The sequence below is a fragment of the Diadema setosum genome, chromosome 22 (genome assembly GCF_964275005.1).
Source record: "Diadema setosum chromosome 22, eeDiaSeto1, whole genome shotgun sequence".
Classification (NCBI taxonomy): Eukaryota; Metazoa; Echinodermata; class Echinoidea; order Diadematoida; family Diadematidae; genus Diadema; species Diadema setosum.
In genome coordinates this window covers 3,785,101-3,857,189 of record NC_092706.1, presented here as the reverse complement: position 1 = coordinate 3,857,189, position 72,089 = coordinate 3,785,101, and the positions used below count along the sequence as shown (strand labels likewise).

At 39.7% G+C, this 72,089-nt stretch overlaps 1 protein-coding gene across 1 annotated transcript; it reads right to left on the bottom strand.

Moving 5' to 3' along the window:
* Positions 1-32,234: 32,234 nt before the first annotated feature.
* Positions 32,235-66,962, bottom strand: LOC140245538 (cilia- and flagella-associated protein 65-like). Its single transcript, XM_072325104.1, has 35 exons — positions 66,594-66,962; positions 65,501-65,639; positions 64,876-65,006; positions 64,088-64,290; positions 63,334-63,479; positions 62,549-62,662; positions 61,863-61,971; positions 61,132-61,247; positions 60,373-60,522; positions 59,504-59,632; positions 58,735-58,893; positions 57,853-58,071; positions 57,372-57,425; positions 56,693-56,830; positions 55,660-55,763; positions 55,103-55,298; positions 54,201-54,371; positions 53,137-53,222; positions 52,671-52,737; positions 51,709-51,874; positions 50,557-50,989; positions 49,799-49,996; positions 48,775-48,859; positions 47,587-47,745; positions 46,745-46,933; positions 45,682-45,795; positions 44,663-44,965; positions 43,360-43,476; positions 42,734-42,853; positions 41,333-41,640; positions 39,701-39,829; positions 38,499-38,652; positions 37,497-37,681; positions 36,873-36,971; positions 32,235-35,694 (listed from the first exon to the last, which is right to left on the bottom strand). The coding sequence occupies exons 1-35, from the start codon at positions 66,764-66,766 to the stop codon at positions 35,355-35,357; spliced, it is 5,703 nt and encodes a 1,900-aa protein (XP_072181205.1). The 5' UTR covers positions 66,767-66,962; the 3' UTR covers positions 32,235-35,354.
* Positions 66,963-72,089: the final 5,127 nt, after the last annotated feature.

Sequence of the window (72,089 nt, the reverse complement as noted above, 5' to 3'; positions counted from 1 at the left end):
GAATAAAGGGGGTTTCATACCAGGCTTTGCGTAAAGTTGCGTAGTGTTGCGTAGTGTTGCGTAGCGTGCAGTGACTACGCAACACTCCGCAGGTATACGCTGTGAGTACACAACTGTACGTAACAGTACGCAAAATGCAAAATGGGTACGCGAGATGTACGCAAAAATTTATTATCATTATTATTTTTTTTGCGTACATCTCGCGTACATATTTTGAGTCTTTCGGCGTACTGTTACGTAGAGTTGCGTCCCTCGGCCTACTGTTACGTAGAGTTGCGTACTCACAGCGTATAGTTGCGTAGTGTTGCGTAGTCACTGCACGCAACACTACGCAACTCTACGCAAAGCCGACTTTGAAGCGGAGGGCCCGAGTACGAGTCCTGCCGAGTGTTTATAAATGCTGTAAAATAGACAAGACGTTTGTACCCAGGACGTGCCTCTCGACCAAGGTGTAACAAGGTAACCCTCAACCGGGAACGCCAACCAATGTCTAGCTTGCCTGCATAATTATCGCAATTTGTATGGTTTGGTAACTTGACGCAGCTTCCAAACAGGGGATATTTGAAGAAGGCGAAGAATCTGAGCTTTTGATCTTTGGCATTCTCAGACCTAACCCATGTTAAAACTTGTTTAAGGTAATGTATGTATGGTACCTATGGTACCTATTTCATGGTCATAGCTCAAAGCTGTAGAAAGTTATTGAGAGTATGCACCACAATATTGCGAGTATAATGTCTTCGGATGTATTTCATTGACCTTTTGACCTTTGACCTTGTCGGACATCACGAAAATTCAAACTTGACAGGCATCTTTAGGTGATGTATGCCTACTTGTGGTGTAAGTTTGGTGGTCACAGTTCAAAGCTCTGGAAAGTTATTGAGATTACACCAAATAATAATTGTTGACGACAACTCCGCTGTCAACGACGACAAAAATGGATACCTGGCAATGCTGGGGTATATGAGTACTGTCAGGGTCCTCCCGAAGAACAGTGCAAATTCTGAAGACGCTACCTTGGATAAACAATACCGCGATATTATTATTATCATTGGAAATGTTTTAAACTTGGGTAACGATACAGCGACTAGGCTGGGGCATGCATTGTGGCACTCTGTTACATCTTTTGCCATTCTATAATTAGGCATGGCTTTCGAGTACCCTTATGTCATTCCCGAAGACCTCGCCATAGGGAAGACAAACAATCATAGGGCAGCCTGAAGCTATTGTGCTATTTCGGACTTCACATGTACCAATCCCTTGGCCCAAACCTTTTCCATAATCCCCAGTTTTGAAGCTCCAAGCTAGGATGTTGGAAATTAAACTAGTTACTGCCGGTAGCAAAATCAATATAATGTAAGGCCGCATTCCATTTGTCTGGATCTATACATCCACACTTTGACACTTTAGCGAATCTCTGGAGATGCTTAAGTGCTAAATTTCCCTGCCTCTACAAAAAACGGAAGAAGGAAAGAACGCATTAGGTACGCACCGTCCGTCGCGGCCCATCTTTCTCCATAGACTCTTACGCAAACAAATTTGAGAGAAAGAAGCGCTAAAAGCCCAAGACGAACAGAGCTCTTTCCCCCAGTGATCTCGCATTAGGGTAGGAAGAATGACTGGCAACACGAGGACGCAAGAATCAAAGTTGACAGCCGTCCTTTTAAGCAAGCACCGAGACTTTGTGGGCTGCCCAAAGTCTCGACGTCTTGTTTTCGACAATATTGCCGGTCCCCTACGACAGACTGATTCAATATCACCAACCCTTGCACTGGCCCCTCCTCGCACAATTCTTCATCCGCAGAATGAATTTCCTCAGCAGTTTTTATCCGCTCTGTCGTTGATTTATTATTTGATTAATACACCTTGATGCATGGACTGTGTTTGTGCATAATAAACAGACATACACGCGTGTATCATAATGCATATGCTGTATATTTTATGTAATGTATGTAGGTGTTTTTCCCCATGCTTGTCTGTTATACTCACCCGAGCTGAAGAGATAATAAACTAATTGACTTAAGCTTTTTCCTGCTATTGCTCTTTTCAGATAATCGCATAAAAGATAATGAGAGGGGGGGGGGGGGGAGAGAGAGAGGGAGAGAGGGAGAAGACGAAAACACAGTGTACGCTATGGTTGAACATTGTAACAAGCAAAACAAAACAAAAACGTGGCGATAATCTTGTGGGGGTTTTTTCACTTCTTTTATGTATTAAAAGCAATTAAAGTAGTGCTGATGCATAAATCTAATTTGGACTCTAATTGGAAACCCCCGCTATCCTTAATGGCGGACTGAGATGAACGATACAACGAAAGTAGAAATCCCTCCTATATCATATTAAGAACTGACAGGTAAATTTGACCCGTTATACGCAGTACGTGGGTGACATAAGAGTTGAAAATCAGAAATGTCATGCGTTCAATTTAGGAATCTATGTGTTCTTGGGATTTTGCATCGGTAATGAGCCCGAAAAACATTACATGCCTAATGCAGAAATTGTAGCGGCTGTTCCATCGCTAATGTCTAACAACATAGATGTCGACCGGTCCCTATAAACATTCCCCGGTATGTGCAGTCAATGTCAAGATTAATTCTCAAACCAGGGCCTGAAGACATAATTTTGTCTTGCGACGCCAGCCAAATCGACTTGCAAATTGATTTCCGATTTAATGTCCCGCATTTCACATGTAAGGAATACAAGTATGATTTGATTTACGATGCAATTAAAATGACTTTTGATCTTAAGGTCGTTACTTAGAGTCAAATGCAGTAAGCATGGTAAGAGAAAGAAATATAAAGATGGAAATTTACGTCAGAACCGATTCGAACGTAGACATCTTAAAATGGCCACCACTTACATGTTGACATACCGAGACAATCCTTTTGCATATTAATGTGCTCTCCAGTCCCAGTCGTTGAAGTTCTTGTATTCTACTTGGAATCCGCCACGACGACTTCACAGAAAGTCTCTCTGTTTCATAGTTTACAATATCGTTTCAAAATGAAAAAGAATGCAAAGAAATGTGCGCTTAGGTTTTAGACCAGGATGGGACTTCTACAACATGCCAAACTCCGAAAAGCTTATCTTCATTAGTTTTCGTGAGCGACAGATATTGTTTCATCACAGCGCACTTCAGCATGATTTCATAATTTTCAGTTCACATCTGCCAGTGTTATTGAACAAAAGTATTTGGCTGGATGCCTCCAGTAACTGTTTATTACAAAATCTGTCTAGTTTTTCCAACAATAATGCTTTCTTTCCTATATTCAAAAAGCAAACAAACAAAAATGAGATAGTTATATAACAAGCTATTTTTAGTAATTATTCAGATTCCATCAGATGCCATTCTAACGTCTGTCCTTCCAAGATACTTAAACATAAAAGCAAGAGGTGCCTTTTGTTAAAAAGATAACAATTGATGTAAATGAGGCGATATCTTAGTATCGCTGCTCTTTAACGTATTTTTTGTTTTGCATTTCTTTTCTTGTTCATTGACTCATCTCTGGCTGTTAAAATACGTTTCTAAACCCCAAACTTACTTTACCTTTGATAACCTATTGTATATTTTGTTAACAACGAATTGAAATGAATTTAATTGGATTGGAATGACATAATGAAGTTAGATTATAATGAACTTCGGACTCGATTGAAATAAACTCAACAGAATTGATGCGAATTAACTCAAATTACACCGAGTTGCATTCAATTAAATCAGATTGATATTGATTTTTACGGAATTGAGTCCATTGTAACTGAACGGAACGGAACGGAAGGCGTATTATGAATGGCGCCGTGAGATCGGGGGGCCCAAATTTGCCAAACTCTGAGTGATGTTGGCACCCGTGCTCAGTGACACCAAATATGGCTCTTCGCCTTCCTTTCCTTCCTTTTTTTTCGACTCTGTGCATATTGAGTGAGCCTAAAGCTATGTATTCATGGATTCAGGCGTTACAATATCACTTTTTTTTCTCCACAACTATCATCTGTTTCTCTTGACATGCTTCTGCCGAAGATCGCTGTCTCCGTTGCGCGTTTTTGTTTGCTATTTTGTCTTGTCCGTTCCGTTTTGTCCCGTACAGCCTTTTCTTCAGTAGTTGTTTTGTTGTCTAGTCTTGTTTCATGTTTGTTCGCGTTTGTTAGTCTTGTCCATTCCGTTTAGTCCTGTACAGCCTTTTCTTCAGTAGTTGTTTCGTTGTCTAGTCTTGTTTCATGTTTGTCCGCGTCTATGAAAGTAAGTGCATTTATCTGTGAATCTAATTCTCAGTGTGCTTCCAGACTTCTTCCTCTTTTTTTTTATTCATGATGCTTCAATTGATCTTCCCACCGATTTTTTTTTTTTCAGAGGGGCCCACATTCTACAAGCTCTGTCTTTTTAGTGGGTCTCTCCATTTTTCGCACTTTAACAAAGGTTATACATGCAGTTCATTTCGACCACTTCTGTTTCTTTTTTACTACAATGTATAATTACTATAAGGTCCTCAATTACTGTACAGTCTTCTCATTACATAATGTTCTGTTTACCTTATTCTCTGTTATCAAAGGAAGTGAAACATGTTTTGTCGAAAAAAATGAAATAAAGTTTTTGAATTGAATTGAATTGAATTAATTTTGCCCCGCGACGTTAGTTCCGCTTAGAGCTATCTGTTTTTGAAAAAGTGTACGACTTTGTTCCTTATACTTTCTTTCTTTGCCGTTGAATGTTTGTCTTTTTTGTTGTTGTCTAGTTTTGTTGTTGTTGCTTTCTGCGATAATGTAATGTACTTATTTACAGTACAGCACAATGATAGGGTTGTGACGTTGGTGATATCACAAACTTAGTAATGACTTTCATCCTTTCTAAATTTCATTTTGCCTCCTTACTTCCCCTTGCTTCTTCCCAGCCCGCGGGGTTAAACATTGGCTCTAACACCAGAATAGACGTTAAGGCATAGAGTGTCATTACAATCTATTTCTGTTCAAGTATGAATACATTAATTTTGTTTCCATTCAATTACGATTTAGGTTAAATTATGCTAAACTGAAATAGATTTATCTATTTTGCTGAAATGGTGCAAATAAACGATGATCGATTTATTGTTTGTTTTGCAAATCTAAACACTGCATCAGTAGGCCACATTGACAGTTAGATGCAAGATTAAAATTTGGATTTAAAACACATATTGGCTTAATCGAGTGTCTTTGTAATGGCGATGAATAGATGCAGCTGCAATTTTTCTCTGTTGTATTTGTTTGTGTTGATTTATATTGCACATGATTTAGTATCAACAAGTGTAAACTTGTTTGTTTGTGTGTGTGTGTGTGTGTGTGTGTGTGTGTGTGTTTGTTTGTATTTCGTCGTATGTATTGTATTTGTAATTCAGTTGTAGGGATGGTGTAGTTTTGGTTGAGATAGAAATTCAGGTTTTAACATTGTGAGATAATTAGAAACCACTAATGTGAAATATGAAGGAGCATTACGATTCTAAGAGGAATTCAAAGTTTATTTAATGACAATCGGTTTGAGATGACTGAGACGTCCAAAAACAAAGTAAAGCAAAGTGGTCCTAAAAAAAAAAAATGTGGAAGCCACCTTTAAAAAACCCAAATAGAAGCATCAATAATCACCGTAACACACACGCACGAACACGTAGACACACACACGAACAAACAAACAAACAAACAAAATGTTCAAGTTATGTTTATGAGAAAACAGTATCGCTAAGACGACACATGCAGTTCCCTGTTGGCTGCGTTCACTTAAAGTTCTTATAGGTAAGATGATTTCCAACCCTTGTTTTATCGATTTTTTTTTTCAACCGCAAGTACAGTGGCATTAGCAAAACGGAGTCTTACCGAGATCTCGCTTTTTTCCAGTTTTCGTGTTTCTCTTTTTTTCCACCAGGTACTCGTATTTGCAACTCTCGATAGGCAAGTTCTGAACTCTCATTTACATGATTCCGGCCAAACATCGAGGCATGGGCAAACACAATCCCCCTACAGACGACTCCGCTCGTTGCCTCTAGTTTTCTTCGTCTTTTCACTTACGTTTTGCAACTTTTCTAGATGGATATTCCAAATCCGTATTTACATGATTTTCGGTAAATATTCCCACAGCAGACGACAGTGCACTCTGTCATCGTTCAGAGATCGATTCAAGGAAACGAGCGCTGGAAACTCGATCGCAGGCGATTTTGGATTATGTTCGACTCTTCGACAGAGCAATTCAGATTGGAACCATTAGGAACCGACGTCGCAAGATCCTCTTTTACTCTTTCCTTTATTTTCACTTCTTTCAGTTCAGAAAGCACCCTGTCGGTGCGAAGAGTGTTTTGCGCTGGCAAGTTGGGGAAAAAAGAAGGGCGCATCTGTAAGAGCGCGACGGCGGAAGTGACAAGCTTGGTTACGTAGTGCAGGGCTGCAGAATGACGAGGAGGCATCCCAGGTGCTGTATCATTTCATGACAGGTACTGAAAGTGATATTTCAGGGGTTTCGCCGAAAAGGAAAAAGGGCAAGATGAAGAAGACTATAAAGATTGAGACCACATCGAAGAAGAAGAAGAAGAAGAAAAAAAAAAAAGATAAAGACGGGGTAAGAAGAGAGAAAAAAGTGACATGGTGTACGGACTCTACTTTCGAGTCCTTTACCTGGTTCCCTTTGGAAAGAAGTCCTACAAATTAGGTGTTTTTCTCTACTAAATTATATAAATGACGACCTGGCTATGCTCGGTTGTATACTAACGATGACAGGGTCCTATAAGATCGATAGCTCAGTTGAGTTCCTCTCTCAAACCTTTAAGGGACTGTGCAATCCTCACCTCAACCAGTACTGTACAGTCTCACAAAACCCGTGAGATCGTAGTGAAGAGAAATAGTGCACTGCCCGAGCAAAGATAGACACACGATGGATATTATAGAGGAATACACTGTATTGTTCAAATTCTGCTCTGATCATGTCTAAACTTTCTTTTGTGAGGGGCGGCAAAATCTTTTTCAAGCAAAAAAAAAAAAAAAAAGTAGCGGAAGATCATGCGAGGGTTCATTGCATAGTAAAGATTCACATCTTCGTGTAGCCTTCTAGTGGGGGTTATCCCACGAGACCGACACCCACGAGTCATACGGTTCACGCGACCGACATTGAAAATAGGTCCACGAGTCATACATCCCACGAGTTATACAGCCTCTGAGTTCGACACTTCGACACTATCGGTCTCGTGAGCCTTTTTTGCGTAGTGTGAACTCATGGGCTTTATTTGCCTGGTGTCGAACTCATTGGCTGTATAACTCGTGGGCCTATTTTACTTGATGTCAAACTCGTGGCCCGGGCTTTGTTCACCTAGTGTCGAACTCGTGGGCTGTATAACTAGTGGGCTGCATGAGTCGTGGGTTGTATAACTCGTGAACTGTATGACTCGTGGGTTGTCTGATTCGTGGGTGTTTGTCTCGTGACGTGCACCCTTGGGGTGCCATATATTTTTTAACCTTCTGCAGGCATTGTATTTTCTTTGGCACTCATTGGCTTTTAAGCAGGTTTAGGGCCAACTTCGTGCGAAAATGAAAATTCCATGTTCAGACGGCCATTTTGTGGTGATTTCGGGACTGTGTGACGTCATAGGGTGATTTCCTTCTACGAAATTTCCTTTCAGCTGCATCAGCTGACAAAATCGAGGTTTAGATCTGCGACGCGAACGCTATGACGACGCCTCCTCCCAGGTTGGACAATGGAAGTAACAGTCTCGCGCATGTGCAGAACATCATTTTTGCCTAATAGCAGTCGTCTTTAGCGTTCGCGTCGCAAATCTAAAGCTTGCTAGTATCTCTTGAATGTACTGGTATATCTATACTATATTATAGTCTTCGGTTTTTACACACCAGCTCAACTCCTGTGACTTAGGCTTTCGACGAGGTTGTTTCTGGTTGTTGTTGTTGTTGTTGTTGTTGTTGTTGTTGTTGTTGTAAAGGCAGTCAAGGAGAGGGTTCAAGGCTCTCCAACTTCCGCCGTTTGACAGTTTTGAGGAGTGGTTCTTTGGGGTCGGACCAAAGTCATGACGATGTTTGACACGTGGCCATTTTTTTTTTCGCTCCTTCAAACTAGACCAGAGCCTACGTTTTATTAACCGTTCTTCATCAATAGAACAGGACCCAGAATGAAGAAATGGAAGAGAGATATATAGTTCTGATAGCCACGACTGCATTTGTGAGACCAGTACCTCCTACCCTTAAATTCGTTACCCAGTCAGCGTAACACAAGTGTGATTTGACGCAACAAACATTCTCAGGATATTCCGTCATCTCTGTCAATTCCTGTCTATCTTTAATCACGCACAGCCAGTGGTTTCCCGCGGTTTTTATTTGTTTACTACTTATGCATGACTGAATCTTTAATCACCACCATAATGCTATAGGCCTAGCTATAATTAAAAACCAAAGACAGACGTTTATTTGAAGATGTCTGCTTTTGAAACATTGTCGCTGCATGAAAGCTTCGGCGAATGTGAGGGTTATCTAAAATCGTTGCTTTCTTAGACCTCGGGGAAGTGTATCGGATTCACTCGCCAGCTGTGCTTGTCGCCTTTCGAGGTAAAAAAATATCAGTTTGTTGAAGTCTAATCATTCCATAATGGGTCCCAGAGCGTGAAGAGAGAAAAATAAAATATGATGACTGCAAATATAAGGTTGATGCCTTTGATAACGAGATTGGCTCATTAACGCAATACGTCCGAGGAATCACATTTCTTTCGTTTCCTGCTGTATTATGTCATGATATTTTAAAATTAGTAAAACAAAAAAATCGAGTTCAGAGAATAGATTACATCAAAAAACAAAACTCTCAAATATTGCCCTTTTGTTTCTATATACAGAGAAATATATGTAGATAATAATTATGTCTATACATGTGTGTGTATAATATATTCATGTATGGATTGCTTTGGTTACAGGATTCTTTTTTTTTTTCAAAAGCTGCTTAATTACTTTCTATAACAGTTTCTTTTTTGGCAACACATTTTATGATTTTTTTTCTCTCTCTCAAATTGTTTTTTTTTTAATTCTCTGAAGTTTTATTTTCCCGGTCTAATGAATAGGCCTATATTATGTAACCACTTATTTTCATTATCATTAGATATGCAGTTACATTCAGCGATGCTAATTAATGTTGACATGATAATTAACTTTGTCAGCAAATTCCACCAGCACTTCTAAATGATAGATTGCTATCATATACGTATTTTTTTTTCCGTTGTAACAAGAAGTTAGTTTACGTTCAGTAAATAGATTTCAGACTTGTATACCTCACATAGCATGAATTTGCGCATCCAGACGAAATTTAAAGTTTGAGAGAGATATCTACTGAATGAATAGATCGATTGAGCATCCTTTGGGATAGTCCAACACGATTCAGCGTTCTCGCAGTGAAAAACTAAAGTGGGTATTTCATTATATTGGTGCTAAGTTTAGGTCTCTTCAGTTTTGTTTTGTTTAGTTTTGCTTGGGTTTTTTTTTTCGGGATGGGGGAGTTGTTCACCATATCATACAGATATGATCATGGAGTATCGTTTGATATTATGTATATTTCATTATTCGTTTCCTTTAGAAGGTTAACAGAAAATCGTCAACGTGCAGGCGGAAGTCCTTTAAGATATATAGACTGATAGATGAAAATCAGTGGTACACGGATGGATCCATTTGTCACAAGTTTTCACGGTAGGAAATAAAATGTATTTCTTGTGATAGCATTTTCATTTGTATTCGGAATCATGTTTTCATGATGCAGGAAATAACGAATCAAATTACACAAAAATGATGAAAATATTAGTAGGCCCTACATTTCGGTAACAAAAGTATACATGATCGCTTAAAGTACACTTACATTTCACCTCTCTTGAACCATGTCGTGTGTGCTGTACGCAGTTTAAAGTTTTGTATTGTATATGATTTTAGTCCTTGAACATTATGTTTCTTGACTATTAGAATATAACCATGCAAAAAAAAAAAAAAAGATGGACTGAAATCAATTGAACTCGTATCAGTTGTTATATATAAACTCACTGTATGATTAAGTTCCTGGAATGGTGTCGAATTGTATCCTTAGAATAAATTGAGCAGATGTGGTGATATTCATCTTGGCGATGACAGTTTTATATTCCATGCAGATTCTTCCCTACATTTTCTTCGGCATTAGTATTCGAACGCAGGAAAAAAATGCACAGCGTTTGTTTGTATTGCTCTCGCCTATCAAATCGCCTGTCTTAAGGCTCTCAATCGATACAAGCGAAGCGATGTATCGCGATCAATCTCTACAGGACATTCAACTTCACCCTTCTCACATATCGCGCAGACAGTCATACTGTCTGTCCTTCCGGAGAGAGAGAGAGAGAGAGAGAGAGAGAAGGAAAGAGGGAAAGGGAGAAAGAGACAGGGGGGGGGGGGGGGCCGTTGGCTAAGGACTAAGACCTATACCAGAACAAATCAAGAACACATGTCTGCACATAGAAAATGTGGGTCTTTTGCAAAGCAAATACGGGTAATTCAGCATTGAACTCCATTTCTTTTCATTTATTTGGATTTCAAACAAAGCTATTAATATCATAATGTAATTAAACTATAGCAAAACACCGCAAATTGCCTGAAAAAAAGACAAATAGAAATACATAAACACAAACAAACAAACAAACAAACAAACAAACAAACACGAGGCAGCTCTCTTGTCAAAAAAAAAAACCAAAACCAAAACCCAAGACAAGCGCGGAAGGATTAAGAGGAAGAGACTAAAGTGTACAGAAAAAAGGGCGAAGGAAGTGGGTCATCCCACGAGTTCAACACCCAAGAATCCTACAGCCCACGAGCTAGACATCAAGTCAAACAGACCTACTCGCTAGACACTTAGTAAAACAGACCCATGAGCTAGACACTAGGCAAATGAGGCACATGAGCTCGTCAGTGGACAAATTAGGCTCAAGAGTTCGACACTAGGTAAAAAACAAAAACGAGCTCGACACTACGTATACATTAAGCCTCGTGATGTAATATCGAGCTCGTGGGCCTTTTGCCTATAGTGGTCGAGTTCATGGGCCTTGTTTGGCTATAATAATGTCTAGCTCGTAGACTGTGTAATACCTCATGGACCTGGACCTATTTCGGTTGATGTCGAGCTCATGGGCCTTGTTCACTTATTGTCTAACTCAATGGGCTGTATGACTCTTTTGATTATTCAGTGGTTGTAAGCGAATGAAATTGGAGCATATCTTTTTTTTATTTTGTAAGTGTTTTTTCATAGTAAAAAGTAATTGAAGCGCAGAGTTTCAATTACTTTTTGTGTTCAGATCATCTTTATATGCACGTGTGTGGGGGTTTGTTTCGTGTGTGTGTGTGGGGGGAGGGTGTGTGTGTGTGTTCTATAAATTACTAAAGGACAAGTTCAATTTCATATACATGTGGATTGAGTGAATGCAGCAATATAACACATGAATGAAAATTTGAGAAAAATCTGACAATCTGTTCAAAAATTATGAATCTTTGAAGTTTCTGGCAGTCACTTCTGGATGAGAAGACTACTACAGTTTATGATGTGGAACAATATATGGAAAACATAAAAAAGAGAATTTCAAAAAAAAAACCTCTATTTTTGAAGAAAAAGAAGTACACATTCCCTCGACTTGTCATGCACTAACGTGTATGAAGGGCAATATTATTTCCTCTGCCTTCTGAAAGAGGCAAGTCAAGTGTTCTTTTATTATATTTTCTTTATATCGTTCTGCATATGTGACGTCACATAACTTTTGAACCAATTGTCAGATTTTTCGCAAATTTTCACTGATGCGTCCTTTTAGTATTGCTGAATGCTCTCAATTCACATGTATAATTATGTAGATAAACTTATCCTTTAATGTTTGATAGGTGTATCTATAAGTTTTGTCTTTCATTTGAGAACTTTGTCTTTCTGTATTTTTCTGTGGGCTTTTTTTTTTCAAGATTCTTCCGAAAACCCCCATATCACTGGGTTTATAACTAATTCTTAAGTTGGCGAAGCGTTTATTAACATTAAAGTTGCTGGTTTTTTCTCTAAGATTTTTACAGCAAATTTCATTCTGATTCTTTCTGGATTCAATGAATTTAATCAGCTCTCTTTAATATCTGCCAAATAGTACTAGTATCCTGACATGCAATAAAATTTAGCGTTGACAATTTGATAACATAAAATTCTACAGATTAAAAAAAAAAAAAAAAACTACCCCAGATCTGAATGGTTGAAGCCAGCCCCACCACCCTCGGGAAAAAAAAAATCAACTATGGCGATTTTGAATCATAGTCAGCATCATTCACCCTTGTAAAATGGTGACATACTTCTCGATAACCTCAAAATACATATTTTCCTCGCCTATACTGCTTGCATGTTTTCAGCAAGAAAATGCCGGTGATAACTGCATGCGTCTTTGAATTTCATCTCCCACACCAGTTCGGAGGGAGCACGCGCATAGCGGCAGCTCTTCTGCATGGTAAGATGTCCACAAAAAGAAAATAAAGGAAAACGATGGGAATAAATGCGGTGTATTGATAATCAACAGCCCTGGAGCGGTAAACAAGGGAAATGTCATCCTTCCTAGCAGTGTTTATCATTCCGAAGTAGCATCCATAGATCATACTTTTTCCCCACTCTTTTACCTCCCTATTGTGACGACGCAGCTCTTGTTTCTTACCTCGCGGCTATTTTGCTCCTGACTTCCACGACATGTATGAATAAATCATTCGCCAGATTTGACGCTTGACTTTGAAGAATACGCGGGGAAAGTTGCGATTTCCGAGAGTCTGTATTCATCACAAATAAGTCGTGAGTTACCAGTTCTGGTCTTCAATGTTCAAGACCCACACCTTATTGCAGCGAAAAGTAAAATGTCTATGAACATGGATTTGCAGAGCATCTCGGGTGTGAAACGTTTTCATCAAATCGATTATTTCTTGTCTTACAATAAATTTCAGTTATCGATTGTAAGATTGGTAGGTACACGGTTAGAAATTCAGTCGCAGTCTATACGAGTGATGTTCAATTTACAATCGATAGCGACATCCTTGTGTTACGGGCCATCGCCCGAGAAATTCAGTGCATGGTTAAAGATGAATACATTTGATAGTACAATCAATATTTTTCGACAGGTAATACACAATTATGATTGTAGCATTCTTTTCTATGGATGACATACAATATCTGAACAGCAATCATGGCAATAGTCAAAGAAAAGTGTGTTTAATGACTTAATTCCAAATGTCCCATCATAATTTTGAAAATCAATCATATTCAAAATTGAGAGATTAGAAATACAAAAAGAAAGACATTGAAAAGAAGAAGCACATCTTGAAGTGGCTACTTCTGTAAACCCGTTTCTGCGTAAAATTTTGGGTGCTGTTCGTTATTCCGAAGGTTCGATATTCCGAAGGTTCGTTATTCCGAAAGTTCGTTAATCCGAAACACGCAAATTCCCTATACCTAGAGATTCGTTAATCCGAAAATGAAAAAGGGTTCGTTAATCCGAACATTTGCGGCGTTATTCCGAAGGTTCGTTATTCCGAAGATTTGTTCATTCGAAAATGAAATTCCGAAAAACGAACCTTCGGAATAACGAGCTGTAACCAAAATTTTATGGGCCTTAGACGTCATTGAGGCTTTCCGGAGGATGTGGTTCAGTGGTTAGATGGGCTAGTTCATGAGATAGGCATAGTATAATAACATTATGGAAAATACGCGTATAGTGGAATCATGCTGCCCAGATCTCGGGTGATTTCTCAAGAAATGCAGCTTCGTATTTCAATTTTTTTTTTATATATAGATATCACCCGATTTAATAGTTCATATTGAAAATGCTCTTTATTAACATTGCTCCTTCCTCTATGATATGTGTTCCAGGCATGAGAAGAAGATATTTAGCGCAGAAAATGCCACTACCACCAATGACAACCTCCTTACTCATGCACGCAGAGGATCTTTCCGAACCCAAGGGCTAGCCTTCTGGGGCCACATTTGATTACGTATCCACATGTTCGTGTGTGAAATGTGTGCATATTTGACAGACTTACAAAGAGAGGGTTAACGATATTGTTGACGTTAGTGCGCATACTTTGCGAGCAAACTGTATTTCAAGTTTCACGATAAGTTTCAGTTTGTTTTCTCTACTTGTACAAATGAAATCATTGCGACAAAATCAACAATTTTAACATCAAAATATAAACAAGAGTATTCAAAGGGAATAGATATAATAATACGTGTATAATATACTATGTATATATAAGTACATTTACATTTCATCGAATCTTAATGTGTACAGGTGGAGACCGTTATCGGTCTATACTGTATATGGGCGATCATGGTTTCTTACAGTTCTCCCTTATTTTTAACTGCAGGAACAAGCGTTTGATGACATACTCAGTACGAAATGAGCAGATTAGCTCATCTCGATGTATTCGAGGCAAGAATATCCATAAATTTGAATACGTCATTAAATCGGCCTGTTTGTTGAAGACGAGAAGGGCTGAAATAATGTCATCAATGTTTCACATAACGTATCAGATCGTTTGAATGTTATAATTTTCCGTTTTGAAACCACTGGAGGTCAGCTCATTCGCGTGAGTTGTTTTCACATCGAGCAAGCGTCGACAAAGATTTAAAGATATATTATATCTCTTTAGGGTAAAGTGTCATTTAATTTCATTTTAGTTTATTTCCATATCTGATAAAACAAGCATATTACATAGGTAATACAAGGACAACACATAAAACATAATACTGTACGGGATAAAAGTACTTCAACATCTGGACAAAACAACAAAACAAAACATGAAAACAGCCAACTCAGTATGCGGGGGATGAACGTTAGAGTGTTGCTCTTTCTATGGCTGATCCCGAGATTAACAGCTAAAGGAAATTACATCAGTGTAACACGAAAACCAGAAAGTTACAGAAAGGGCGCGCATGGAGGTTACAGCTCGTTATTCCGAAGGTTCGTTATTCCGAAGGCTCTTCAGTCCGAAGATTCGTTATTCCGAAGGTTCGTTTTTCCGAATTTCATTTTCGGATGAACAAATCTTCGGAATAACGAACCTTCGGAATAACGCCACAAATGTTCGGATTAATGAACCCTTTTTCATTTTCGGATTAACGAACCTTCAGAATAACGAACAGCATCCCGCATGGACTATATCAAAGGCATTTTTTACCATTTGCAGATGAAACAAAAACCCAGAATTAATGCTTCAAAATAGTTTTAAAATGTGGGATAGGGGTAAAAATAACCAATTTAAAAATGTTAATCAGTATGATGAATGTTATGTATTCTTAAATATACAAAAGGTGAACAATATTAGTTATAATAAAACTCTTTATAGACTAAACCGTCCACAGTTATGGTTTATTGTGAAAAATAGTGATATCTCCTTATACTTTAGGCTTTATGGCGCAATTTTGTTTATGTTAGGATGTTTTGTGATACATCTGACCTGTATATATGCATCAAATCTGATAACTCGAACATTTCTTTTTTTAAATCACTGCTCCCAATAAATGGTAAATAGTACCTTTAAAGCATAATTGAAAGTGGCCTACTGCCGAGATTCATTTGGATGTCGCACGTCCCTGGTTCTGGTAGTGAAAGCTCTTGTGGTTTTCGCGTTGATCTTGGATAGAGATAAGCATACTTTGAATACCTGTGTCACGTTCTTGCTATATCGTTGGTTCATTCAGTTCGGCAAACGTCAAACAAATAGCGTGGTTCGGTCCAGATAACCACCACGGGACGTGCGCGCGTTCTAATGGCGCCACATCCGCTTCTTCCTCTCCGCTCGAAGGCGGGAATTATTCAGATTGACCGACTTACTAACATACTATGACATTCGAATATGTAAATATCTGTCCCCTTGAGAACCTTTTAAACGAGATATTCAAAATAACCTGTTCCTTCGGAACGCATTTTGTTACTGGGATTAGGTTTGTATGCATACGTTATCTCAATTCATGGATGTCGGACAACTTTTAAGCCTTTTTTTTTAAGTCAAGTGAAAAAGAACCTCTAACAATTCGTGAGGCATAACATTTGAATGTTTTAGTGGTCTATCAAAAAAAAGAATACACATACCAATTTGCATTGATTTTGTGTGATTATGTGGATCTTAAATGTCAATTTGCAATTGGATTTTTGTTGGAAATGAAATAGATTAAATGAAATTGAATAAAAATAATGACCGATAGTTCGATTTACTGACACTGACTAATGCATTCAAGATCAAGATTATCGCGGGTAAATCAAAATGCTTGAAAATTAGAAGTGTTTTTCATGGATCGCTCCGATTGGAAAAGAAATAGATAAGCAGTACCAAATGTATTTGAAGAATTCCACGCAATAAAAACTGGCTATAGCTGAGGCACAAGCATTAGCCTTAAATTGATGAACTCGTTTAGTACTCAAGCAGTCAATGAACTCACACTCTTCTACACCTTATCAGAAAAAAAAAGAAGAAATATATGCAAGCTAATCATACGAGTTCACATAGTTTCAAAGTGGAAGAATCAGAATCCATCTTCATGCACGACAGCATGAGTCGCAAAGACCCTGTACTACTTCAACTGAAAATTCATTGGCATGAACACTGTCCGGGAAAATTTTAACAATAAAAAAGAAAAGGACAAACAGGCAAAAGTGGGGTACCTTCCTGAACTTTCCAAGTTCTATAAAAGCGTGTTTTCTGGAGGAGGGGGTTTGCACACAGCCTTGATTGAGCCCTTAATAAAAGATAGATCCAGCGTGGGAAGACAAAGAGAAGAAAATCCCAGGGGTGCAACGACATCTCTAACATTCTCCGTGTCGCCGAACTGTGACTCTATCGTCTTATCGGAATGACGCAAGATTGAGATCGCCAGATATCATGGTTGCCGCTTGATCAGGACACATCAGTGCAGTCTGAAGTGTCGATGTTCCTTATATCGTTATAGCATGACACGAAACTCATTCATCAAAAGGGCAATTATCAAACGTTTTCCCCCGGAAGTTTTGGCACGGGGTGCCAGGCGTGAAAACTTCGGAAGACCTTTCCGTTCAGCGGTCGTTAGCGAGCATCAAATCGCAAGTTCAGGCGTTGCCGATTTCGTCGCCGCATAACGAGGTCGTTGTGCCCTGTGAATGCAACGCATCTCATGATCCACTCCAGATTTCGAGGTACCGTTTTTGTTTTTACCTCTTTGTTTCCCACAATCACCTGCGATATAGAGAGAATAGAAGAGAAACTATATCAAGTAAGAGTAAGGCAACAAAAGTGTCATATTATCAGCCACATAGAGCTTCCTTTCATCCCGTGGGCAGGTTTATAATTTGATGATTGGCTTTTCATTTCAGAAGATGAAAAAAAAAAAGAATCCCTTCTGATGATTTGATTATTATTGCACGGTATTCCGTTTCAAAAAAGGGAAATCCCGAAACACTCAATATACTGGAACGCTTTCTACCTGTATGGGCGCTCGAGCCACCCCCCCCCCCCCCCCCACTCACACACATAGGGAAAACCTGAAACACTCTATATGATATACGGGAGAAATCTAAGATTCACTTTTTCTCTACCTACCTGTCTTGGTGCTGGATGCCCCCCCCCCCCCCCCTTCTCCACTGCCATCCCCATCACCCTATAATCCTTCTCTTTCTATCCATATCTCGTGCTATCTACTCCTCCTTCCATATCTCCCAATCTCTTTCTCATTCTCTCAATCATTAAGGTATATACCACTCTCATACCTACCATTCATCTTTCTCTCTCTCTCTCTCTTATATATATATTTATATCTATATATATATATATATATATATATATACATATATATATATATATATATATATATATATATATATACATATATATATATATATATATATATATATATATATATATATATATATATTATATATTTTTATATATATATTATATATTTATATATTTTATATATATATTATATATATATATATATATATATATATATATATATATATATATATATATATATCTTCTTTCTCTATCTCCCTGGCCTCCGCCTCTGTATCTTTCTCTCTTTTTTGGTGACTCTATGTATTCATTCATTCATTCATTCATTTATTTATAAAGCCGTGTCCTCATCAATCTTTTTATTTGTTTATTTGTTTAATTGCTTGTTTATTTGTTCGCTAATTTATTCAATATCATCTATTCATTTATTTATTGGTTTTCTTTCGTGTGTGTTTTTTCTTTCTATGTCTTTGTTAATATCTTTCCATAGTGTTCTTATGCATCTCTTTTTTTTTTTCCTGCTGTCGTGGGAAGGTTGTCATCTCCTCGCAACGGGCAAGAAGAGATTCTTCCGAGGAGGAGTGAGTGCGTTGATCTGTCGTCCCTGATCCTCTGGCCGCTGCCTGATGGGAGTTCGGACCCGCGCTCGCTTTAATTATTTTCCGATCCGAATCGATTCGTGCCTAATGCGAGTTGACCGGCGGCTGCCACTGAGCGACCTCGGCAAGAACACTATTCTCTGGATATGACAACAACCTTGTTGGATGATATGGAAGGGGGTTTCAGACTACGATAAAACTCGTTCGTGATGGCGTGTTTGACGCCCAATATTCACTGTGCGATTTGCGCTCAGCGAGGGAGAGAGATCTTGTCAGTGTGGGAACGATCCGATCCGATGTATCTGTGGAAAAGTCGCTCGCTGTCGGTATTGGTCGCAGGGTTTGACTATAGTCGGATTATATCTTATTATTGAGTCGGACACACTCGAAAGCAGAATCGCATCATGAGCAAGTCCATTTCGGCATCGACCGGGATGGCAACGGATGGTGCGAACTGGTGCGATTCCTACACAACCGGAGTCACAATCTACAGTGTATTCCAATTGGCGCAAATCGCACTGTGCGCATTCGGCTTTGGATCAGTACTATTATTAAGGCTCCTATAAGGTTCCTATAATTAACACGTTTCAACATTCTCTAGTAACTTCTTCTCATATTCAAATTTTAACTGCACTCTTTCTTTTACTCTTTGCCCCCCCCCCCACACACACACAGACACACTTTTTTTTTCTTCTTTTTTTAATGTCTCTGAGCACACGACGACTTTTGATAATGCGCTTCACCAGTGACGTGCGCTGCACCTGCAGGAAATGTGCATTTTATGAATACGGAGATCCTTATTTTCCTCCCTTACCTTTCGTCTTCGGTGAGGCTAACTGTATTTTACATGCACCATGGCGGAACTGAATACAATCAAGGCCCACCCAAGCTTCACAGACCTCAATCGTGCCTCAGATGTCAAATCGTGAAGGACTGCAAACAGCTCTAGACCCCGGCCGGTCGGTTGGCGAAGCGTGATATGAAAACAAAACAAAACAAAACAAACAAACAAACAAACAACCAAGCAAACAAATAGACAAACACAAACAAACACACAAACACTCAAACAAACAAATAAAAGCATTAAAACATATAACAACAACGGACAAGCAACAACTTAGTAAGCAAAAAAAAAAGTCTTTGAAAAGAACGAGAGTGAGTTAAATTTCGCTTTCTGACGGAGCATTCTAATTCGATTATCATGGAACGTGTGTTTCAAACACGTTTACAAGCGGTTCTTATATGTAAGTGTGAAATCCCAGCAGAGTGGGCGTACTCCCTACCTCTCCCCCTAGCTCCCCATATTTTCAAGCGTCGTTATCAGCGCCTTTATTTCTTTTCCTATATTGCAAGTTGATCCTTACCCTACAGTGGAAACATATCCATTTATCCGTCCATCCGTCCATGTGAATACACTCATTACAGAGTAAATCTTCCTTTCGAGAAGCCCCCTGCAAGCGAAATTCCTTCTCGAAATGAAAAATGCATATGTCTTTAAAGTCTCAATCCTCTTACCTGACTCAGCTTTCAAAGGGGGAAAACGCATCGGAAAGAGCTAAAGACGTTTTCACACTCCTAAAAGCTACGAGCCTCTTGAACTTGTACACAAACGAGGTCCCTCTTTAGCTTATACATAGGGAAATGACTGCACATGTTTTTGCGTATAGATCCACTTTCTGATAAAGACAGCTTTGTTAAAGAGAGTAAAATCTCAACCAAACAGGGTGGCGAAATTTCCATCAAAATATATATAGGGACCGAAGATAAGTTCATCGTTACCCCCGTTCCATCACATTTTCACGAAATGAGGAATGATCCATACCGGCGGAATTTTGAATTAAACAAAGATGATCATAATTATGTAACCGAATGTGCTTATGTATCTCTTGTTTGTGTATGTTTGTGAGTGTTTGTGCTTGTGCCAAATTTTGTGTCAGTTATAAAGCATAGAAAGGAGAGACAAAAAAGGACAAGACACTGACCTGTATCTACTTTCCTGGGGTTAGTTTTCGATATGACTCATTGCCTTCTCATTAACCCCTTCACCTGATAACTTCGGTTGTTTGATTGTTTGTTTGTTTGTTTGTTAGTCTGCCTGTCTGTTTGTTTTGTTTGTTTGTTTGTTTGTTTGTTTGTTTGCTTGGTCACATTGCCATGTTGTACTTGTCATATTATAGTCACATTCTTATGTATGCGTGTTTTATTAAGTAAACATAAATAAAATGAAATAAGATGCAACTACTATCTCACAATAACCTAGAAATAGTGACTTTTAGGGAGAAAGGCATAAAGTTTGTAAAAACATCGACCCCCCAAAAAAATGTATATTTTGTTTATAAAGACCAACGAGAGTCATAACAAGATAACATCAGCTAGGTTGCGTGGTACATGGCGTAGCATTGTTTTTTATACAAACATCACTTTTTGTGAAAACTAATAAAACTGTAAAGATCCATAGGTAAATTTGGAATAAATTTTTGTGAAACTTTGTTGTATCAAGAAGGCGGGCCCAGTACTTCCTTGATTGTGCAATCGATTATTTTGATTCAATGCAATCCATTTCCATAATTTATTATATTCGCCTTGTGCTAGTCTGTTTATTGGAGTGAATTTGAAAATAGAATTGAATTTATACTTTAATCTATTTTGTAGCTGGTAGGCTCATCTGTAGATCTTAAAAAGCTTTCAACGTCTATTGCGAGTTTTAGCGCATTCCTATTTATACGAGAGCAAAACACTTAGGGTAATCGTTTCTACGTGAATACGATGTCACAATTTCATTTTGGGTTGATGAAAACAAAACTCTGAGTGGGTTTAAGACGCTTATGTATATCTACCCGAAGGCTGATAGCTATTACTATTGATTTAGTCTTGTGGGAGGTTTATTGAATAAGGACCTTCATTTACGTAAGCAAAAAAACAAAAAACAAACAAACAAACAAACAAACAAATAATGAAATAAATAAGAACGTTTTGTGTACTCTGATTTGCGGTAAGTAGGTACATAAGGAACTCAGAACCGGGAGTCTAATGAATATAGTGCAAACGATAGGACCTATTCGAAAGTGCAGTGGTTGATGAATCTTTTAGCATTAGATTTGCCTGTTAACATGAAGAAAATGGGAAGAAAACATAATATTGCATTAGTGCATATCGTGTACCTGATGTTTTCCATTTTTGGCATACTATACTTCGTCAACTTGTTCAGTTATTACCAATGTAATGAATAATTCAGTAACCCATTTATCCACTCTTGATACTCTTCGTTCATTCTTCAGTTTGACAGGTTATGATACAATCACTTAAATTATCTCTTCTGGATTCATATTAATTGATTAATAAATTATATTCTTTGATACAGCTACTCACTTATTCATCAATTGTTAACCTTCGTTCCTTCGTCATTGCTGATCACAAGTTTCCATAGCAACCATCCGCTCCTTCCCCTGTCATTTCTCTAGTTATATGCCGAACATCCCGCCACAAAATTCCGGCATCAGCTGGAGATTAGAAATAATTCCTCCCTATATCGTCTGCTCCTCGAGCCATGAAATATGCCGTATAAGTGGCATACGTGACATCGAGATAAATGATTACGCATGACACGGCGTGTCAGCCATGCATAGAGCCTATATTTGTCATTTGTGAAGGGGAACATATTATGGTAATCGAGTGGCGCCAACATGCTATGCAGTAAGACACATCGACCGTGGTGCTCCCAAGCATCATCTTGCACTGGAAATGCACGTCGTGCGTAGCTTCATATTTCGGTTTACAAGGGAAGCTCCAAAAAAACATAGATGTGGTTTCTTCGAAGGCAGATAGAGCAGTTATCATGGGTGATGTTCGGTATTCCAAAGGTTCTTTAATCCAGAATTTAAAAATGGGTTCGTAAATCCGAACATTTTGTGGTGTTATTTCGAAAGTTCGTTATTCCGTAGGTTCGTTATTCCGAAAACAAAAGAGAAGGTGCGTACTAGCGAACCTTCGGAATGACGAACTTTTTTTTTTCCATTTTTGTACTAACGGTCCATCGAAATAATGACCCTTTTCGGACTATCGAACTTCCGGAATAAAGAACCTTCGGAATTACGAACTTTTTTTTTTCATTTTCGGATTAACGAACCTTTGGAATAAGGAACTGTAACCGTTAATATATATATCTAGTGAAAGTTTTAAGCAAATTGGGCGTAAGGTGTCTCTTTCGTTCGGTTTGATTATTAGATTTTTGTTTAGTGTTTGTGTGCTTATTTCCATGAGTAGGCCTATCTCGAGATGGAATATGCGCAACAGAGTGTTTCAGTAGTCCCTTGTATTTGCTGTATTCATAATGATCTACGTGTATCTTTTTTTTTTGGGGGGGACCCCCCCCCCCCCCCATTTCATTTCCGAATATGCTTCTTAAAGATCGAGAGCAAAATCAAAGAAACAGAGTAAAGAACGCATCATTACATATTGACATAAATTAAGAAAGATGCGGAATTAAGCACTTTCGCATGTTTTGGAGAAAGAGGTTTTTCAATCTTCTTCAATCCAGTAGGCAAGTGAGGTTGTTATTGGTTCGTATGTACAGCACTATGTAGAGAATGATTTTCGCTCTATTAATGATTTTGTAGCAACTATAAAACCCTAATTTCTAAAGGTCATAATCTTATGAAAAATCATTTCATCTCTAGAATGATATGATCCCAACGATATGACTTCTTAATTGTGAATACAGTAGATGAACAATGATACGTCATATTATAATGAAGAATAATCGTGCGCAAACCAATTTACGGAGATTATGGTATGAGCAAATTAAGTTCATGAAAAAAATTTAGTAACTTTCATATTCTTTTGTTGTTGTCTGCTTCTAAAAGTATTTCAGCTGTTTTATTTGTTTGTTAGATTTTGCTATATCTGTTATAGCTGATTCGTGCATGAACGGGAGCTTTACAATAAGATATTGATATACTTTCCCCTTAAAATAGAAAAGGCACGGATAAAGTGCAATTCTATTTGAGTAACTTTTCATGAAGCGTTTGTCCCACGAACTCTCAAGTTTGAAGGTTAACTGGACTATTGGGAGAATTGCTCCAAAACATGTATGACGCCAGGACACTTTTATTTATTCATAAGAAAATAGCCGTAACGGTACCTTCTTCCCAAGCACGATTCAAACAGAAGTGACAACATCAAGTTTTAAAGGGAACTCTATTCCGTATGTGAGTTGAGGGAGGAGAGTGGCGGATTGGGAGGGGAACGCGGGAGAAGGAAGGAAGGAAGGAAGGATAAAAGGAGAGAAAGGAAGAGGGGTAAAAGGAGAGGAAGGAGGGAAGAAGATAGAGGGAGTTCATCTGTTACGGCTATCACCGTTCCGTACAGGTGTCGTCACACTGTCCCGAAATTGAGGCAAGATGGCCGTGTTATGCGAAGGGAAGTTGGCCCCGAACTTGGTTAAAAGCCAATCAGGAGCTGAAGCCAATACGATGCCTTCAGAAGGTTACAAGATGACTTCCGAACGACACAGGAAAGTGACACGAAGAATTGTGAATCTTTTTTTTTTATAAAATGGTCCATCTCATGATCTTCAGACTATTTTTTTTTTTCGTGAAGTTGCTGCCGGAACCTGAGAAGCTACATCGGCGTTCATGGATGGCTTAGGATGCCCTCACGAGTAAAAAGAAGTTTACATGACCAGATCCAAAGTTGAATATTTTCTTTTTCGTGCGTTCATCTTTGCTGAATTTTGGGTGAGTGTGACGCCTGCTGTATGGAACAATTATCAACTCGCATAATTTTCTCAACATGCTTTGGTGAATTATTGAGAAGAGTTCGTCGCAGAATTCCTTTCATAACTTCCAAGCGTTTATTATTACAAACAAACAAACAAACAAACACACACACACACACGCACACACTCAAACACAAAGAAAGGTGACAAGTTATTGTCAATGTTTTCGCAAATATCAAATAACGGTTGATACAGAAAGCTCTGCTTCTGCTGCCGATTATTACCTCCATGAGCCCGCGCTTTAGTACTTGATCAGACGTATAATCGCCTTGTCGTCTGTCTCCGAGAAGGTAATTTTCCCAATTAATCTGACCAAAGGCTAACGATAGGTTGGGTGTGGCGCCGATCTTCTACTAATCTATCAAAAAAAAAAACAAACAACAACAACAACAAACAACAAACAAACAAGCTTCTTTTTAGGGAGTGTTTGCTACACCTATCGCTATTTCTCATTCTGTGCCGAGGACGAATAAAAACAAGATTATTGTGTAGGGAAAAAATGATCAGAATGCATTAACTGAGACCAGCGATGAAGTTCTCAGTGGCACCAACAGTGTAATAAAAGCATAGGGAGCGATCATCACTAAGATGCCCCAGATAATATTCCTGAGGAGGAATATTTTGCATTAGACAGTTGAACCTGTTTCTTTCTGTGTTAAAGGCATAATTTACCATTTGCAGATGGTAAATTTGCATTTGCAGAAACAAAAACCCAGCATTAGTGCTTTAAAATAGTTCTAAAATGTGAGTTAGGAATAGAAACAACCACTGTAAAAATTTGAATCCGTATAATCGATGTTAAGTATTGATATATACACAAAATGTAAACAATAGTTATAATAAAGATGTTTCCAGACTAAACCGTTTACTGTTATGGTTTATTGAGAAAAATACTGATATCTCCTTATATTTAGGCTTTATTGCAAAAATGCTATATGGCAGGATGTTTTGTGATACAACAGACCTACACATATGCATCAATGTGATGTCTTAAAATGTTTTTAAATCAATGCTCCCAAAGGTAAACAAGACCTTTAATCATTCGAAAAATAGACGATATTATCATAAAACACTTTTTCTTTTGTAGTTGAATAGCACTATCATTCAATGTGTGTGTGTTTTTTAATTGATTTTCTTAAGTGTTCATTCTAAGTTTATTTGGTTTGACAGGAACTCTGGAAATGGCTCTTTGATGTTATTCTTTACCAGCCCTTTAAAAAGACGACAATTTCCTGTAAATTCAAAACCTGATAACACGCTCTTTCCGCTTGTCCTGTGTAAAAAGATCGCTGGCTTCTTCACTAACATTAAGGCCTTCTCCTTTTTGTTCCTGGAAAATGCACCTGAAACGCCGGTGGAAATAGATCAATGATCTCGAGGTGTAGTGACGGTAATTTTGAGTAGGCGAGTATACATGCGACCATTTGTTCTGAGGCTGGCGTGTCGACAGCTCATTACCTGACTGCCGTTCGGAGCTCTTTCTACTTCAAAGATAAACTGAACTTAATTTTCTGAGAGGGTTATGTACCTATTCTCATAAAGGCCCTGATTGTCTCTTGAAAGCTGTTTTAGTTACACACACCAAAAAAAAAAAATACGTGAATCCATGGTCGTGGTACACACTGGTGTCGTAATTGTAGAAACCAAGTTACTTGGAATTCATACATAGAATTATTTCTTGCTTGTTATGGCGTAATAATATACAATTCAAAGTTACTTACGCGTATTATCTTTAAATGCAAAAGACGTTTATTTTGTTACAATGAAAACAACGATCTCTAGATTAGAAGTTTTCCTTTCCCTCTGAATAGAATTGCGCGTGGGTACAAACATCATTATTTTCAAAGCAGCAAAAGGCTACTGTCCGTGCTGATTTCATTTCCACACCACCAACGTAATTCTTACCGCCCATCCTGATCTATTAAGCTCAACTCTACTCTATTGTAATATTTCTGACGAGGACAACATTCAAGAAAATAGGACAGATCTCTCTCCACCTCCCCGATAAATCCTACCTCTTCCTTCGCATCAGCCCCTTGATCTTTCAGCAGGATTTCGACGAAGAATGATGTGTGTCTTTTCTGGGACTGAAAATGTTTTGATGATGGACTGGTAAGTGTTGCAAATGAAAACTAGTTCTCGGCAAAGATGATAATTCCCATACCCTCAATTACTAAGGTAGCAGTTTGTTTCTCAGCCACTTGAGGATATAATGAAACAACGGATGAAACTCTAGATTCGTAGTCTGGAGCTTCTTCGGTCCGGATCTTATCCGGAGCTCAACATTACTCGGATAAGAAGTTTAAAGCCCCCATCCAGATGGGTAGGGTCCGCTTTGGAAGATTATAGCGCTGTATGTCGCCGAGGAAGCTACCCTGGGTGTAGATATTATCATGGATGTAGTTTCTTGTTTCCCGTCGAGGCGATGACTCAATCCTCATGAGTAGGTATGCATTTTCGAGAGCTCGAGGGAAAAACGACTGCTGAAAGAAGGAAAAAAAAACTGAAAATGCACTGCGAACTCTCCGTTTCGAAATTTGAGAGGATGTATCTCTTTCAACAGTGCGAGAAAGTACTGTGCCTTCACAGAGGAAGGATGTACACATACATTTGTAACGGAAGCTTGGGAATTCGTATGAACTTTATTCAGTCAAACGGGGGCGGGGGGGGGGAGGAGGGTGAAAGGAGAAGCTGATAACAAAGTTAAGCGGGGGGGGGGGTGGTTATAATCTGAGGCACTTTCTTTGAAGTGGGAGGGTGTGGGACTAGGGCCCACCATTATGTTCCAGCGCTGATGTGGTCCAGATGCAAAGAAACTGCCCGGGGCCTGGATGGAAATTTGCGTATCCATGGTTTTCTAATATAACATTTATATTGTTTATTTGTTATTTTCTTCTACATCACCCCCACCACCACCACCATCATCCGCCCCTATCTCCCACACCCACCTCGCCCCAGGCGTCCCACGGCTCACAGGTTATACGTACGAGTACTCGTTACTTACGAACTTCCGCCACCAGAAAGACATTCGCCATGTCAATATTGTCATTGCTCTCTGTCGCCTATCACTCTCCAACGCTTTGCCGTACAGCGGCTCTCAGTCTCGGTTATAACTCTACCTGTCTTACTTTTGTCCTCTTTTTTTTTAACCCACTGAGACCCAGAATCGACATTTCTATTGTTTGATGTGGCATCTTTTTTTATCATATTCTTTCGTTTTCCATTGCCAATATTTTATGTATATAGCATAGGATGAAGAAACATTTTTTTTTCAATCTAAGCCATTTTTCGGTCTTAGACCATTGTTTGTGTTGGTTGCGGCACTATATATATAAAAAAAAAAATCTCAATTGCTGTAGTCACAACTGATCTTAAATTGGCAATACATGCTATGAGATTATGTCGTGTGTTTTTTTTTTCTCTCTAATTGGCGATTTTGTTTTAGATTTCATTCTTATTCTTCTCCTCCGCGTGCACTGACAGTGACATGCATCTATTTTTCAACGAAATACATTTCCAGAGAAATAAAGCTGTGTATTAGTTTATACAATTATTCTCACAAGAAATACTATCGAAGTATAAGTGCTCAAAAGGTGAGGTCATTATTCAAAGAGAAATAAATCTTTTTTGGTGAATTACAGACTTTCCCTTTTTTCCCCATTATCTAACCATTGTTTTATCGATTTCCGAGCAAGAAGTAGACTTACGCATGTTTTTCCCCAATCGTTCATGACAAGAATAATTCTTTATAAGTAATTATGTCAAACCGACGACAACACGACGGATGGCTGTCAGGACTGAGAAGGAAGAAGAAATAGATAGAATCGATGGAAATATTGGATGTCTCCCATAGGTTGTCATGAAACCACCCTTATACACTCATTCAGCCATTCATGAGTCTTTCAATTCTATCTTCTCCGTAACTACTTGAACAGTGAATAATTCCTTCTAGTTCTATCTCTACTATACTTCCTCTTAATCCGTGACTTTGCTTCACCCTATACATCCCCCCCCCCCCCCCCCCATCGATTATGGGCGATATTGAAGTTCATACTCTCTCGTGAGACGCGTCTTCGGAGGGTGCGGGGGAAACCCGATATTTCGAGGCGAGGAGGCAACGGCTATGTACCGAAAGAGTAAAAGTAATGTCGCTTGGGCACATGCTGTCAGCTGATGGGGTTATGTGACGCCAAACAAGTAGGGCCTTACGGACGTATGTACTGGAAATTCGACAGAGTTTGAGGCCGCCAATGGGGAAAGAAGAATCGAAGCTGTCGTACCCGATGCCCCGTCACGAAGATAACCATGGCCTATCCACCCCCGAAAATCTCTTGAAGGATGGTCATCAACACCTCGAACGGTGGAACATACGGTTCCCTGGAGCCCGTGCGCTGATCTGCTCTGTATTAAACTTGACCTTGACATGGAGAGGCAATACATGTTCGCGTGTGCGTGCATGTGTGCGAGTATGTGTGTGCGTTTGTGTTTACGTGTGTTCATTTTGTTTACCTATTATGATTACAACGATGCTGATCATGACGGTAATTATGATAGGGTAATAACGGTGACGACGATGGTATAGTCTGGATGAAAAACTGAAACGATGGTATAATGGTGATTAAGTTAATGACTAACACGAAGAGCAACCAGGGAGATGAGACGAACCTCCCTGGAGCAACAAAGGTGATGGCTTTATTGCGTGTACCAACATGGCTCGTTGCATTATTATGAACTACGATGATACCTTTTATGGAAATTTAATCATTGTATCTAACTCGAAATTTCCAGAAATCCTGACAGCTCACTGGCCGTTGCCATGGTAACTCGTTATCGCGGGTCACCATCACGATAAGTCCTTACGCCAGAGGGTTCTTTGGGCGGCGTATATGTCGTTTGCTGAACTCTTGTCATCTTATCTCGTCTGCATCGGATCTCGAGTCGCAATATCCGGGATATCAAACGTGTAAATCAGACCTCCTTAAGGGGCGCCGTGCCGAATGTCACAAGTTATCATGTGTGTTTCGGGGTGGGGGAGGGGAGGGTCCGGAAGAATCTTGGTACATCACGAAGGAGTCGACTTCAAGAGCAAGCGACTGCATTTGATTTGGGTGATGAAGATTAGTCGTGATACAGTGTACTACCGAAAGAATGTCATGCTACAAACTCTTGGAAGTCAACTAAAACTTTTAGTTTTTGCGTCATCATCCCACGGTCCTCTTCGTTTGAATGTAATGTATTAAAAAATCCAAGAGTAATTTCTTTAAAAAAAAAAGAGTAAGAAAGAGAAATAGGAAAGGAGAGAGAGAGAGAGAGTGCGTTTAAGAGTTGCGCGAATATTGAACTCCGGCCAAAACGGGGTGAAACATCCAACGTGTATCAGCTCTTCTACCAACCCTTACAACAAAATGGCTTCGTTCGATCTTTTTTTTTTTTTTTTTTTTAATTTGAAAGCAGGAGATATCATGTACCTTCCCCTAGCTGGGGAAAAAAAAAATATTTTTGCAAATTCACCTCATTTTTTTTTTTTTTTAATTCATATTAGATGGTCCTATGGTTATGCCTCCCCCCTCCTCCCACACACACATTTCAAACACACGATGCTCCGCAGGCCAACACTGTAGAACATAAGGGAGCTTTAGATTTTGACGCGCGGACGTTTGAGACGACGAGTGCGCTGGACGTTCTCCTTTCCCTTGCGTCGTGTAGAAAAGTAGCTTTAGATTACGCTGGGACGCAACGAATAAAAAATACAATCGCGCCCCCATTATGATCGGTGCATGAAGTAGTTCTCCACGTTGCAAACTGTGTGGACGTAAAAACAGCCCAGTACGCATAGTGAAAAACTCAGGCGACGCAAGCTAAAAATAAATCGACTTGACGCGCGCTTCTGCGTACGCTCAGAACATGTTTTTTTTTTTTTTCCCCTCTGAACGTCCGCGCATCTAAAATCTAAAGCTCCCTATTGTATTTTGTAGGTAGCCAAGACTTAGATGATTGGAAGACTGGGCGTGGTCAGTGGTTTGTCTCACTGTCGGATATCAAGGCCATCAAGAATCACTCATCGCTGTCCACAATGACACTGACTCACCTTTCTTACTCTCTCAATGATGGAAAATTGAGCAAAGAAAATGGGATTCCATCGGGATTCGAACCCGAGACCTCCGGATTGCTAGCCCGGTGCTCTACTGACTGAGGTATAGAAAGCCCTAGTTCAGTGTTCGTCCAAGAAACCCTAAATTCTCAATGCTCGAATGGTCAGAAGCTATAGCAGTGTGTTTGTGTATGACACACACGTCTTTTTTACACACTTGAACCTGGCATAAGCCCAAAGGATTATTCACCTTGGGGATAAATGCGAGGGATCACCGAAGTGATGCAGCTTTTTCAGTATGTAACAAACGTAAACAGAAAAACTGACCAGAATGAATAATGGTTACAGTATACAAGATGTACACGACAGAGTGGATTTAACTTTGGAACTGTTAGAACCCACGAGCGTAGCGAGTGGTTTTTAGACTGTTCCAAAGTTAAACGAGAGCATCCAATTCTCACTGATCCATGAAATATGCCTGTGCATCATTTGTGTTATAAAATGGGCCCGTAAATTCATGAAATACAACCATTTTCCCCATTATGCGTCCGGTACACCTACTACACTATACAAGACTTGAGCCATGCGTTCGGATTTTACTGGACGCATGGCCATGCGTTCGGATTTTACCGGACGCATGGCTCAGTGTGGATCAGTAAAAATCAATGCATGACAATTGACCAATCAGATTGCAGAGATTCTAAAGCCCATTTTATAATTTGTTATTTCAAAGGTTTGTTCATCCGAAAACAAGATAAAGTTCGTAATTCCGAAGGTTCGATAGGACACTTGTACGCACTTTTTCTGTTTCTTCTTTTTATTTATATATCTACTTTTGGATCAAGTATAACTTTATTTTGTACTGATGAACCTACGGAATAATGAATCTTCGGAATAACGACACAAATTTTTCAGATTAATAACTTATTTCTTTTTCGGAATAACTTACATCTAGGAGTACGGAATAGGTGTGTGTTTCGGAATAACGAACCTTCTGAATAACGAACATTAGTGCATTTTCGGACTGACAAACCGTTGGAATATTGAACCTTCCCAATCATGCCACAAATGTTCGGCTTAGCCAACCTTACTTCATTTTCGGATTGACAAACATCCAGGTGTATTCAATTTGTGTGTTTCGGAACAACGAACCTTCGGAATAACAAACCGTATTCCATATTCATATTAACAGACCTTCAGAACAGCAAACATAACATTCAATATCACCTGGCAAGAAATGTGGTACACGAAATCTTAAAATATGCTGTTTTGTGGGGTTTTTTTCTCGACGAATTGCAGAATCTTTGCTCTTACAAAAAGTACTTCTCCAAAGTCACAGAAGGATGGGGGAGAGGAGTTGGGGGACTAGCTTGACAATGGGCGAATGCAAATGTATATTTTATGACGCATGTGTACTTTTGACAGATTTCAGAATTAGCTTTTGAATTTGCTAAAAGCAGTGTCATTGCAATTATCATTCTTCATTACCTATCATTTTCATAAGTCATATACCTAGGCTCCACACTAACTTTTTTTTTTGCCCACCAAAATCATCAATTTCAAATTTTTGGTGGCCCGAGAGAAAAATTTGGTGGCCCGAAAAACAAACAATAAAAAACATTGAAAGTCCTTTTTTTCTAATGAGTTTTATCACAGTAACAATTGGAAGCTGGCCATAACTACTCATAAATAAACCTCAACATTTCCGGGCAAAAAAGTTACGAATTTATTGACATACTTTTCAAAAAATTTTGGTGGCCCGAGACGGGCCACCAAATTTGCCCTTTTTTAAAATTTGGTGGCCCGACTTTCATTTTTGGTGGCCCAGGCCACCGTTAGTGTCGAGCCTTGCATATAATCTCATCACTGACAAAGACATGTTGTGTCACTGCCCTTTGTAAAATCAGCCATTACACTGATCACGCACTTTTCTCCACGATGAATAAATGAAATGCATGAAAACAAGATACAAATATAAAGCACGGAAGATTTGAACAAAGTCTTTCACACTTTCGCAAAAAAGATAAAGAAAGTTTATTGAACTCCAGTTAGTTCCAGTACACATATTTTACAAACACATCTTTATCTACAAAGATAAGATATCATATTTCATAGATATGTACACATCCTATTTACACTGGAAAGGTGATAGTATCTGTACATAAAAATATCAACAACAGTAATCTCGACTTTGCTTATATACACACTGATGTAGAAGATATGAAAGTGCATGTAATGGACGGCTCTGTTTGGTTTGGTTTGGTCCGACTGTTTCTAGTCTTTTCTTTTTCTTTTGCATAAACACACACACAAAAACAGCCTTGGGCAAAATGAACGGAGTGCTCTCAACGCTATGAATTCTGCGGGCTAAAGCTTGGATCTAAGCCGCAATGGATGATAATCCTGATCTTGATTTCTATCTCGGTTCCCCGAACCACCACCACCACAACAGTAGCCAGGAGCAAAGTAAATGTCATTAGCATCGCAACTTCTCCGTCCAACTAATCTCCGAAGAAAACTCAGAGGACATTGCCACCCATACGGTCTTCCAGAAACTTCAGTCTAACTCAGCGATGATAATTCTCATAGCTACTATCCCTTGCTCTCCTGTTACTTCAAATCTAACCTACAGATATTCCCCAAGCTCTAAGAATAAAAAAAAAAAAATAAGAATTTCAACAAGAAGAAGAACAACTTGGTACTTTGGGGGAAAGCTAATGCAGGCATTACACAGTAACTGTACATGCTACACACTCTAAGTACCAAATGTCCCTCAGGCCTCTATGTTTGTGTGTCTTTTCAATGTTCTTTCCTTGGTAGCTTATCTTAATCTGCAAGAGTGCATGGTCGTACTACATTAAAGAAAATGAAATAGTACAAGTGCGTTTTATGTACTTTTGAGTTTTGTAAACTTCAACAAAGCCAGTCGAATCATGATAACATCGACCACCCATAGCACATGAAATAACAGCGACCAAAAAGTGGCATGGCTTGTACAGTGCACATATCCAATGAGTTTGCATAGATCTGTATTGTTATTATTGTGTAGAATCCACAGTGCACACACACACAAACTCACACACACACAGCCTTTGCCGCACTTTGGTTCTTTGCTGGCTACCTATCTGTTCAGGTGGGGGCAATTTCTATTCTATTATATTTCAAAATGCCCGAAGCTAGAACAGATTCCCCAAGACTCGATCAAAAGAAATACGATGATATTAATAATACATTTTTTTTTTTAATCCATAGGCTGTCATGGGGATACGCTTCCAAGGCAAAGATGCGACAAGAAATAATTTGATGACAACTAAATGAATATGCGAGACTGATTGATTTCGCAGCAGCGTCCTCTGACAAACTTCCCAGAGAAACCCTCTCCTCTCTTGCAGACCGCAACGAAAACAAGCCTCTGGGGCAGATTTGTAAGAAATAGATCATCAATTCCTAGGTTGATAAATTTGACGTTTTATATTTGTTCAGACTCTCACAGAGAGGTGGAGAGGAAGAAGTGAAGATTCTGTATTGTTGCTAGCATGGCATATGGCGTATCAGTGGTGAATTTTTACTCTGGGAAACTGCAGCTTCTAGAGCCATTTGCGCAGTGTATCTAACGATGTATCTACTAATGATGAGTTTAAATGAAAAAACAAACAAACAAACAAACAGATAGGCCCTAACACCATTTTCAAATTTGCTTAAAGTATGGCAATCATGAAATAGAGAAAAATCATATCTTTTTCAATAATACTGCACTTGCTGCATAACAAGAAACATTTCTTCAGATACCAAAGTAATTGCAAACATTTCTCTCACATTTTGTTTTTCAGCATATTAAATCTCAGATATCTCAAATTTCTGAAAATGGATATATCGGCTGTTGCATTTGAACTCTTCATAATTTCTTTCAAGCAAGGAAATGTGATACAGATTGTGTGCAGTTTTATCAGGGGCTTCTGAGGCAGTGACATCATCACCTGGACTAATTTGCATAATTATACACTTCCCTGATCAATATCAATATCTTTTAGTGGAAACAAGGGAAAATTGAGAATTCTACATCTTCCTGTCTTACCTCGAATGCCAGTAAAAATAAAATTCTACCCTTGTATATGTTTGATTTCACACTAATTACTTAGATGGCCTTAAATCATAGAGTGGCATTTCACTTTAACAACCCTGTAGCATGAGGAGACATGTGTAGTCTGATTGATTCAATCTTCATTTGCTGATCACTGGAGTACATTCGAAAACCACAAATAGCGCCCATCAGCTAAAATGAGCATCAAAGTGTACACTCGTCGGTTAATGGTTGACTCCAGTTAAGATTCTCGGGCTGTATATGTACTCACATGGCGATCAGTGATAGAGCTGTACATGATTTGTTATGGGGACTCTCGCATATATCCGAGCTGAGCCAGCCTTCACACTCCATGGTATCCCCACACTACCAGGTCTTCAAGTGGTGCATTGCAGAGTAGAGCCATGTACCTACCGGTGTGCTAGCCTACATAACTCAATGACCATCACGTAGGTCCATGGCATGTCTCAAATAGCATTCTGCATTTTAACCCATTGAGGATGGGCTGATTTTGCTACAATATGCACTTCCTATAGACACTTGCCTAAGGACTCGTCCTCGGTGGATTTTGAGGAGCATTAAGAAAATCAGAATTACCCGCTTACATATCGCTTCATAGCCTGTGTGGCTAATGCATGCAAATTCTTTGCAAACCCATTATTCTCTTTAGCTGTGATGCTGCGCAAACAAAACAAACACAGGGATGGGACTATTGCATTCAAAAAACTTGCACAATGTAGTCTTTTTTTCTTATTGTACTTCCCCTCTTGACGACAAAGTGGAAAAACTTTATGTTTCTCTTCCACAGCAATGCATCTTCGTCTGATATCTTGCAGAAATCACTTGAAACTAAACCAATGTAACCTTTGAGACACATAAATACTACCTGCTGTGTTTACACTTCAGGCAACTAGATGGTTAGGCAACTGTTTCAAATTGAGACTACCTTCCACATTTACTGGGAATAGGGAAACAGAAATTGTGTGCAAATCCGCTTAATCTGAATGTGCATCCAGCAAGAAGTTGCTAGCCACCTGAGATCTACTTCACGGATGCTTTGGAGCTAGCACTGCCTCTCCTCTGCAGAGAGTCCACGAGTTGGACGGACACCTTGGGCGTGTCTGTTCGTGCGTTGCCCGCCGAGCCCACCCTGTCCCCGGCATTGCCCGATCCAGGCCTGCCCCCCACCGTGGTAGCGGCAGCAGCCTGCTTTGGCTTGGCACCAGGCCCCGTGGGCGGGGTACGGGGTGGGGTGGATGGGGGCAGGGCGATGAGGCGGGGTCGAGCGGAGAGGTTCACCTCGCCCCTGAAGGATTCCATGATGACGTTGAAGATGGTGTTCTCAAGGACGGACTCCAAGCTTGTAGCAAACTCTGGCAGTCTGGGAAGGGATTTACAAGAGAAATTCCACTAAAAGTTCAAATACATTGCACTCATGGAAAAACTTTGAGAAATGAAATATCAACACACCAATAAAGTGACATGATAGTTTTGTCATTCAGGTTTTAGACAGAATGATGATAAAAACAAAGATCTAAAGGACCTCCCACGTGTTGTCTAGCCATAATCATTTTATTGCAATGGCTAGATACTACTATCATTAGATTGCCTTCTTTGACAGAGGAAGAAAGGCACAGACAGGGACAAATGAACACAGGTTCAGAAATAAAGACACAAAGAAAAAAAGAAATACAGACTAAGGAAAGAATCAATTAACGAGAATAAAAACAATAATAAAATGGTCTTCTTTATACAGGGTAGCCTCTTTAGTGTTGTCACTACTCTACCAGATGAAAGAGGGCCATGCCATTATCATTACCCTAGAATTGCTAGGTACAAAAATTATACACCTCGGTCGAGATGGACCTAGTGGGTAAAAACATCTCGTCCACTGACATAGGCACTCGACGGGATTCAAAGTTGGGACCTATGATTGCAAGTCAAAGAGTGTTATCCACAATGCCACAGCAGGATGGGATCCAGGAATTCCGTACAGGGCCGGGAGGCACCTATTTATTTATTTATTTATTATTATCTATTCAGTTTTCTTTACCCAGGGTAGCCCCATCAGTAGTTTAAACACTGTTATCCTAGGGGGGCCTGCAACAGAATGACAAACTATAACAGTTCAACAAACACAAAATAACAAATCAGGGACATTCCTTTTTACATCATAACATCAACACAATATCAATACTCTATATAAATAAAAAAAAATGCAAAGTTAATCCTTGACGATGATATTACACAAACTCATGTTATTTGAGAAAAATTACAAAATTAAAGGGGGGGGGGGCGCCCAGTGCACCCCCCTTTGGATCTGCCACTGCACAGTGCTCCCCAGAAAATATTTCAAGAGATGAAAAATGACAAATGACATACAGAGACTGAGAACAAAAAAAACATAACAAACAGAAACGGTGGGATGGGGGTGAGAGAGAATAGGAGACAAGCAGACAGACAGACGGACAGACAAACATATAGACAAGCCAAAGTGACAGCAGAGAAAATATCAGAAGAGATGCCTTCAATAGTAAATCAACTTAGAGGAAAGCTGACCTCTTGAGGTTCTGTTCCTGCAGCCGCTCCCGCTCCTCTCGTAAGCTCTGCTGGTAGTCGTACTCTGTGTGGACTCCCGGAGAGGACTGCAGCACAGACCTGCAGAGTTGAAGGGGAACAAGGTGAGACACATCAACCAATGAGATGAGAACATATCATTGGCATTTCAACATCACAGCAATCACCTACACAATCACTCCTGATCTGAGTTGGATTTAAGCTTTATCTTAACTATGTAATGCAACAGTCGTTCATTTTTTTCTTTTGTCTTTAGCTTACCATCACAAGTGATTTAATGTTTATTTTAGAAGATTAAACAAGCCCCTAGAAAACATTCAAATGTAGAACGTTTCAAAATAAAAAAAAATAAAAAATTGTGGTCATTGCTTTAAACTGATGCAACATCAAGGACATGAATGAAATATGAAATATATTGGTTGGATTTCCTTTTGAGTGTGAAACTTTTTTTAATTTTTCTGGTTTCAGTTTGTGTGTGTAAAAAAAAAAGAGAGAAGATATCGCATATTCCATTTCGCACAAACCTGTGTTGCTTTGATCTAATACTACTTATACCATGGAATTTGGTTTCTTTTTTCCTTTTGTATTTTTGGTATGTGCAAGTACCTTGATGGAATGAGAGCAACTTCATCCCCGGCTTGGGCAGAGGGAGGCTGCTCAGGAGGCGAGTCAGCCCTGGTGCCCTCCGAGCCATGCTGTTCTGCCATTTCATCCTCTGCCAGCTCCCCCTCTGAATACTGGGCCTCGATCTGTACCGTCTTGGTGGGGCTACGAGTAGAAGTGACATCCTCCTAGTCAGAGGTAAAGAACAAATGAAACCAGTGTTAGAAGAAATTACAATGCCAAGAGATAAAGTTGACACACAGAGCATATAAATGATGTTGATTAAACAAAATTTTTTCGTTCAATTGTAAAGAAGCTTATTAGCATGCAGAAGTCTGAATAATCAGATTTTATGGGAAGAAGGGGAACAGCAAGTATGTCATATTTTCTTAGTCAATTTCTGAAATTACACTGTAGATATTAGTGACTAAGAATAAAGCAAAGTACAGTTCTGCTGTTTCAAACTGCCACAATGTTTACCCATAATCACTGGATTAATCATGGTAATAGCAGGCTATCCCAGGAGCTAGTTAATACCTATATTTATGGCCATTTCAACTTTAATGAGGTATCTCATACTGAGCCACATACAAACTTTTATAATGAATAGCACGGCATCCAAATACACAACACAGTTTCTGGTGGGCAAGTTAATCTGCACTTAACCCTTGACAAATTCTCTCATCATATGTTAAAGCTCTGCACTTGACACGTTTTTACTCCATGTGTGTCTACACTTTAACCTAGACAAATTCTTAAACAATCTGTTTACACTCTGCCCTTGACACATTTTTACTCCATGTGCATCTACACTTTAACCGTGACAAATTCTTATGCCATCTGTTTACTCTTTGCCCTTGACACATTCTAACTCCATCAGTGTGGCTACGCTTTGCCCCAATGACACATTCTAACACCATCCGTTAACATTTTGCCCCAAGTGTCGTCTAATTTACAATGGAGATCGCCTTCTCTCAAAGGACCCTGTCATCCGTCACCGCTCACCTGCAGGGCTTGCGAGGGAGGGGGCGTGTCCATCTTGAGATCCTCCATCCTGGAGAGGGACTGCGGCCTGTCGCCAAACTGGGTGAAGTAAGGGATGGGCTCCCGCGGGATGTCCCTCAGGGCCTCGTGGAAGTCATGGTCATCCAAAAGGGCCCTGCATAATTATGCGCCAGATAGAAAATAGAAAGCCACACAAATAACAGGGTGGGGGAGAGGGGCTTCAAAAAGTATCATGCCAACATCTGTAAGAGTAGATGCAAATAATACTGGCTCTTTGTGCGTGACTCTCTCCTTTCAACACAGAAAAACTTCACCAATGTAAATTTAGCTTCTATGAATCTTATAGTGGTACATTCAAGAGAGGAGGAGCTTATTTCATATGCGCATTTCAATCCTGCCAATGGCTTGTTATAGTTTTTATGCATCACAGTTCCTACACAGATGAGCACGCGAGCTAAGCATTTACTTGCTTGCTCCATTCCATTCAACAATGACTGTTCATATTGGATTCTATGATATAGTATACCATGAAACTGTGAACATCATGTAAACATCCTTCATTATCATTTCGATACTACATCATGCTGAAACACCTGGTATTCATACAAACGGGCATATTGTTATTGGTGAAGAACTAGCATGGTTAAGAGTTATATAGGCGTGAGCAATTGCTTGGTAACTGCAGGCAATGTATTTATACATTTATTTCATGATGAGATCACATCTGCAAGGACTTCCATCTGGCAACAAAATGAATAAGCTTCTCAGTTGCATCCTTCTATGGACTCTTTTGACAAAGTTTGGAGTGGCATGGAAAAAAAAAAATGCCAGATATGACACAAAATCATTTCACTCTCCTCAATATCCACTCCTCCTTCCCATCATACTTTGTATCTCTAATGTAAAATTCAGTGCTGACACACTGCAAGACAATATCTATCCCGCTTACTCTTCATTTTGTGGTTCTAGATGCCTTTCTTCCTTTCTTTCTCTAATGCACACATGTACATTTTTTTGTTTGCTGGGTTTTTTTTGCTCATAGAAACACACTTTTCATTTCTATACATTTTACTAAGACTTCATATGATCTATCATTTCAATCTAAGCCGTGAGAGGAATAAATACACTGCACACACACACTCACATACATTAACACCAGCTTAGGCTAAGAAAAAAAAATCTTGTTGGCATGACAACCCTACCTAACGATGGTGCTCATGACTCCGCCCACTGTGGTGGTCTCCTCCTCGCTGCAATCGATGGGCATCATGGTGTCATCCAGCTTGGGACGGCTGGTCTTGCTGCTGGTTTTCACTCGTTCACTCATGTTCCTGAGGACAGAAGACAAGTCAGATTTTACTTCTTCTTTTTTTTAAATTCACTCTCGCTGCACAGAGCAAAGAAGAGACTCTGTGTGACTGAACATTCGCTGTCGGGATTATGAACTATCATATCCACAAAAATGGGAACAATGCAAGGTTTGTTGGATAATAAAAGCATTGAAAACAAGTTTACTTTGTTGCGGAAATATCTTAAATTTATGATATAACCATCCCCCGCTTACATATAAATATAGCAACATTATATGTTTTGTTTTGCTTTGTTTTTGCAATGTAACACTGTTTCTGAAGGAATTGTTGTACGCTTTCCATGTCTGCAGTGTTGGACAGCTTTATTTTTCCTTTTTTTCTCTACATTAGCAGAGGTTGAACATTCTTAGAAAATGTGAAAACTAGTTCTGTGATACACCACTTACATGGATGTGGATATGTGGGACAAGGCCTACTTCTTTTCTTTCGCTTAAGTTACCAGCATAGGGCTATTTTTTTTTTTTTGCTGGAATCTAGTTATTAAAGACCAAACAAAGTTCTGGTATGCCTGCAAAAGTTGTCAAATTTTGCTCCAAAATGTGAACGTATGCCTAGGAAATGTGCGGAATAACGCTGTAATAACAAGATATTCGATGGGTAAGGACGAAAATGGGATATATTAACCAAAAACATTCAGTCTCGGAACTTACCCGAACGGGGTCAGGCTAGACTCGGACTCGGGGATAACTCGGCCTCGCTTTGCTTGACGGCGGGATGAGTTGTACTGCTACTGGTTTTCCCTCTGGATTGTACAGTACTATGCATACGGGAGCGGCCTGTATAAACTACATTGTAGCGTTCTGGCTACTCGCAGTAATGGTCCGAGTTGTTACAACACGCGCTTCAAAAACCTCTGGCGCGCATGCAAAATTAGTGTGCGCCTCTCAAGCACCTCTAAAAACAATCAAAGACAATTGATAAACAACAACAAAAACTTCAAAGACCGCGCGTCTCAGCAACTGAGGTGATGTGCGTATTATAAAGCGTCTTTGCTAGTAGGCTTGAGGACCGCGCGCTGTCCATTTGTTTTGTACAGGATTAGCACGCACTTTCCTGTCTGCTCAGTAAGGCCTCGTTTGGCCGGTGCCCGTAGTATTATAGAGTACTGATGAACATGGCGATCACGAACTGTGTGTAAATTGTCTGAAATAGGGTCGAGTTTTCCCTGAGACCGAGTTAGTCTGGAGCCTTCTGGAATAAAAGTCGGTTTACCGACTTTTATTATTTTTCTCAAAATACTCCAAAACGACTCATCATTCCGGCAAACCGCGTCAGCCAGGTAAGTTTCTTTGTAGACTCTTTCGATATATTGCAAGCAAATATGAAATGGTGCCAGACGGGTTCTCAAGCCCTTACCAGAACTTAGTTTTCACTTTAAAACTTGGATCTCTGTGTAGTTTTCTTCCCCAAACCTGACTTCCACATGGAATCTGTTTCAAAGTGAATCTCAAAAGGGCACCATACCTGTCGATGAAAAACTTTTGGACCTCGTTGGGGAAGTTGCTCTGGAACTCTGCGATGGTGTGGGTGCGGGCCGTGACGCCGAGGTGCATGATGAAGGGGTCCGGCCTGACGGGCTTCGGCCACAGCTGGCTGCCGTCGTCGGCCGTGTGCTCACGCCGATACTGCTCGTCGACCTCCTTCTCGTTCTTGACATGCTTGATGGGCGGCAGGGTCTGGTAGCGCTTGAACTCCTCGCTGGGAGTTGGCGAGCCCCGCGCCACGGTGCGCTTCCGCTTGCTGGGCCCCTTGCCGGACCCATTTCCACCATCCTGCAAAACAGTGGCAATGCAGTAGACCACACTTACTGAGAGAATGCCTACTGCCATTAATTCATAGCAATGAGGTGGGGGGGGGGGGGAAGGGTGGTCATTTTTGTACAACCACTGCTTAAAATAATCCTTGCTATACCTCTTTGCTCCAAATTCCGTACTTCTCAACATTCAATGTAGATAACTAACCAGCACTGGATGTGTGTTCATACGTAAAATTTCTACGGTTGACGAAATCTGTCTGCTATCAGTTTCCATCATGAATTATGTGCATGTGCATACAGTATAATGCACTGGACAAGCTTGCATACACTCTAGCTCCCAAGCTCTGTTGGCTGAGCAGCCAGACATGAAATATTCTCAGTCTGAAATTCTGCACACTGTCTGCGCAAGCTGCATTTAATGTTAACACACCCTGAAATTAATAAGAAGTTGTTTTGTTGGATGTATGTATAAGTCGCAACATGACCACAAATTACACAAATCATAACGTGGAAGCAAAGGGAGCCCTCTACTGTCTGTGAAATGTCATAATGCTTAGGGTTATGACTTGCAAGAGCTCCATTTTACAGAAAGTTCCTGCAGTAGGTAGCAACTCTTGCTGTAGTGCAAGTGTCAGGCTAACTACAAGAATCCAGCTTCCAGATTGGCTGCTGCTGCTACATGACATTGTTATTCTACCACTGCTATCCTAACAACTTTTTTGAAATGAGACCTTAGTGATTTAACGGCTGAAAACACAGTATAAGCTTCCACAACAACACTATTAAGATATGTGATTTTCGTCTTCTCTGGATTCTTCACAACTACAAAAAAACACAAAGGAAATTGGAACAAGTTTTGCTTTAAATGATTTTTTTTTTTTTCAGCATGAGAAATATGCAGCTTTTGAACTGCTCCCTAAACCACGCAAATACAGAGACACTCACACATGTGCGTGCACGCACATACATATATATATGTACATGTACATGTTTGTGCCAATGTGTATGCAGTGTAAAATCTCCTCTTGTGGAAAATGTACCACTGGAGGGAAACCCATCACATCTAGCCGTGGCTGAAATTTGTCTACAAGACTTCAAGTTCAACTTACTTCCTTGTTGGAGTCATCGCTAAACTCGGTGATGGTGAATTCATACTTCTGGCGTTCTCTCTCTGCCTCCCACTCCGTCAATTCCTTCTTGTACTCGGCCATCACAGTTTCGTCCGTGACCTGTGTAAGATCACGCAAGCGTACAAAATTACAGTGCTTTCCATGATACAGTGAAATGATTTAGGTCTCAGCGAACATGTTTAAAGTAACCATGTATGCATCATGTAACTGTAGGATTTATATTGGTGAGAGAAATCTTGCAGGCATACAGTGTCATCAGCATTATGATGGGACTGTTTTCAATGGTTAGTGAATCTAAACTAACTGACAACAGAAATGGTTGATGAAAATTTGAATTTTTTTTCATTTTTTTTTCTCTATTTCTCGATGACAATCTGTCATCTTGACAGAATTAATTTGAGAAATCTCTCCATTTTTTTTTCTTTTCCCTAGCTGAAAACAAGGAAAATATCGAACTAAGGGAGTTGGGATCATATCTTTGGTTGTATTAATGAAATAATCATAGTATAACTCTGGAGAATTTCTTACGTAACATCAAGGAAGGCCTGAGACCTCATTTCCAATTTGTAAAAAAAAAAAAAATAACAATAATAATAAAATCTTACCTCACATACAACATCTAGGTCATAAAAGGAAGGCTCTCCAGCGGCTGTGAAAACCACTTTACACATGCAGCCCTGTCCAGGGTGAAGTGTTCCCTGTGAGGGCACTATATCCAGTACCTGATGGAGAAGGAAGGAGGAAAAATGTCAACTCATTCTTCTTTTTTTTTTGCCAGTTAAACAGGAAACACTTATCGCTTTCTCTCTACTCTGCACTCCTCTGTACTCATGTCGGAACCACAAGTGTTTCACAATCTTAAATGAAGTTTCTTTTCTGTCCTTTTTTTTTTTCAAAAAAAAAAAAATCTTATTGGTGATTTCTGTATCTCAAATGTCATGAATAGCACAGTACCAATAAAATATGGTGAGATAAGATGTATTCGCATCAGAACTGATGCAGAAGTGACCAGTCGCAGAGTTGAGAGAACTTAAGTTGCATTATGACACATAAATAAAGGCACGTTGGCCCACAGTTGAAGAATACACTGCATTTAAACACACTGTAAAACAAGATATCTTCACGGCATGACATTTTTGCGAATTGGAGCTGACAGCCTTTTTCACGGCATGAAATTTTCGCGAGTTGCCTCTCAAATTCAATGCGTATATTGCAGACAAGAACTTTCACATGCATTTTAATTTTGCGAATCTTGGCTCTCGCAAAATTCGCAAAATTAAAATGCGCGTGAACATTCCTTGTTTTACAGTAGTTTGTTTTATAACGTGTTAATGGAGAATTATGTCAACAAAGGGCAATATGTCAATCAGTTGCAATCAAAGGTGACTTCACATAAGAATCATTAATTTGAGAAACACTTTCTCTAGTTACCAGTACTTAAATGGCTGGAAGCTATCAAAAGAGGACAAATCCTCTGTGAATTAATCTTGTAAATCAGTTGAAATGTTCATACATTCAATACATGTATGTACAATAAGTTACTATAGTTTGAAGGCTACCATACCATGACCTTATGCAACTGGTGCACGACATTTGCCTCTACAACAACTGCTCCAATCCTATTTTCTTTGAGGACTTAAGGTTAGGGTTGAGACAACATTTTACGTTTAGTTTGATGTGAGGATTAGGATGAGGGTTGGGGTTATGTTTGTGAGTAGAATTTATGTCTGGCTAAGCGTGCAGATATTAAACGGGAGCAATATTGTCTTGGGAGCAAATGTCATGGAACCTATGCAACTGCGAGTGAGAACAAACACAGACAGCACAAGGATAAAGTAACATTCACATCATGGAGTGATCTTCATTTATTGTGTCCAGACTTTACAAAATCCTTTGAGTCCAACCCACCTGTGTGTCATCCTCGGTGGTGACATACCACTCGAAGGAGACCGTGTGACTCGAGGAGCGGTTGGTGAGGTAGATGGCCTTGCGCTGCTGGCTGAAGAGGGGGAGGTTGCCGAAGGCCACCCGCTCCTCGCTGGCGTAGATCAGCTGCTCCTTCAGGGGGATGCTCTGGACGGAGGGCACGCCCGCCAGCTCGGTGCCGTCCGTCACCGGCATCGTGTCGCCCATGGTGCGCTTGTCGTAGCCGACGCCCGTAAACGTGATAAGGGCAGTGTCGCCACCAATGATGTGGATGGGAACGTCAACCTAGGGGGAAAAAAATGATTTAAATACAAGTCAAGCTAATATGTTTTCACATGTCACCACACCAGAGCACAAAATAGGGTGCACTCCAGCATTCATCTTTACTGAGGCAGAACTCAACTATTTCACTAAGTTGCAGGCAGGCTCAGAATTAGACTTGTTGAATGGCCCTCTGCAATTCTTTAACTTACGGAGCATCATCATAGGGTAATTCAGGTAATAAATACATTTCAAAAACAAGTTGAAATACAAATGAAACATACTGACATACAATTTTTAATGGTTGTACATCCTACCAGGGACTGGGACATTGTGCTCTCATACTCACTCTTGTGCACTTACACCTTTCAAGTGTGGAGCCATTTTCAATGCATTTTATCACCATATCAGACCCTGTGTACCTCAGAATAATGACATCTACAGTTGAAGGTAATCAGCATTTCTCAAATGCTCTATCTTAGCCGACATTTTTGTGTTAAAACATACAGAGGCAAACACTGAAAACACAAAAATTTGCATGAACTTGTTGGCACTGCTATTTGGGGAGATCGAGGGGGGGGCATTTCATAAAGCGTTTTGTAGGACAAATTTGTCAGACAAATTTGCTCTTTGCCAATCAGATGCAATACTTTCAATAGCTTGTAACAGTTTGTCAGGAAAAAAAATATCTCACAAACACTTAAAGGAATGCCCCACTGTAAGCATTTTGCAACTCTTACCATGTAGGTCTTTGCCTCTAGAGGGGAGAAGATCCACTCAATGTTGGCCGTCTTCCCTGGTGGAATAACTCCCTTGGGATTAAGACACTCAAAGATCTTGTGGTTGAAGTTTTCCTGTGGAAGGAATGTGGGCAGAAACACAGTTAAAGCACATCGAGACTACAGCTTTCATGTTCATTTCGTGTCAAAGCAATGAACTACACCAAATTTGCCTTTGAACTACACCAAATTTGCCTTTGAATTAACAATCGCTAAGCTATAACAAAAGCTATTCCGTGAATAATGTAAACTTCACAAAAATATGGACTGCTTCCAAGATGCAACTCAGTAACTCCCACAAAGGGTTGAGACATTTTGTTGAGCACAAAAGGTATGAAGATGGCTAAAAATGGATCATCTTTTAATTTTATAACTTGTCATTAACTATGATCTGGGACTTGCTGCCCAGTAAAGAAAAAACATGTTCATTGGGCCTTTCTGTACATCAAGACCAAGGTGTGGATCTTCTGTGTATGTTTACACTAAGAATTGAGCTGAATTACGATTTGTTTTACATGGCCTCTGAGAAGCACTGAATGCTTGTAAGCAAGCAACAATGTGACTGACAGCTTAAAAAGTCCCTTTTGAAGGACTAGGCATTAAAGCAGGGTTCAACATTAGCAGTGGTCCGGGACCACAAAAAAAAAAAAAAATTGATGTTGGGTCACCAAATTTCCAAAAAGGTTATCTTTTGATGGCCCGATCAGGCAATCAATATTAAAATGGATTTTATGTTTCCATTTGTTTTAGGTCAATACATTTCTTTTTGGGCCCACAAAATTTTCAAATCTAAAGATTTTAGAGGCCCGAACAGGTCACCAGAGAAGAAAGTTAGTGTCAAGCCCTGCTTAAGAGCACACAAGCTGCAGTCAAGGGACTCAGAAAAGGGACCTTGCAGTCATATTGTAACACTCATTTTGGTGTCTAAAGTCATCATCAAGCAAGTCACTCTGATCAATTTTACGCTCTTATAATATCAACTGAGCCAAAATAGCTCCTCAAGAAAGGTGCAGCTCCCCCATACCTCCTGGATCAGTTCCAGGGCTGTTAGGTCGAGCTGGTACATGACCTCCATTCCGCCGCCGTTGTAGAGCTCATAGACCTGCTTGGGGTTGATGACGCCCCCTATGGGCACAGGGGAGAACATGTGCTTGTTGCTGGGGAAGTGGACGTAGCGGCGCGACTCGTTCACTGTCACTCCAGTGAAGTTCAGCTGATGGAGCAAAGAGACGAGCGATGCAGTGCTCATTGTGTATGCGACAAACAAAAAACATTGTACATTTGACAAACAAGGTAGTCTTCCTGAAAGTCAGAAGAATGCTGTGTTTAGTTACTCATGATCAATACTGTCCTTTATTCAGAGGAGTTTTTTTTTTTTTTCATATATGACTCCATTTTCTTCTGTTTACATCACGAAGGTGATACAGAAAATATTCATTTTCAGCTGTACACAATCATTACCAATTCAAAGGAAAAGTTGAGGGGGAATATCAGGAGGGATGAAATTTTCCACTTATCAGGTATAAAAAGAAAGAATGTCGAAGTTTGAGTCACATCATAAAGTAAACACAGTGTCTAGGTAGTGTGAAAGCCAATCACAACAGATATTGCATACTGGTACAACTGCATCTTTAATGGAGAGTGATTCTTCCTTAAATCTGCAACTTAGGATGGAGTCATTAGTCACATTACCTTGAAAGTTCTCTGATGGCATCAGTCTCAATATGTTCACATTGACCACATGTTTTTGCCACAGGGGCTCAGATGTAAAAGTGGTTTAAGTGACATTAGCTTCAGTTATTAATTTCAAACTGAGAATTGGGGCTATTGGCCCTACACTGCCACGCCCACGTCAGGGTGTCTTACCAGGACCTCTCTGCCCCTCATGATCTTGAAGAGGACGGGGAGGCGGTCGGTGCCGGCGAAGTCATGGGCGTAGGTCAGAGTGACCGTCTGACACTGACCGGGCGCCAGGCTGCCCTTGTTGGGTTCCACTGTGAACAGTTTGTTGTCCATGATGCGCATCTGAGATCCAAAACAGACAAGATGAGAATAGAACATCTCTATCATACTAGCAAATAGATTAATGAAACTTTGCATATCACAAGCTTTTCCAATCAAAGAGTATGTACAGACATATACACATTTTTTTCTTTTCTTTTTGGGGGGACATTTGAAGCAATGTTCGTAAATCTTCAACATTTTACCAAGAACATGAATAAGCTATCTTGGTAGATGTATATATTTTTCTGGGGACCTACCCTCACAAGCATCTGCTTCTATGTAGGTTCCAACCACACATAATCTTATTCATCCATTATGAATGTAACATACTTAAGATTGATTTCAATTCATTAATATTCATGTTACTACAGTCTTAATAGACTGAAGTTACAAATTATGTGTTAATCTACATTGTCACGGACGTATGTTGCCAACACAACACTGTACAATTTGTATGGAAATTAAACAAATAAAATTGAACTACATTAAATTCACCCAGCAGGAACACATATTTTTCTACACCCACAAAGGTCAATTTCATGTTGAAGAGGTTATCACACCCAGTTGTGACTTATCCACTCTTTACAAGGCCAACATTTTCGTTTTTATGCAATGACTGTCATTTTTCCACATTAAAAGACTTTATATAGGTTGCATAGCTTGTCTACTATATGCCTATTGATATTTCCATTTGACAGACATCCTAGATTTATATCTGGACATGAACAAAGTACTGATCATCATTGTAATCTCAAAAGTTGTAATCTGAAATAAGGATATTGATACAGATTTGGTGTTACAGCTTTCCGATGGTATGCAAGTCTTAAACTCAACAGCTCCAAACTGCACACAGAAACAGAATTAAAACAGTCACCGAAATCAGCCATCTGTAGTGAGCAAAGTATTACACAGTATCATATGTCAAAGCGATGTTGTACTATGAATTGGTAAGATCCTAGAATATGCTGTTTGTGGTTTTATAAATCCAAATGACGAGGTTGTTCACATCACACAAGATGCAATATGTGGCAGCTGTGTGTGTCCACCTACCTCATGGAGCTCATCGTTGTCAAACTCTCCAGTCTCAGCCCAGTACTCCATCTCAAGCTGAAGGTCAGTGGGAAACAGGAATGCCCTGGGATGGAAGGAAGCACGGAAGGAATGAATGAATTAAAGAACGATTGTGAGAATGAACTAATGGGCAGATGGGAGAGATGAACGAACAAGCAAACAAACAAACAAACAAACAAATGAAAGAGAGAAATTAAGAAAGAAAAAATAAATAAAGAGGACACAGGGACTTATTGGAACAACATTCTTGATACATAATAAACTTGGCCATGAAGAGACAGCAAAGTCCCATGCATTGAACTGATTGGAAGTAACTCAATTTTCCATGCAACACCTGAGCAAAACTTTGTGACAATAAAGAACAAAAGATTCCCTAGCAGAGCACACAGATATCTGTCATCAAGAGATTAGTTAATAATGGATATAAAGACAAATAAATGGGAGAACAAGTGTGGACAGACACTAACTTTCTTTGAGTGAACTATCATTACAGAGTTTAAACATCTTGGACAGAGATGAATAATTTGTATTCTTTCTTGTCTTCAACCTCTCAAAAAAGTCCAGTACTGAAGTAATGTAATATGAGATGAGTGGAATTGAAATTGTGTTTCAAACAGGGCACTCCACCATATTTCACTAGGCAATAAATCTGCATATTGGTTCACTGTTTACCCTGCTGGAGACAATATGGTATGACATGTAATCAAGGCCTGGTTAGATAGAATACAAATATTTTTTATTTATTTGATGGCCGACATCATGGCCCACCTGAGAGAGCTTCGTGGAAGCAGAGTAGTAAGGTACAGAAATGACAAACTATAACTCAGAACAAAATCATAGAAATAGACACCTAAGTTGATCATGCATTACAAGGGAACACTGATATTAGTAATAAAGACAGCTACAGAAAGTGCAGATGGCAGCTGTATCAAGCATAGCTTGAAGGCATGGTCAGCCTTATATGACAAACAATGACGGGCAAGAAAGCTTAGATGTAACTTACCACTCAGCGTCCACAGTGCCCGTATTTTCCAGCATGAGGTGCACCAGGCACTCCTCTGCGCCAACTGGCGAGGCGCTGAAGTTGAAGTCTAGGATGGCGCGGGTGAGCACCACCGCCTTGCGCCGCATGTTGTGCCTCGTGACGCGGGAGAAGATGAGCTCCTCCGGGCATGGGTCAGAGTCCAGGCAGCTGTTCAGGCTGGTGGGCAGGGAGAGATAGTGGACAATTTGAAACAGATCTTTATATTACCTGTTCCGTCACAGGAGGAAAAACACAAAGACCAGCGACACTTGTGATTTGTAGGATTAGTGCCCAGACATTTCATATCAAAATATATTATGCACTTTCATGTATGCACATCTGACACATATATCAAAATAAGATATATCATCATCAATTTATGTTTTTCACTGTCTGAAAAAAAACAAAACAGAAGGACTGCTATGATTTTCATATATCAATACAAGGCACATTCCGATAAACATGTTGTATTCTGCTGCTTACTTGTGGGTACGCTGTCACACTGCTGATTCTCAACACAATATAAACATAACTTTCTGTGACATGCATAATAAAGCAATTCAAAGCAAGCTAAAAAAGAGATCCGAATTAATCAAATTGGGTACACAGTTATAAAATACTCTAAACAGGTCCTTCACATATATCAGATTTTAAAGCTTAATGAGATACAACTCTATTTTTGCACTTCATGGCTGTTTTAGACCAGTTTTTACTGCAAGATGGTAGTGAATGCTTACCTGTCAAGGGAGAAGAGACTCCAGAGTCTCGCTTTACTGATGCCTGCAGCGCTCCCATAGCATCGGGCATCGGTGATCTGGAGTGTGGGATAGACACCGACAGCCGTCACTTCGCACAGTGCATAACTCTCCTCACTGATGGGCACGAGGGGGCCCTCCTCCTCGCTCAGCGTCTTCTGGCTCTTGTTGGATGCTACCTCGGAGGCCCCACCGCCCTCCTGGGGGCCACGCCCATCCTCCTGCTTTCCCTCCTCCGCCTCAGCCTCCTCCTCTTCCTTCTTCCTCCTCATCTCCAGGTCTGGGATGGACGGAGTCAGGAGCCGGTAGCTGATGGTGAACGTGTAGCCGAGGCGACGCTCCGGTCGCACCGTGGCGCGGATGACCCGTCGGGAACGAGCTGGCAGGATGTCGCGAGTTCTATCCAGCGTCAGCGCTGAAAGACGAAGTTAATGGCTCATTTTAAGTGTTTCATCGCATGTTGATGATGCTCAGTGGTCTCAGGAGATCTACAAAACATTATTCTATAAACAGGCACACAAATCAACTGCCAAGGCTTGAATTATGGGATGTGCCTGATAACTAGCACTCCTGTTTGATTCTATGAAACTTATTTTCATTCAATCTATCTCAAGATATCTCATCATACAACTCATTGCTAAGTTTGGTTTATATCATTACAATGGCAGAATTCACTTGGTACTTCACGGTGATAATATTGACCCAAATGGCATCCTATACACTCAGTGACACATGCAAAAATTTGGCAAGATTGCACTATATTGAGAAGCTACCCCACTTAAGACATAATTGAGACGATAGCAATGGAAATATCTCAACTTAGCCACATTTGAAGGGCAACCTTGTTGAGGAAACAATACATGTTTGCTTGGCAAATGTCCTGGGTTTCAAATTTATCTCAGCAAATGAACAATGGACACAGCTAAATAAAGTGAATGCATTTCTACTCAGAGTCAGAAAAAGAATGCAACATTACTAACAATTGAGTTATTAGGCTTCTTCTCCCAAGAAGCAAAATTGACACTGGTCTTGTTCAAGGACACTGGGGCCCTTACCAGGGCTTGAACCCATGACCTACCTATTCCAAGTCAAAAGGTTCAAACCACAGGACCATGCCATCACCTCCACACTTACCAGTCTCATCCGTCCGGGATGCCTCTTCTGCGTAGCTGCCTTCCAGCGCCTGCTCGACGTCCAGCTCGTAGTGCAGGCTGCAGTTGCTGCAGTTGTGGAGGACCACCTCCCGGGTGATGGCCGTGTTGACGATCACGTCAGAGAGATCAAGGACGGCATTCTCACACTAGAGAGAGAACAAAGAAATAAAGATGGGGGAATTCCCAGATTGTCATCTATCTGTCTTAGTGTGTATTATGCAATGAATACCGACCATCACTTTTGAAAGTTTTCAATTGGCCTTCCATTACGTCGAGTGAAAGGTTTTTAGGTTTTTTGTTGTTTTTTTTTTCATTTTTTTTTTCATAAAGCACAATTGAAATGAATTGAATTGAGTAAGAATGGATTATCTCAAATAGGACACAAAAAAACAAACTATGTATTCATACCAATAATTATAAAGAAATTGTGTAGTCAACAACAACAACAACAACAAAAACAACAACAACAAAATATTGACAGGCATACATCTCATACTTTGAATTCAGTATCTCATCTTCCCAAATATTTGGAGCTCTGTTCACACTCCCTTTTGTTTCATTATGAGTGCAGTATATTGCCTACCTTTTCTTTGCTTTTACGCTAATGGAGGGTGTTGTGACTGGCATGGTGTTGAAGTCAGCATAAAATGTGAATTAATTGTAAAGAGGATACATCTGGCTCAGATGAACAGAGAGAAAGCAATGCTGATGTTTACTTCCCCAATGCCCAACAATCAGTCTTTCAAGTTTCTCTGAGAACTCATTTTCAATGTTACTGCAGATTTGGTCTGTGAAAATTTCATCAGGAAATGGCCTTCAAGAATCAGTACAGTGCATAGCCTTTGGTTTAATTCCTACAGCTTGTCAATGACATTTCCTTTTATGCTTATATTCCAACTTAATTCCAGCTAATGATTACTGATCCTCAACAAAGTTTCTTACCTTAATCCTTCCGATGGACCCTTCTCCAATGACTCTCAGCAGGAAAGTCTTTCTTCTACTGAGGTCCCTGCAGAAAAGATATATTGGATGCATTATTGCCCTTGTAACACTAAAAGACTGACATAAGTATTATACCGGAAGTAATGAAAACACAAGTGGAATTGCTGCAGTTGAGATTTAAAACTAACTTCAGAACAAATATAAATGCAGTTGTGTGTGCTCATACGTAATCATTATATATGTGTGTATGCTTGTATGAAATCATTTATTAAGTGGTATGATTACTTTGGAGGTAAGTAAGGTTGACAAAAAGTTACAGGACATGGACAAGATAACTCTCAAGCTTCTTCCTAGGGAAGCAAAAAGTTTCGCAACTAAACAGGGAAGGAGATGGGGGCAAATTGGGGAAAGGGGACGAGGAGAAGGGTGAGTGGGCAAGCGAGGGCAGTAAACATCGAGTACTTACCCAATGTGCCTCATGTCTTCAACATACATGGATGGCTTGATGACATATTTGATCTCTTCGCTCGGCGTGAATGTCCATATGTGGGACTGGGGGAAGAACAGAGCAATGTTTTGAATGTTACAAAACAATGTATAATCATGATTCACAGACTTCTGCATACACTTAGTGAAAAAGGTGGATACTTGTGGTAACATGCCAGTAGAAGAAATTATTAACAAGGATAAACACACTTATGAAGAACAAGAGAATCCAATCCACATAGCTTAAAGGGATGGTACAGTATTGGTGGAGATGAGAATGGGCTTTTAACTTTTTGCGAGATACCAAGAAAACACTTATGATATAGTACAGAGCATACCATTTTAAGAGGAATTCAAAGTTTATTTGACAAAAATCTGGTTTGGAATGACTGAAACATCCAGAAACAATTAGTAAAACAAAGCAATCGTACAGTGTAATAAAGTGTGGGTCCCACACTTTATTAGAATCGCTCTTTTTTGGATATCTCAGCCATTTCAAAACCAATTTTCATCAAATAAACGTTGAATTCCTCATAGAATTACATGCTCTTTCATATTTCATAAGAGGTTTCTCATTATCTCACCAAAACATAATAGAAACCTGAAATCAGGTCTCAACCAAAACTGTACGATCCCTTTAAACAAACTTGGTTCAAGTAAGAATGCTTCACTTATATTTGCAGAGTGCAGTGAGACTGAGCCAAGTTTTCAAAATTACACTCCAACCAAAGAAAATGCAACTGTACATTACCAACTCCAATGAACACAGTCTTGCTCTGCCCAAAAGTAAGCTGCTAATGCCATGTCATGAAATTGTAAAACTTGGACACTTAGAAGGAATCAAGAATGGTACAGCATCATTCTTTTGATACATCTTTTATTCATAATCACCTTAAAATTGGAGTCACTCTAGAACTGTCGACATCAGTACACTCATGATGTATCACATTTTCAAAGTTTACAAACAAGTGCTTATGGCCACAAACTATTCAATCTCCCCATAATTCACTTCCTCTTTAACATAAAAATCCATTCAAGGTTTACCTGTGTCTCGTTTGGTAGGATGATGCCAGACGTTGGGTAGACTGAGAGCAGCGCCCTCTGGTGGTGAGGCACCTTCCACTGGTATTTCAGCGTGATGCGGGATGTGTTCTTCACCTTGTAGGATCGCCGTGACGAAGTGCCGATGCAAGTGGACTTGAAGTACAGCACACCCTGGGAGAATGGCAACGCAAAGTTCGTTAGACAGAGCTGCATGCTCATTTTCGGCTCTTGCGATGATCCAAGTACTTTGATGTTACAGAGCAATCATGGAAATTGATGATTCATTGCTACTTCATAAACACATAGGGTGCATTCGAGCACTCTAAAGCAAACCAAAGCGAACTTAAACTGAACTGTGCCAGATTTGGAGCATTCGAGCGCTCTGTTGAGAAAGTGTACCTCATGAGTTATAGGGGGTCACGCACTTTGTAGCAAGAGGGTCATTCACCTGGCATGCTTAAACTACTTACAGATGTCTCGAACAAAGAGAATGAACTCTTTGCATTATAACGTATGAGCATGTTATGCGCATTCTTCACATGCAAACTTTTGGTGCGCATTTGGTACCCTTTTGGAGCATGTCACAAAGTGGTCCACATTTGGCTCAGTTTAGCCTGGTACTGTACACTTTACACTTTAGGTGCGGGTACGGTACGGTACAGTTCCCTTTAGGAGAGCGCTCGAACGCACCCATATAGAGTCAAAAAGAAAAGGACAAACCCATCACCATTCAATCATTTATTTACTTTCATTCTGATTTTTTATTTTTCTTCCAACAAAACATAACACAGAGTAAATCAGGAATTATATCATACGCATAATATCATATACATTAGATTAGGTCCACTAAAAAGCAATGCTTGTAGATTGTGAACCACTCATCCTCAGGGAGTAGACATTACCTCTGTATCCAGGAGGACCCTTGGCTGTTCGGATGACCCCAGAGCATCGATGGCCTGGATGTGTTTATCCGAGTCGTTGAGGCGGCATAGGAAGCGGTGCCGCAGAGATTTGTCCTTGACTGTTGGGGTGACCCTGAAGACAAAGAGCTGATGCTTGTCCCGCAGGAGGCCGGAGCACGGCTTGACCTTGAAGGTTCTGGGTGGGATAAAATCCGATGATACTAATCATCTTAATCACTTCAGTTTGAAAATCTTTTTATCAAATTTGTGCATTACACAGCCATTAACTCATGCAAGCAAAACAAAAACTGAAAGGCTAATGATCATCGTACAGTCATCTTCTGAAAAAAACTCTGCGCTTGCAATAGCAATAAACAAATCTCAAATACAGGACTAAGAATACCTCAATGAATATTTCACTTTCACACAATATTGTAAACTGAGAAGTAGAACTATGTGCAATGATACTGATTTTGCACTGAAAGATCTTTGAGGTTGGAATTCTTTATGAGTAAGTAACTCAAAGAGGAGTCACAGTCTCTACAAAATCTACTTACGCCGACGGGTCATCTGGTATGTTGAAGTGGATGGGTGTGGTCCCCTCATTGCTAAGTAACAGAGTCTTGTATATGGAGTCTCCAATGTCTACAGCTGGGAAAACCTGGAAGAGAGAATCATCCCATCTTGTCATTCAAATCTTACTAACTACCCATCATAGTTAACCCACTGAGGACGAGTCTTGCATATACTTGGGCAGATGTCTATGGGAAATGTGTGTTGCAGCAAAATCAGTCCGTCCTCAACGGCTTAAAGACGCGGTAGTGTGGGGACACCATGGAGAGCGAAGGCCTGGCCTGGCTCAGATATATCCGAGAATCCCCGTAATGAATTGTGTAGAGCTTTATCACTGATCTCTGTGTAAGTACATACACAGCTGAAGATTCATGGCAGGAGTTGACCATTACCGATGAGCGTATGCGTTGTTGCACCTATTCACTGCTGGGCACTATTCATGGTTTTTTAATCTACCCTGCTGGGCAGCAAATGAGGATTGATTCTATCTGGCCATTCATGTCTCCCCATGCTACTGGGTCTTTAATTCTGGCATTAGCTCACCAATATTGGGCAAAACGAAGGCCTATATTCTTCATCAACTAAACCCAACAAGCATCTCATATAGCATTGTTTTACCAAGTACAGAGTGGTTAACACCATTAGCCTGACTTTGCAGGAATGACACCTGAGGTATTAGAAGTACATAAGCCACAACATTGTGCCGAATTTCTTCAAAGGTGATACATTACATAAAGCAGACAAACTGTTTGTGTCATCAGTGATATTGTTCCTATATAACAGCAAAAGCCTTTGAAATGCATAAATCTAGTTGCTTGACAGGAGGCAGATGCTCAGGAGCACAATAGATGCACCCAAATCAATTCTAAATCATTTACACACAAAATATGACAAAAAATCTCCACAACAGTCCCCTAACAGATGCACTAACAACTGCTCATGAGCAACTGATCATTGTAACTGCTATGCTACTGAATGAAGATGAAGCTGCCTTGTACAACAATGCAGGCCTCTTACCAGTTTTCTTGTGTCCAGTGTGTACCGGGGAAGGAAGGTCTCGTTGTTTGGCTGGAATGTCTGGCCGACGGCCGACACGGTCAAGCACCAGGGCGGACAGAACGTCTCATCCTGGACCAACCTATAATCTCGCATGCTCTGCCAAAACGAAAAGACAAAACATCATGGAATGTTTTCTTCCTCATAATCCAATACTTTAAAAGTGGATATTTTTCGCGCTCGGCTGGGTAAGATGAATTTCACATGTTTTTAATTCGGCGGAATGAGGACATTACCCATTGAAACATAGGCATGCAAAAATATTTGCCTGCTTTTATTTTCGCGCTAGCTTCTGGTTGAGCGAAATGCACAAAAATTTCCACTTTGACAGTTATAAGTGTCATTAAGAATAAATATAGATGAAAAGTTTGCTCACATTCTTTTTGCATGGCTTACACAAACACTCATGTATTCTTCAAAGACTTCTTTCCTTTCTTTCTTTCTTTTTCAAACCTTAAATTCTGAAACAAAATCTAGAAATCTACACTTCAATATTCACATCAAATATGACCCCCTTCAAACCACTTTTTATATGTTTCCTTGTCACGAGTAGGTACCTTAGTTTGTCCAAATTCCTGTAGTATGTCGTCAAAAGTAGAATAACTAGTGAGAACAGGAGGTTGTATCTATCTTGACTCACCTTGTAAAAGGCATAGCCTTCAAGTTCCACACCAAAGAACTGATTGGGGGCATTCTGAAAAGAAGAATGATGGATACAACATTTCTTTTTAGATGTTTATTAAGATTTTCTCATGAATAACTGTAACGTTCTGTGATTTCTATCTGCACAAAGAGATATTTAACTATTAAATCACACTGCATTGTAAAGCTGTACTGCTGAATGATGTGGTTCACTCACTCTACATCCTTTGATTTCTTTGTGGTAATTTATGTTATTTTTTACACTCATGGTTGGTATCATGTCATGCTCAACAGTCTGAATATACAAGCTACTGAAGCTATCAATGAATACCTTCTTGAGATAAACAGATGAAATGAAATCATGAAATTTAGTGTTATAACGTGGCATCAATTCCAACATCCTGATCCAAATAACATCTTACTCAAACAAGACAGGACATCTCACTCATCATATATTTTACTAGTTGCATTCATCTTACCGGTTTGAACGTCACCCTGAAAGATGATCTCTTCAGGGGTGGAATGTCGGCCGTTACCGGGGTAACGGAAAAGATGTGGTTTTCGTCTCCCATCCAGGTGATGGTGATCTTGCCCTTGGTGTGGTTGGTGATGTCCAGCGTCTTCTGCTGGGGTCGACGGAGGTCCATCACATTCCCAAAGTCAACGTGGGTGTTGTCAAGAGTCACGTGGACGGGTTGCTATGGAAACAGAGCAGATACATGGGACAACTTCATTTTTAGATCACATAAGGCCTCACTGCTATTGCTACTGAATAAAATGAGAGATATGGGATGGCCGTTAAGAAGGCTGCGAAACTTTAATCTAGTTTAACTGAATTGCTATTCATTTACAATCACTGTCAGCACAACATCACCATTATTTACAACAAATAAACTAGAAAACAAACATTATAACCTTTTGAATCCAGGACATGGACAAATTCAATAAACAATTGCATGCAATACTTATTGTAGTTTGCACAACAGGCTGCAATCAGCCCTCACAATGAATTGATTTGAGTTTAGTCATGATCTGATCTGGCATCTTTTCAGAATACTGACAATAAACACAACATACTAATCCCGCTTATGAAGAGGATTCATAAAAATGGATGGAATGGCGTTATTTAGCTAGTTGAGGAAAGTCAAAATACATGATCTTTATTTCCTTTGACAAAGTCAAACTTGTACTATACTACCACAAACCCCACCAGTCTGAATAAATCACGAGCTGAGCTTTCTATGTCTCTGCTTTTTGTATCATCAAAGTAAACCCCATCATGAGAAGGACACAGGCTGGAAAATGGTTTTATCTCTGACTACAACCCTGCAAATCTGAAATAAGTCAGCAGTTGGGCTCACCGTGTGCTCGCCGTGTCTGCCATCATCAAAGTACTCCTTCATGGGGAGGAGGGGCGCTGGAAGTTGGAGGAGATCCTCCATGGATTCCGCCGTCGGGTGCATGAGGCAGCTGTTATCATCCAGGCAGAGCTTACCGTCCTTCACCATCTCGTTCAGGTGCTGATGGGGTCATGGCAAGTTTAAATCAGAGGTGGGAAGATGGAAGGGGGGGGGGGGGAAATTCTCATTTAACCAAATTTTCGTTATTGCTTTCCTCAACAAATTTCCCTGTGATCAGTGTTGACAATACTGATGTAATACTGATGATGATGATGATGATGACACAACTACTACTACTACTTATCATCATTATCATCACTATAATGATGAAATACTTGACTTTATTCACTCAAGACAGCTTGTTACACATAACCATGGCTCGTCCAGAGGGCCCAAATATTGTCAATATTTCAGCATTGCTAGTTACTCATTCATACAACTGGGTAAAGGGCAGCACGAGTATGACTGCTTGTCCAATGATCAGTACTGAGCAAGATTCAAACTCGGGACATCCTGTTCGGATTAAATAGTCCTGTGCACTGTGTGGCAATGTCCCTACATGCAGCACAGTTCTTATGGCACTGTAGAATTGCTGTATGAGTCATCTCATATATCAGAGGGAAAATAGATTTCATTTTCTATTTCTCTTGAAATTCTATCTCAGGAGCTGGCTATGATGTATGTAGTCATTTGGAAAGTGGTTAGCAGAGAAGAGAAACATCTCACTCACCTCAGGTGGGAATACAGAGAATCCCCTGGCGACGTGCTGCCTGTATCGCGTCAGGTGTTTGGGCTGGAGAACGGCTGGTTTACACAACTCTGTATGGCATGTGCCAATCATGTCCACAAACAAGGGTTCCTGTGTGGAACAATTGCCACATAAAACTTTATAAAGGCCACTGAGAATACTCTGGTTGGAGACATTTTGACTTTTAGAGCACCAACTGTCCCCTTGATGGGTAAGATAGGTTAGGATGATTCATCTGCCGTCATGGCATTGCAGTGTGTATGAAGACTGACAAGGTGAAACATACCTCAATTCTTACATTTGGATACACTCATTTCTTTGTTTTATTCTCTTGTGTAGGGGAGAGAAAGGAGGGTAATTTTTCCACAGGGTAACTACATTACTGCTTGACACAAATTTGAAAATTGTGTTAAGGCAGTCTTCTGGACTACAGTTGTAGTGGTAGAGGAACATGCATGATACTGTTTCACTTAACAAGTGATTCAGAAGACTGCAATGAATAAACTACAACACACCCACATCTCATTAGTGAATGCCCCCAGAGGAATTAGCCACAGACCAGCTGGTAACTATTCAAGTTTGGAATAATTTGCAAGACAGCACTGATACTGCTTGAATTAAAGTAGTGCATTTCATGTGCGCATTGAATGAAGACCAATCTTTGTTGGAACTACCTTGCAGTATAACGAAGGTTTACTTTTGAGGATCAAAACGTTCAGTTTTATTGATGGAAGGACTGCATATCATCTACACTGGATGCACTCTCCAACTCTAATTACTACTCTTGCATCATACAATGCAACTTTTACTAATGTCACCACTCTTTTTGTCGCTGCCAATTAACTCCCTACCTGGTTCTGGACAACACAGGCCACCCTGCGGTAGTGGTTGATGGGGTGGAACGGGGTGAAGTTGACGATGATGGTCTGGGTAGTGTGTGGCTCCACCTTGCCGCACTGCACGCTCATCTCGAAAACACTTTCTTGGCAGTCCAACATGAACTACGAGACCAAACAAAAGTGTACAGACGGGACAATATAGATTATTCAAGAAGAAAGATGAGATATCAAAAACAAAAGACAACTTTAAGTTATTCTCTACTTAGCTCCTATGCATCCACACAAATTCAAGAATTGACTGACGAGCTTTCTAACTGGTAAACAGTTATGTGTACAAAATTTGAATCCACAGAAATGATGCAAAATGTTTTAATTCTGCACATGCATTATGTGTCGTTAATACAATTTTTTTAGCATGATGCTTACCTATCAATAGTGAACTTAAACATGGTCATCAAGAAAATAGTCAAAGGAGAACAAGAAGATATAATATTGTACAATTTCTGTTGATTGCTGGGATACTTCTAATTATCATACAGCGATATTGCAACAAACTAGACAATAAGTGATAATGGAGCAACACTCCATAATATTTCAACATTCAAAATTATCTAAACCCATCTAAGGAGATATTGGTAGACCATTTTCAAGCATGCCACAGATTCATTCTATACCATAGGCATGTTTAATAGCTAAATTCATCTGTGTCTTTACCTTAGTTGCTGAAAGTCAGTTGTAGCTACAGTAGTAGAAGTTGTTTGGACAACTCACCTGATATGAAGCAGCAACATCTGATTGGTTGATGATGTCCAGGGTTCGGGTCGAGGACTCACCCAGATTTAGCAGGCCAAAGTTTAAGACACTTGATCCCAGTGTCACATGGGGGCCTGGTCATATGAATAAATACTTGTTAAGATTGGGTGTCATACATTCCTTCACAATCCTAACACAATCAACATATGCACAACAGAAGCTGCATTGGAAAATATGGCGCATCTACAATGTATTCCTCATTTGCTATCAAATGGATTTTTTATGATTACATTTTTTTTTTTCAAGGAAAGTTCATCACCACATTCTACAAATCTAATGTTTTGTGACAAATGGTTCTGTACAATCTGGAGTACCCAAATTGACAATACCTTACACAAAGTACTATTCATACTTGTGTTATTAATGATAATTAATGGGAATACATAAAGCACAGCTGTACCATATGAAATGCTACAACATGTATGGAGAAAACATTTCACAGAACAAATATTGGCATTTAATTTTAAATGGATTTCTCACAACACACAATGTTACAATGCATAATTGCCATAACAGCTGACCAACTAAATGAGTAATATAATATCATCTTGACCAAAAAAAAAAAAAAATGAAAATCAATTCAAGGCCATTAATCCCTCACAGGTCTAAGTATTGTAAACCCCATTACATGTGATATTATCTTGGACGGAATATGGAGTCGGAGTCTTAAAACAGAAAGGAAAGCTTACCTTTGCATCGGCCATGGAGCTTGACCACCGTTTTACTGACCTTCCCGATGGCCTGGATATGGAGGTAGTCCACACTCTCCTCATTCACAGTGTTGGGTGTAAAACTCACCTGTAGCATGATACACAGGTGATCACATTGACCAGAGTTAATTCAAATACAGAGGTCAGAGGTCTTTATGCTTCATTATTACTTGCTAAAATGTATACCATGCATACACCTAAAGTGTTATAGGGGTTTCATTTTCATGAATTTCACATGTCGACAAATATTTTCAATAATAAACATGGTAAAGTACTTCCTCCCACAACACAAATACAATATGTACTGTAAAATCGGCAATACGTGCATGAAACTTTTGTGAATTTCGCGAGGAGTCAAGATTCTTACAAGTAAAATGCACATGAAAGTTGTTGTTTTTATAAACGATGCATTGAATGCCAATGGCAATTCATGAAAGTTTCATGCTGCAAATGTTTCTGGTTTTCAAGTACACTGCAAGCTGGGAAATGGCAAACTTTGCTCCTTGAAAAGGGATTAACACTTAATTTTTATTCAAAGTCCATGCTGTCTGGTGCCCTTTAAAGTACAAAAATGTAGGTGGATTCTGAATGATAAACATACAACAGACAATCATCCAACATTAGCACAAGCAGACTAGCCCATTTAAAGGAGGGGAGAATCTCACCGGTATTCTGCTGACACTCTGAGGAGGGGCAGTCCCTGCCTTCTGGTGACAGGCAAACACTGTGTCCATTCTGGTGGTTGCTGTGGGGTGGTCCACAGTGAAGGGAGCATTCACCTGTACGGCAAAGAAGTTGGCAAGTCTATCAATACTGTCTTGACCAATCATTTGGTTCTCTATATCAATCAGTGTCCATCAAATTCATCTGAAGGAGCAGAAACAATTAATGGATTCACAGCCCACATTGTCTAAATTACACTTCTTTGAGTAGCAGAGAGGTGCTACATCCTTGCATCACTTGAAGGGTGAACATAATTTCTAGGCTAAAGTTTGTATATGTGAATACATATCAGTCTATTTTGTACTTGTAAGAATTAAATGTGTCAGCATTTCTAGTTTTAAACTGCAGAAATGATCATAATGATTGACTGGAGAATGTTCAGCTGCCATAGTTGAAAATGGATTTCCTATCTGCAATTTCCATGCAAATCTATCGAATAAAATTCAAACAGAAAATATCAGTTTACTCATGAAAAGGATGATCATTCTTATGATCATCATTATAACAGCAATGAAGGCAATGATCAAAATCACAGTGATCCTCATTATCAGCATTAGCAATACTATCATACTATAAATTTCCTAATCATAGGTAGCTACTACTAATACTACTGCTATTTTTGCTTCAAGTATTACTTCTACTACTGCTATTTTTGCTTAAGTACTACTTCTACTACTACAAACAATACACAAACGCCTGGAATACGTCAAACTGAATTTTATTTTACCGGAGCAAGGTTGTGTAATTCAATCCATTTCTCTGCCGTCGAGCCGATTGCCACATCGCCAAAGGACACAACGCTCTCAATATTGAGGTTCTCCATGGCTCTGGGGCTCTTCCCAGATTGAGAGACCAGAAGATGTGGCAGCTTGCCTGAGGCATTACAAGGAGTGAAGGAAGAGAGAGAGAAAGAGAGTGTGTGAAAGAAAGAAGGCATGGTTAGTACTCTACAACAGATACAAGAAAGAAACTTAAAATGTAACAATTAGGACACTAACCTCTCAAATAGGACATTTGACAGGCTAGGACGAACACATCAATCTTTGAGTACATATTCTTACTCTAAATAGTATTTCTATAGCATCTGTTACTTCAGTTGTGTACGAAAATGAATTATGATACAATAATATGAAACATTAGAATAATGATTTAACAGGATAGTAATATATACTGTGACTCAAAGCAGTTTTGTCCCTCTTGATGGAACATGGCAGCCAAATTTTTCTTCACTTTGCTCAGCATGCCACTGGCATGATTTATATGGGGCATACAGCCGCTCCCTTCATAGCATTATATGAGCTAGTTATGAGGAGGTAGCATAATATTGCATCATTTCAAATGATACACATCAGGCCCGGCTTGTAGAAAATGAGCATTATTCTGTGGCAAGGGGGGGGGGGGGAAGTCTCTTAGACCCATGACTCTGGATTGTCCATATGAACCCAAGGACACTAAGCTCATTTTCCCCCTTCTATACTGACCTATGCCCTCCAGTCGGAGTGTCTTTTTGCATGTGAATGCATCTGACCCGTAGTGGACCTCAGCAACAGTTTCGTACACAACCGCGGAGGTGGGCTTGAAGGTCGCAGTGATGGTACACTGAGTCTTGGGGTCAAGCACACCCGTCTGTGGCTCCAACACAAAGGGCAATGCCACGGACCAAGCAAACTTGGTAACCAGTTCACTGTGAGAGACAAATGAGATACGAAAAAGAAGTTTCATGAAAATCTGCATCCTCAGCTCATGCAGTTATAGCATTGATTGTGCAAATTTAGATTACATTAATTACCATAATTACACAGAAGATATTGAGCATGAATACATATTTTGGTCTCTCATTCAATGTTAAAGACACTTCCACAGAAAATCGCTGAACATTAAATGACAAACATCATAAGAATAAGTCAAAACAGGCAGCAAATATTGCACTTTCCATACAATTATAGGCCTTGCCATGTAGCAATCTTTGCCTCTGCTAGTTTCATCATTCATTCCACAACTCCACTACTGTACTCACTGCCATTGCAACCTGAAAATAAACAACATCATTTATTTTTCTAACACTGCCACCCCTAGGATGACTGTCATGATCATAATCATCATTAGTAGAATCATCAACAGTGCTTCCACCATCATTACTGTCTTCACACTTGCTTGCAGTGCAATTGTTTGATGAAATCATCACAGCCACGCCCCTGTACAGAAGCCGCAAGTTCTAAACTGTACCATCCCACTAGATTAGCAAATTGTGAACTTCTATTCTGCCTACCTGGTGTTAGACAGCTGGAAGTTGAGGGTCACCATATCCTGTGTGGCACACATGCCAAAGTTCAGCTGGCTCGGGAGTGCGAGTTCATGCTTCGGCAGGACGGCCCTCATGGGCACTTCAAACACGCCATCCTGGGGAAGGAAAACAACATCATATCAAACAAAAGTTCATATCTATAGCCTTGGCAATGCAATCAACCTTATCATTTGATACATCTACACATTGAAACAGGGCTGATGCAAATGCTTATTAGGGCATATGATATCAGTCTGCATGATACTAGGAAAACCTGATTATAATCAACAAGATTAATCTTCACTAAACAAGGTAATTCTGGACAACAGGTTTCTGAGGGACATGTTCTGCATACAAAGTTTATCCTAATTTCTTACAACAGAAAAAAAAAATGATAATAATGAACATCACATAAGCACTATTTTCTATCTTATAGCTCCTGAAAAAATAATGGGGACAGAAAAGAAGAAAATTGTCACAAAAACAGTGCAATGAATATTACAAGATTTTGAAAATAAAAAAATATCACAGTGAACTATGCAGTTGGCACTATGGGAACTCCAGCACATAAGTAATAATATATCTTCTCATTCTGCCATTAACACCTCACCTGAGCTTGAAATTCTATCTTATCAACATAGATATTCTTCTCCAAGGGTCTGAATGTGACTGGGAGGCTGTAGCTGGTTCCTGCACTCAACACAATTGGTTCCGGGTAGAGTGTTGAGAAGAAGCGGGTGTTTGGAGAGCTGCGGACAGAAAGAATATCATACATACAGTTCAACTGCATTCAACTTTCATCAATTCTAACAGGTTATACATCTACTGCAAGATCACCTACTGTATCACTCACACTCTAGAGTTAAGTATTTTGTAGCGAACCTGTAAAACTTTTGCATAGGTCTTGAAATGAATAATTTTACAATTTCAACTCATGGTCCACCTAAAATTGTAATTCGGTCATGGTCTAAAAAGGCTGATAACCACAAGGGCACTATTTCACCCTACAATTGGAACAATATAAATCTACCCACTTTTTATTAAATAAACTTTTTATTTCATGAAAAATGATTGTTTCATTTTTATTCATGCTCAACTTTAAAATGTGATAGCACCCTTCCGGTTCTCAGCTGACAATATACATGTTTATATATTGTGACAATTCTGAATGCTCACTTCCCATGTAGAGTTACACTTGGGGTACAGACAGGTACAGTATCATTACAACATCTGCAAATCTGTGCAAGCATTATCTGTGCTCTAATGTACAGTGCTCACGAAAACATCCAACCTTTTAAATTTCCCTCATTATGCTGAGAGCAAATGCTAAACATAGTATGCGTATTGCTGCGATCAATTGTGCATTGAGAGCAGTCGACAGAGCATCAAATGCACACATTATACCCAAATATACATGTATCTCAAGTTACGTGTTTCATCACTACACTTGGGCAAGTGGCTCTTTTCTTTACAAAACTGTATCTCAAATCCAACTGGCTTAGCTGGGAATGTAGGACAGAATAACTCTTCATGCATCCTTGAAGCTAAATATATTTAGATCCCTGGAATTATGTCAATCATAGTAGAAAAAAAAAATCAGTCAATTACTGTAGATTTTACAAATATCACATTCACAGTACTCTTTAATCAACTTCCTCCAAGCATATTGTACAGATTTGAATGAATAGCACTGGAAGATTTACCTGAATTTCAGTTTCTGGGTCTTGACCTGCACATTCTTCAGCACGACGTGCTTGGTATACTCCCCACCAGGCTCCCACCCTTTCCATGTTAGTCCTTTGACCACCTCTATGCCAAAATGGTTGGTCTTGTGAGGGTTGGTAGCAGTGGACTTTTTGGGCACAGCCACTGGCATGATGGGGGAGTTTTTCCAGTCAGTTCGTCAGTCGAGGGACCAAACTGGAATATAAACAAATAAAGAAACCATTCCAGACAGGCTTTACCAGATTGTATTAATACACACTGCACTCTCTAAATTACTATAGGTAGATCAGGAAGGTAGATTGTTGTTACATTCATATTACTAGTCTAATTTTACTTTAACATATCAACTCAATTCATGAATTTCTTACGAGTTGTTTTTACTCCACCAGCATCAACTTATTTTGACGTCGATGCAGGGCAATTTGTTTGTTAATCAGTTGCAAACATATCAACTGCCTTGAAGTTGCAGAAATGGTCCATGCCATTATGTTTCACATTGCCCATATTCCTCACTTTTCTCATCTTTTTGAAGACTGTAAGCGATACAGCATACATAGACATCCCTACACATCCACACCATGCCTGCCAAACACTAACCAAATTTTGGACCAAAGTTACAATACGCCAGAGGCTAGAGCCGCAGAGGTGAACTGTACTGAGCAGGAAGAAGAAGTAATGTAAGCCTCATCCCCTAGATCTACTTCATATGAATCATATACACGAATCGTAGCATTGATCAATTTCAACCAGCCTTAATTGGCTTTGTTTCATGAGACTGAAGCCAAATCTTGCAACCCATATTCTACAAACCTAACGACACGTGTTACCCTGAGCTGGGACCCTGTTATTGAAGTGAGTGATTGATAGACCTCGTCTAGATTTAGACTTGTCTATGAGTAGGCCTATAAGTAGTTCATAGACGTTAGACACCTCTAACCGTGGTGTTACTGTTAGGCCTAACGTTAGGTCCTACTGTTTATTTAGACAAGGACCTCTGCTCTGTTGTCTGTGACGACTTTTTGTTGCAACACTTTTTACATCAGCTAAAAACATGAAAAATGGCTTTATTACTGTAGAGATTGATAGGCTTAATAATTGGACACAAGGGAATTCCTTTGTAACAGTGAGAGTGCTTACCGTGATATGTTTTAAACTGAACATAAAGTTCTATTCAAATGGAGTTTCTCCGCATTGTTTACATCGTATCCTGAACGAACGCCAACACGCAGCAGACACTAGCACACACGCATGTACATCGGTATCGTCGCAGCAACAATGCAATGCAATGCCAATGGCAGTTCAGACTGCTGTGGCTGAGCTGTGCAATGCGATTGAAGAAAACTTCGAACTGAGGCCCTGAAAAGTGTTGGATACTTGACTGACTGATCTGAGTATATATATCACAAAGCTTCATTCATAGTTACCTTTCTACAACTCAATCAACGGCGAAATTTTCTGCCAGACGTTCAAATTACAGCGATTATCCGACAGACTTTACAGCCGACGGACGGCCATCTTGTTTGCACTGTTGCTAAGTTCTCAGTTCGTAGGAACGCCTAGCTCATCGAAAAAAAGGTATCCGCTGCGCCGACGCAGACGGTGTAGCACACAATGACTTTAGTACGTGCATGCAAATATACAAGAGTGTAGGCTGCTAACGATCATTCGCGGGACATTCTCAGATACCAATAAGGGGATTTAACTTTTAGTAATTACAGTGTAGCTTAATATGTATTGTTTATGCCATGCTGAAGAACATACTCTGGAAATCTTTGATATGTTAAACGTTGATACTTTCTTTCTGTCTGCCAATCTACTGATCTTTAATTGCTTCTCCTATCAGGGTTTTGTGCAGCAAATTCGTTTATCAATAGATTTATAATGCTTATAGTGTCATTGCGCAGTCCATGTGCAGCATATTAAAGCCTATTATACTGGGGCTTATGGCTCTATCCAGCCATCTTCGCAGATGGAAATATCAAGCAAACAAAATATTTGACCTAATGTGAGTGGGGAGATTGATAGAATTCTTTTGCTATGATAAATGACAGAGAGATCAACGTTATGTTGAAGAAATAAACGTTTTGATACTTCTCCATGGGTCCCTTTGCTAAATAGTCCACTGTAGGCCTACCGATGTCGTCAGAACTTTAACCTCTCGACATATAGTGCCAATTCGTAATTTTTATTTTGCTATTCAGATGATTCAATCTAGCCCCAATTATCTTGTTCAGACAAGAACACGTACGTGGCCAAACACGACGCTACTCTCCAATTAATTCTCATTGATGATATCGTTACAAGTTGGGACTCTTGTCTTTACCCCCCCCCCCCCCCACATCCTCCCCGCCTTCTCTCTCGCTCCCGACCCTCGCTCTTTTCACCATCTCGCTCCGTCTATCAATTCACCTCTACCCTGACTATAGTTCAAGTTTGCAATGCTTATATCCCCTCTCCATTCAGTTCCATCGGGGAAGTTTCTACCTCCCTGGTTCCAGTCTTCGACATACGCCTCTATAGATTAGAAGAACAACAGGCGATGTTAATCATGACTATACCCCTCCGGAGTCGAAACGATGAAAAGGTATCTCTCCCAAACAAAAGAAAGCTATTAACTCTCAAGTCAGATGAGGATCCAGGCAAGATAACGAGACGGTGCGGAGTGAAAGCCTTCAAAGGTGCACTCAGATCTTCCCGCCCTGGGAAGAGGGCTAACTTTTGACCGTCAGTCAATGTCAGAGAGTTGAAAATCAATGACAGGTGCAAGCGCGGACCCTTGACATTGACCATTCCTCTACGGAGGAGCATCGGGGACGGAAATTGCGTCACTACGTCACAATCATGCGTTCTTGACAGCGTCATTATTAACTCGCTATATCACTTTCTAACATAAATGTTAGATATTTTCGCATATAATATGCAATAACATCTCAAATTCACTATGATATAGACTACTAGTAAATCAAACAAATAATAATTTCATCAAAATCTTACATAGAGTTGGAACATGAGTATGGCATTTTCAAATTTCATATACGTTTCATGAAATGTGATTTTATAATGAGAACCACGAACATGTTCAGTTCAGATGAGGGGAACGTCATGGTCTCACAAGCCCTTAACAGTAGACATTCAAACAAAACAATCGTAATTCAATAAATTTTCTATTTTTGACGAAATGTCAGCAAGAGAGACTTCTCCTTTATTCGCATCAGGTTGTGTTGGAATAACTTAGCAATGGTGACTTGTACCTGCTAAGTCGTTGAAAAAAAAAACAGGGCAAAACGATTTCTTCGAAAAAAATCTAACAAGAGAGTTGTAAGACATTATACACCATGCACCTCTGTTTGTTTCTTATTCAGGAAAGAAAAACATATGACAATACACTCGTTGAAAAGATTCAGCATATGATAATGTAATTGTATAATATTTTTTAATGTTAGAGTTTGAAGAGACTGCTTTACCACTCTGTTCAACTGTTTTCACTGATGAGAACTTTGAAATTGTGTTTAATTATCATACACTGCAGTATAGTACAAGCACAAGTGTTCATCATGGCATCCTGAAAATCGTCCTCCTTGAATTAGGAAGCAATAAATGGTGCTGAACTTACAACCCAAACAGCAATATAAATTGCATCTCTCTCTCTCTCTCTCTCTCTCTCTCTCTCTCTCTCTCTCCATTTCTCTCTACATGATTGTATAGCTTTAGATCTACTGTACTGCGTCTACATGTATATGATTTATGTTTAAAATTGTGAGTGCAGATTTCTGCTCCACGAACTTTAAAACTAAACCTGAACTATATGGGATATTCTCATGACACAGATTTGCTTTAATTCAAATGTGATAAATGTTTCGAGTTCTGGTGAAAAAAAAAGTCAAACAGATGAATTGAATCATATTAATAAGAAAATGCCATTTTCACCCTTTATGTGTGTTTCATCAAAACACGAGAAGTAACGCAAATATCAATGAGTGCAATGCCGTTAGAGATATTATATAAATAGATAATCGATTTGTATATATTGAATGTTAACAAAAAGTTGTTGTTGTTGTTGTTGTTGTTGTTGTTGTTGTTGTTGTTGTTGTTGTTGTTGTTGTTGTTGTTGTTGTTGTTGTCGTCCATACGACGCAATGGCCCTATTCAATACTGATATATTTGGAAAGATGACCAAGCCTGTTGCCATATCTAGCAAAGTTTTGTAAACAATCAAAAGTGTGATGAGGCACGTGCATGGCTAAAGAGGAGAAATCTTACGCAGTCGAAACAACGAACTTGTGATGGAAACTATACTGACAACTGTTCTTACTATGACTTTATCATATTTCTAAACGAACTCTTCTGGTAAGATCTGGTAACATATAAGAATAAAGGGTGTCTGAACGCTAAAAATCTGCGCGCGCACACACACACACACACACACATGCTACATCTTGATAAATATATAGTTCAATTGTCCTTTCGTATTCTTAGCAGTTGAGCTGCAATGGACTGCGATGACCTACTCACGGTCGAAAGGACAAAATCCCGAAGCTTCTGGGATCGCGACTACTGCTTTCGAGGTTTGGCTGCTCATCATTCTCAGCGCAGCGGTCAAGTGCGAGCGGTCATTGGTCGATTACCTGTCATCACTGACCCTCTCTCGAGAAACAAAGGCCAGCGTGCTGTTGATTGGACGGGTAGCTGATTGACATAGATCTGACGGGACGTAGTCGGCGGAAGAGATCTAAAAATGCCCGCTCTCATCTACAGGTCCCTATTTTTAACCTCATGGGTGCTTCTTCGGACAAAGTAACGATCAACACCCTCGACGGATCACCGTGTCCAGCCTTTAACGATAAAAATAGACTAATCATGCGGAGCTGCACTCCATGTGGCTAATCAAGATTCTCGGTACTACAATTCACAATTCTTGCTTTATCTTGCGTTATATTTCCGGAATTTGTTGGCAAGTCTGTTGGCGGTTTACGGTGGTGAGGACATTGAAAGTAGTTGAATACCTAATGAAACAAATTTTTAGTATGTTTCCCGGATCTCTAGGTTGACAGATGGGATAGAGTGGAAACACAAGGTGTCAAGAAAGTGAGCGGAAAGACAGGGGAAATCTTCGCATATTATGGTTGAACTGTGATGTGAGAGAGACATTGCACAATATAGGGTGTATCTAGTAGGTATACATGAATTACCCAGCTGCATGGTGACGTTAGTAAACAAACCAGTACTTAAAAGATAAACGAATAACAGCAGAGAAGAAAATAAACACTTAATTCACGCAGTATAATGATAGGAAAAAATGTACATCGGACTCAACACCATGGTTAACATGACACCGATGAATAATGGTAAAATCAAGCAAGTTATTGGTATACAGACTGGTTATGGCAGTTTCTACGAACCTCCATTAGAATTAGAAAGCCATGAAATTGAATAGTGTTTCATACTTTTCTAAATCAGTCTTACCAATTCCACAT

Excerpts from the sequence above, each read along its gene's own strand:
- LOC140245538 (XM_072325104.1), bottom strand. The coding sequence starts at position 66,766 with ATGCCAGTGGCTGTGCCCAAAAAGTCCACTGCTACCAACCCTCACAAG. Across the intron at positions 53,223-54,200 it reads TCCTACCAAACGAGACACAG|TCCCACATATGGACATTCAC; the intron begins GTAAACCTTGAA and ends TTCTTCCCCCAG. Across the intron at positions 47,746-48,774 it reads ACAACGATGAGCTCCATGAG|ATGCGCATCATGGACAACAA; the intron begins GTAGGTGGACAC and ends TTTGGATCTCAG.